The sequence below is a fragment of the Dasypus novemcinctus genome, chromosome 29, assembly GCF_030445035.2.
Source record: "Dasypus novemcinctus isolate mDasNov1 chromosome 29, mDasNov1.1.hap2, whole genome shotgun sequence".
Taxonomy (NCBI): Eukaryota; Metazoa; Chordata; class Mammalia; order Cingulata; family Dasypodidae; genus Dasypus; species Dasypus novemcinctus.
In genome coordinates, this window is record NC_080701.1 from 39,095,497 (window position 1) to 39,167,585 (window position 72,089).

General features: G+C 41.8%; 1 protein-coding gene and 1 pseudogene across 1 annotated transcript; one reads left to right on the forward strand and one right to left on the reverse strand.

The window, feature by feature from the left end:
- Positions 1-18,150: 18,150 nt before the first annotated feature.
- LOC131276575 (NUT family member 2G-like) lies at positions 18,151-27,079 on the forward strand. Its single transcript, XM_058289921.2, has 7 exons — positions 18,151-18,211; positions 20,894-21,590; positions 23,220-23,348; positions 24,607-24,746; positions 25,232-25,524; positions 25,854-25,970; positions 26,306-27,079. The coding sequence occupies exons 1-7, from the start codon at positions 18,151-18,153 to the stop codon at positions 27,077-27,079; spliced, it is 2,211 nt and encodes a 736-aa protein (XP_058145904.2).
- Positions 27,080-33,419: 6,340 nt separating this feature from the next.
- Positions 33,420-34,003, reverse strand: LOC131276597 (COP9 signalosome complex subunit 8 pseudogene; annotated as a pseudogene).
- Between the last annotated feature and the right edge of the window lie 38,086 nt (positions 34,004-72,089).

Genomic DNA, 72,089 nt, shown 5'->3' on the forward strand with positions numbered 1-72,089 from the left:
CAACACATTAAAAGAATTAGACCCCATAACCAGGTGAGCTTCATCCCTGGTATGCAAGGATGGTTCAACATAAAATCAACCAATGTTTTACACCATATAAACTGATCACAAGGGAAAAATAACATCATCATCTCTATAGATGCATAAAAATATTTGACAAGATACAGCACCCTTTCCTGATAAAAACACTATAAAAGATAGAAATAGAAAGAAACTGTCTCAACATGATAAAGGGTATATATGAAAAACCCACAACTAACCTTACATAAAATGGTGAAATTCTAAAAGTTTTTCCTCTAAGATCAGGAACAAGACTAGGATGCCCTCAATCACTGTTCCTATTTAAGACTGTTTCACAAGTATCTGCTCAAGCACTTGGGCAAGAAAAACCTATAAGATGCATCCAAATTCGAAAGGAAGAAGTAAAAATTTCACTATTTGCAGATGACATGATCCTGTAGAGAGAAGGCCCTGAGAAATTGACAACAATGTCTCTAGAGCCTATAAATGAGTTCAGTAATGCCACAGGTTATAAGATCAATGTGCAAAAATCAGCAACATTTCTGCACACCAAAACGAGCAATCTGAGGAGAAAATCAAGAAAAAAATACCATTTAAAATAGCAACTAAATGAATCATCTAGGAATTAATTTAACTAAAGATGTAAATGACTTTTATGCAGAAAACTACACAACACTGTTAAGGAAATCAAAGAATGCTTAAATTAACGGAAGAATATTCCCTGTTCCATGGATAGGAAGAATAAACATCATTAAGATGTCTATCCTCCCCACACTGATCTCCAGAATTACCACAATCCCAATAAACATCACCACAGCATTTTTTTTTTTTTGCTTAATTGGAAAAACTACAAAAATTTATTTCAAAGTGCAAGAGGCCCTGAATAACCAACGACGCATGGGAAAGTGAACTGAAATACGAAAGTTCATACTACCTGGCTTTAAAACATACCACAAATCTACAGTGGCCAAAACTGCATGGTATTAGCACAAAACACACTGAACAATGTAACCGTGTTGACAGTTCTAATATAGATCCTTCCATACACACTCATCTGATATTCAACAAGTTCACCAAGCCCACTCAACTGGGAGAGAATGGCCCCTTCCACAAATGGTACTTGGAGACCTGGTTTTCCATATTCAAAAGAATGAGACTGGAACACCATCTCACATATTATACAAAAATCAAGACAAGATCGATCAAAGATCCAAATATAAGAGCCATCACCATAAACAACTTGAAAGGTAATGTAGGGAAGCCTCTAAAGGATCCTGTATTAGGAAATGGTTTTATGAAGTTGACAGCCAAAGCACAAGCAAGGAAGAAAAAAATAGATAAATGGGACCTCTTCAACATTAAAAATTTTGCACCTCAAAGGAGTTTGTCAAGAAAGTGAAAAGGCAACCTACGTATTGGGAGAATAAAATTCAGAAGCCATATATCTGATAGGAGCCTAATATCCAGCATAGATCAAGAAACCCTACACTTTTAAAATGAAAAGGCAAAAAACCCATTTCACAAATGGGCAAGTGCGTTGGATAGATACTACTCCAAAAAACAAATACAAATGACTGAAAAGCACATGAAAAGATGCTCAACATCACTAGTTATTAGGGAAATGAATATCAAACTACAACAAGATGTCATCTTACACCCATTAGACTTGCAACCATATACAAAAAAACAGAAGACTACAGGTATTGGGGAGGATGTGGGAACCCTCATCCACTACTGGTGGGAATGTAGAATGGTGCAGTCATTTGGATGATAGTTCAACAGTTTCTCAAAAAACTAACTAGAGGTCTGCCACATGATACAGCAAATCCACTGCTGAATACACACCCAGAGGAACTGAAAGCAAGGACACATCAGATACATACACACCAATGTTCATTGTGGCATTATTTACTATTGCCAAAAGTTGAAATCAACCCAAATACCCATCAAGAGATAAATGGATAAAAACAATGTGGTATATACATACATTGGAATATTGCTCAGCTGGAAGAAAGAATATAGCACCAAGACAACGGATAATACAACATGGATGAATCTTGAGGATCTTATGTTGAGTGAAGCAAGTCAGGCTTTGAAGGACAAATATTTCATGACCTGACTGATATAAATTAAACAATTTGAGCTGACTCACAGAGCAAGCGTCTGGAAGATAGGTGTACAGGAAATAGAAATGGATAAGAAGATTGTCAGCCAAAACCTATATGGGTGAAACCTATGATGAGGTGGAAATGTGTAGCTGTGCAGTGAAATGACATGGCACGGGTGTAGTGATACTATTGGGTTTGGTGCAGATCTGACAGGGGGTAGGATGGGGAGGGAAAGGTAGACAGTCCTTGGAACTGGGGGATGGCTGAAGAAGGTAGCAGGTAAACACTGGGGACTAGCAGGGATGTGATTAAAAGTACGATGTTGGGAATGCACTTTTGTCAATTTTACAAGGAAGAGTTACTAATTTAGTGTGTTGGATGGAAGGGCATTTGGGGCAAGGTATACCTGGGACGGGCTTTTCAGGAGTGTTCAAGAGATCATTTTTATGGGTAAAGATCCACAGGATGTTGTTGGATTCCCATCACGGGGAGGCCTGCTATGTTTTCAAACAGAAGGGTGGGAGTCCCTTGAGAGTATGGGTGGTGCCTTATAGGGAAGGACAGACCAGTGTGTCAAATCCTCAGTGTTATTGCAAGTTACTGAATCTTGTCCTTCAAGAAGTAAAGCCTGGTTTCCCCCATGGTCCTCAAGGGAAGGGGAGGAAAGAATAGAAGAAACAGGCATTTGGGGAGCAATGGAAGTGTTCTACATGATATTGCAATGATGGACACAGGCCATGTTTAATTTCATCAAATATTTATAAAATGTATAGTCCAAAATGTAAACCATAATGTAAACCATGGACCACCCTTAGTAGCTATATTTCAAAATAGGTACATCAGGTGTAAAAAACGTACCATCCACATATAAAAACGTTATTAATAAGGGAAGGGGAGAGGGGGAAAGATGATGGTTATATTGGAGTCCCCTGTTGTAGTAGTAGTTTGATATAATTGATGGATTGCCAAAAGAAATATTGGATTATGCTTGCTATCTGATCTGTACATGGGCACGATTGAATTACCATTAGGGCATTGAGTCCCTACTGCTTGGTGGGTGGGGACTCACAGATAAAAGGCATGGTGAAGAACAGAGCTCGGGATTTCTGATGTTAGAGTTTGATGCTGAAGACCTGGGAAATCAACACCCAGAGGAAAGGGAAGCCAGCACCAGGAGGGAACCTTGAACCCAGAGAAAAGCAAGCCCCAGGAACATAGGAAACCCGGAAGCCAAAACCCTCGCAGACATTGTGAGACATCTTGCTCCAATAGACTTCAGTGAGGGAAGTAGCTTATGCTTTATGGTCTGGTATCTGTAAGCTCCTACCCCAAATAAATACCCGTTATAATTCCCAGCAGATTTCCGGTATTTTGCATCAGCACCCCTTTCGCTGACTAATACACCTGTATTCGCTATGTGACTTTACTGTGACCTAAAACTTCTTTGAAAACAAAATAAAAAAAGAAAGACACTGGAGAAATGGAAGACAATAAGATCACTGTACATGCAGGACGATATATACTACAGTGATGAAAGGAAAAACATCCAAAGTTTTTAAAAAATATTTTTCAGTATATTTTTAATATCCCAATTTTAAAATTTTAATTTTAGTTTCTCTAAATTATTATGTATTTTATTTCTTACATTTAAACCTATCATTATTTCATTTTCCTGTTAATTATACTTGGTGATATCCTTGGCTTCATTTTTAAGGAAGTTTTGGGTCACAGAAGGGTTTCAACTATGGTAGGGGAGGAGCATTGGTGTGGGGTGTCAGTGTGGGGGATATATGGGAGGAAGCTCACCTGGGCATGCATATAAGGCATAAAATGTATTTAAGTGTTCATGGGGCATTTTTACAGTGAGGGGAGATTTACACAATAAGGAAAGAATATCAAATTCCATTGTGGGGAGCTCTGCCACTTTCTGTAATGGAACAGCAAGAATCCCCCAAGTACAGAGGCAATGACTAGTGAAGGAGGATGGTCCATTGATGGGCCCTTGATATCGATGACTATGCTTGTGAGCCTTCACTCTTGAAATTGAAACCTAGCCTACTATTGTAGGGTGCCTAAGAGTTAGCTGGTGGGAACCACCCTGTGCTCAAAGGTGGCCTCTCTCTAAGCCAAACTCAGCATATAAATGCAATAACCTCCCCCCAGCATGCTTTATGACTCCCAGGGATGAGTAAACTCATGGAAATAAACTCTGGAGTATGAGTTACTAAGAAATGGAATGAGGATTGAGAATGGGAGCTGATGATTGATGTATGTAGCGATATAATTTGGTTAACTGTAATAGAGTGGAAATGAATAGGGTTGAGGGTAACACATATAACACATTATAGGAATGCTCAGAGGGAACATTATTGCTTAAATGCTCAAATCAGAAAATAAGCACCTCAAATCAGTAAGTTAAACTTCATCTTAAGATAGTAGAAAAAAGCAAACTAAGTCCAAAGCAAAGAGAAGAAAGGAAATAATAAACATCAGAAAGGAAACCAATGAAAGACCAGAAAACCAATAAAAAGCAATATTATGTTGGAAAGATCAATAAAACAGTCAAATCTTGAGCTCAACTGAAGTAAAAGAGGGTTAAATTACCAAAACCAGGAGTAAGGATGGGAACATCACTACTAAGGCTATGGAAGCAAAAAGCTTATAAGCAAAAATTGTCCCAGTGGGTCACTAGGGGTCAGAGCGAGTGGTGCCACTCCCATTTCCACCCCTTGACTCCTGGACCCATCGATTCTGGTTGTGGGAGAAACAGCACCATAAAGTGGATGCTGATTTAAAGCATACACAGCCTCCTGGAGAACATTGCCCCAGCCGTGCAAGGTATTGCGACCTAGTTGGCACTGTTAATGAGTCTTTGACAGGCCATTCCACCATTCTATCAATCCAGCTGCTTCGGCTGATGGGGAACATGGTAAGACCAGGGAATTCCATAGGCATGTGCCCATTCTTGCACATCATTTGCTGGGAAATTAGTTCCTTGAGCAGAAGCAATGCTGTGTGGAATGCCAGGGCGGTAGATAAGACATTCGGTAAGTCCACGGATGGTAGTTTTGGAAGAGCCATTGCATGTAGGAAATGCAAACTCATATACAGAGTATGTGTCTATTCCAGTTAAAACAAATCGCTGCCCCTTGCATGGTGGAAGTAGTCCAATATAGTCAACCTGGCGCCAGGTGTCAGGCTGGTCACCTCAAGGAATGTTGCCATATTGGGGGCTGAGTGTGGATCTCTGCTGCTGGCAGATTGGGCACTCAGCAGTGGATGTAGCCAAGTCAGCCTTGGTAAGAGGAAGTGCATGTTGCTGAACCTATGCATAACCTCCATCCCTACCTCCACGGTCACTTTTTCCATGAGCCCATTGGGCAATGACAGGAGTGGCTGGGGAAAGAGGCTGTGAATTAGCCACAGAGTGGGTCATCTTTTCCACTTGATTATTAAAATCTTCCTCTGCTAAAGATACCCTCTGGTGAGCATTCACATGGGACAAAAAGTTTTCATGTTTTTTGCCCACTGAAAAAGGTCAATTCACATAACTCTTCCCCAGACCTCCTTCTCACCAATTTTCCCATCATGTTTCTTCCAAGTCCCTGACCATCCAACTAAGCCATTGGCAACATTTCATGAATCAGTGTACAAATGCACCTCTGGCTGTTTCTCCTTACAAGCAAAATGAACAACCAGGTGCACTGCTAAAAGTTCTGCCCACTGGGAGGATTTGCCTCACCACTGCCCTTCAGCGATGTCCCAGATAGGGGTTGCAATGCTGCAGCAGTCCACTTTTGGGTGGTACCTGCATATCATGCAGAACCATCTGTAAACCAGGCCTGAGTTTTCTCTTCCTCATTCAAATGATTGTAAGGGACTCCCCAAGAGGCCAAAGCTGTGGGCTGGGAAGGAGAAAGTAACATGGCAGTGGTGGTGATCATGGGCATTTGGGCTACCTCACCATAGACATTTCTCATGCCTTCATGACCCACTCAAGCCCTTCTCATATATACCACTTCTACTTTATTATGGAGTGCTATTATGCCCTCCCGACTTTATGGTTTGGTGGGTCAGACAATACCCAGCTCATGATAGGCAACTCAGGTCTCATGGCACCTTGATGGGCCATAGTTAAGCATTTGGTCTCTACTAAATCCCAGCAGGAGGCCAAAAGCTGTTTCTCAAAAGGGGAGGAGTTATCTGCAGAGGATGGCAGGGTTTTGCTCCAAAATCCTAAGGTCAGTGTTGTGATTCACTTATAGGGGTCTGCCAAAGACACCGGACAAAGCGATGATGGACAACTGTCATCTGAAACAGTGTGTCTACAACTACAAGCAAAACAGCCCTTTCCATCTGCCCCATAAGATCTAAACCGCCTGTGAATCTGAGACAGAGTGGGCATCAAAACCCCCAAAAATGTACGGTTTAGGAAAGAACCAACTTAAGGTGGTCAGCAGCCATGGGCAAAGTAAACATTAATGTTTTAACAATGGAAGAACATGTAACATTGATGCAAAGATAGTGCTTAGCAGAGGTTCTGAGGGGAGGGGCTGGGAATACTAGGTAGAAAATAGGGCATTTTTAAGGCACTGGAATTAAGTGTAAACTGCAGTGTAAACTATTGGCCTTGGTTAGTAGTAATGCTTTAATGTTTTATTCATCAATTGTAACAAATGTACCACACAATTGTATGACGCTACTTAGAGGGAAACTTGTGGGAGTGGGAGGGGTCAGTTATATGCAGATCCCTTATATGCTTGATGAAATTTTTAAAAATATTATCCTTACAGAACACTCATCCAAAACAAAATGTTCATGAAAACACAAACAGATGAAAATAGCATGTGGTAACAGTTTCCACTTATTATCAATAGACCTTCCACAACCTAAAAGAAATACATCCAACAGAAATTAGAGCAAACATTACAGGTACCAGCGGCATGCTAGCATCATATCCCTAACATTAGGAAAAAGACAAAGAAGAGCAGTCATTACCATTTCTATTCAACAGTGCAATGCAGGTCTTTACAGTGCAATTAAAAAGTTAAAAAAAAGAAATGTGTTTTAAAGCTTGGAAATCATGTGCACAATCATCATATAGCCAAAGAAACCCTCCGGAATCTACCAGTGAATTATGAGAATCAATGAGGGGGTAAGTCTGTCTGTTAAAACATCAATCAACCAAAATCCTTTGCATGTATAAAAGGTAATTTAGTATGAGGATGGAATATTTCTGTGATTTAACCTCTGGGTTTTGGCATATTTTGACCAAAACGTACTCAAATTCATTAAATGTTCTTCGTATCGTGAATCAAAATTCAAAACACAATAATAAATATTTTTCTGTTTTCTAAAGTCTTCTACTATTTAGTACCCTAAATGTCCAGAGTCTCCCATTATACAAGATCAGGCAGAACAATTCTAATGCCCTAAAACTGTCCTGTGTTCCTTCTATTTGTTCTTTCTTCCCCCACCCGCAGCACCTATGGTACCCATTGTTTCACTTTCTGAAGAGTATGACTCATAATTACTTGCAATAATATTGAGTACTTGACACAATTGTCTCTTTTCTTTTCATTAGACTGCCTATGTTCTCGAGAGACTCTTGCCACTCTATTTGAGAACATAGCATGACTCCCCCGGACTGGGATTTAATATTTTCTTGCTTATTGTGTGGGTCTCCACACACTGAGATAACACATAATGACAAGAGGAGCACTTACATATTCCAGAGAAACCTGCCCCATGTACAACCTATCCTGTATGCCACTCCCATCCAATACCTACACCAGTAATCTTCCCCTGCCATATTTGCTGAAACAATATTCCCAACACTGTAGTTTAAACCACACATCTGCAAATCCCCAGAGTTCATCTGTTCCTGCCCGTGACCCTCCTCCCAGCCCATGGATAGTCCAACGCCCCCACTCTACCCAACTCACAGACCAGCACTGCTCATCTCAATATCATCACTGCACCACTGTCATCCTCATCCACTGCACAACTACACCCTTCCACCTCATCATACTTACTGCACATATGGGCATAGGCTCACAAACCCTATTCCCTTTGTGTCCCCTGGAGACACTCACTCCATGAGACTGCTCAAACTGCTTAATTCAAAACAGTGAGGTCATGCAATATTTGCCCTTCAGTGCCTGGCCCACTTCACTTAACATGAGGTCTTCAAGATTCATCCAGGTTATCCTGTGTGCTAATACTGCATTGCTTCTTATACCTCAGGAATGTTTCATGGTATGTATATACCACTCTTTGCTTATCCATCCTTCTATTCATGTGCACTTGGGTTGCTTCCATCTTTTGGCAATAGTGAATAACGCTGCTATGAGCATTGGTGTGCACAGAAATATTCGTGCCCCTGCTTTCAATTCTTCCTGTTCTATACCCAGAAGTGGGATTGCTGGAGCAAATGGCAGTTCTATAGTTAGCTAGCTGAGGAAATGCCAAACTGTCCTCCACAAGGGCTCCACCATTCTCCACTCACACCATCAGTTAATGAGAGATCCCTTTCCTCCACATGCACTCTAACTTATAGTAAAGCAGTTTTCAGGAAAACATATTTCACTTCTATTTATATAGTGGGGAATTATACATTGATAATACTTACTTTTAAAATGAGTCAATTGTATTAATACATATGAACAAATCATTCAATTAATCCAAAACATACAATCAGTGGTATTTGGTACAATCACAAAGTTGTACAGTCATCACTTTGATCATTCTTAGAGCATTTCCATTATTTCAATGGTAATAATATTAAAAAAGACACCCCGTGGCAGCAACTACATAGCAACCATCTACCCACAATCTGCAGACACACAAAGTGCAGTCCCAAAACAACCAGACACATGCAAGACATTCCCTTGCCTAATGGATATACATGGTAACAATCACACAAATGTACAGAAGCCTGAAGAACATCTGACACTAATTATATATTTGCCAGACTTCTAATGTACACTCGGAGTCCCTTGTACAAAAAAATATGAGTTTATGTGGGTATGAGTCTCCAAAACAGAGTCAGGAGATCATCAGAGGGGTCACTCTTATGCATGCCTCAGCAGGGTCCCAGAGACAGCCAGGGCAGATACAACCCCAGGTATTGGTTCTTCTGAGGGCTCCAGAGACCTAGAGGTTCTATGGTCATGGCAGATGGAGTTCAGTGCCATGTCTGTTGGCCCTACTTTGGAGTTGGTGTTCCTGAGTGGGATGGAGTTGAACTCAGATGTGATCTTTTTCGGAAGCCAATCCTGTTACTTTTACCGGACCTGTGGTTGGCACTGGGGCTTAGTGTATGCTCAGGGGACCTGACTCTCTGGACTGCCCATGTGATAGCCAGGCCCTGAGCCTCAACAGACCTGCAGCTCCTACCCTCTATTTTAATGAACTTACTCCAGCCAGCAAACAGGGAGGTGAAGAAGGTCAACCACCACACCAGGGAGCCAAGAGGGCCTACAACTGCAAGCAGGAGAATTGCATCCATCAACCATGTGGAATCTAAGCCCCCTCTCGATATAGAGGTGGAGTGGACATAACCATCCCAGGGTCCACAGGATGGAGGAATAGAGTATGCATTAGAGTGGACTTACTGATATTCTATTCTGGAACTCTTGTGATTAGTAATGGAGGAAAATGTAGCATTAATGTGGAGGAAGTGGCCATGGTAGCTGCTGAGGTTAGGGAGGGGAAGAAGAGATATGATGTGGGGGAAGTTTCACAACTTCAAGTTGTGCTGCGTGGTACTGCAGGGACAGTTGCTGGACACTGTAGGTCCTGCCATGGCCCACTGGGTGGACTGGGGGAGAGTGTAAACTACTATGTAAACCACTGTCCATGTGGTGCAGCAGTGCTCCAAAATGTATTCACCAAGTGCAGTGAATGTGCCATGACGATGAAAGAGGTTGTTGATGTGGGAGGAGGAGGGTGAGAGGGTGGGGACTATATGGGAACCCCATATATTTTGAATGTAACTTTAAAAATATATTTATATAAACCCCAGAATTCCCAGTAAAAATTAATCTTTAGTACAAAAATACAATCTCTAAACATCCGTGGACAGACAAGCACTTAGTAGTAAACATAACCTCGTATCCCATAAAAAATACACCAAAACTCACAAAACCCCCAAATCCATCCCATAGACTCTGACAACAACCAAATGCATTCAAGACAAACTCGGATATTACCAAGTACTTAAGGAACAGTCAATCTCCCAAACCCTGTGAACACACACCTAGGTACGATGCCGCAGAACCTGAAGACAAAGAGCAACTTTTCCACATGCTCCTAAATCTCACACATGACACCCTGTCTTTCACCCAAATGGACACAATAACCTCACACCCCAAATACAAACTCACACAAGCCTCCATCTTGAGAAACTATGAACAGAATGTGTCCATAGGCCCTGAAATGTTCGACTTCACAAACCCAGCCCCCCCCACAAAATCCAGTCACTCCTCTCCAAATTTGGTCCACACCAAAAACAAATGCCCTGAACTCCCACCCAGGCAGTGTGAGCACATATTAATGCCTATGTGCTGAATAGACACAGACCCAATTCACACCTCACAAAGAGACACATATACAATAGCTCCCTTTACCCTCAAAATAAACAGAACCACCCAAAAACACACATATGCAAAAGTTTCCAAAGTGGTCCACAGTGTTGCTAGGCAGAATATTTGCTGTTCCTTTCTGCAGTGTCTTTGATGAGAAAATACTACAACCTCCTCCCTGATGAACCCAGAGGTGGCCATTGGACTTGCTTTGTTCCGTGAATACCCACAAATTACTAATGGCCAGTCCTCCAATGCATGCATTAGAAGGGTAAACATAGCCTTGTGAATTAACACACACTCCAGAGTTCACCTGAGCTGCCTACATTCTCCAAACCTGTAGAATCTACCTACAAACTCCCTGAATTTTCACATAAATTGTCCACAGCCCTAGGACACCCAGCCCACAAGGCTTCATGTATATATAGAAACCTCCAACACCACCCCACACATGTATTTACCATCTAAGAATCTCCCATCTCTGTAAACACACCAACATCTCACACAACCTGGAGAACACACACACACACTCAGAATGCATGGAGGTGTGGGCTGGTGTAATTGAGAACCTCTTATATTTTTAAATGTAATATTATTCATAATATATGTATCCTCAAGAAAATACAATAAAAAAATAAAGCATATAAAGAAATGGCTCCGAGCCTAAAAAAGGATGAGTTTTGTGAAGAGTGTCAAGGGCCACAGATCTCTCTGCATCTGCACGGAAGGCCTCCAGTCTCTAGTAGATGGGAATGTAGGTGGGAGACAGCCTAGATGGCAGCACCTGCGAAACTGTCAGGACAGGGAGCCACTTTCTCCAGGTCTCGCCCTTTCCCAGGAGGCTCATAATCCATTCCTGATGGAAGCATGTGAGAAACGTCTGCATAACTCAGTTCAACTGAGGAAATGGCAGACTTTCTAGAGCCATAGTCCACCGGCCAGCTGAGACAGTTTTGGGGTCTATGTCACAATTCGACTACGCCCTCTGCCATATGCATTTACCTATCTTTTTATAGGGGTTCTTTACTAACCATCTTGTTCAATAACCTCTGAATTCCAGATTACATTTTAGAGATTCAAACAGATATAACCCATTACTTCATTCAACAATTATTTATGGAGCATCAATGTCATGGTAAAGATGCCTCATGCAGGTCTTACATAATAGTGCAGGAAACCAGATATACACAAATATCTAGCCTGGACTCACATGCAGACTGAATTTCTGAAATGTACACTCAGCAATGAGATTTAGTGCTATAATCCTAGTGGACTCTGCAGCTAGAAACTGGGGAATGAAAATAAGGTTGAGTGTTAACAAAAAGCCCTTGATTGAAAATGTAAGAGAAGAATTGAATGCTCAAGGAGAGAGTCAATTTCCTCACATAAAAATATTTACCCTACACTGGAATCCTCTTCCTGGGATATCTGCATCTGGGCACTGAGGTTCAAGATATTTTCCAGGTATACCACTTATCCATTGCCACAATAGTGCAGATAAACAAACTACTGCAAAGCTCAATTGAATACAGCCATAGGTGTAGATTTCCCTCAGGTGTCTGAGGGTGGGAGTTTGCAGCTTGGCTCTTCTGGAAGTTCTCTTCTGATCTAGGGTCCCTCACATGTCAGGGTTGACTAAAGAAAAGCAGTCTGGTTCACATCTCACCCTCAGGAGGAGAGCATGAGCGCATGTACCTGTCACTGACTGATGTGCAAGGGCAAGTCCCAGAACCAGGTCCCAGAGACAGAGCAGGAGGCGCTGCAGTGTGACAAGGGGAAGGGCAAGGAGGCCTGGAGGGAAGCACTCTGTCATTCTGCCTTCTGCCACAGGTAGCTGTGACTTCTAACTCACCAAGGTGTACACTTGGGGAAGAGACTGTTACTGCATCTTACTGCACTCTTACCCTGGAAGGCAGCTAAAAACACATTCTCAGGTCATCTAATCCTTATTCAGCAAACAATTCTTTGAGGCGTCCTTTGTGCAAACACTGTGAATGCTGCTGTGCAGATTTCAGAGCTGAATGGGTCAGGTCCCAGTGCTAGAGGATCGAAATCACATAGAGGGTTTTGTAATTAATTTTGTTTGGAATCAGAGTGGAGTGCATTAGGGGACTGGGAAGTTGTGTTCTACCTAGGAAAAGTAAGAAGGAACATTTTTATGAGAACTCACAATGTGCCAATCAAAGCTCCTAAAAATCTAATCTACTAACTATAATATTTACAGCTCTACAGAGCTAGCAGTGTTATCCTCATTTCAAAAAAAGTGAGACCTGGCTCAGGGGGGGAAGACTATTGAAACAGTCACAAAGGGCATGGAATCCACATGTGGGAACCCAACTGGATCCAGGCTTTCTGGAAGCAGAGGCTCTGCTCTAGCCCTGACCCCAGGCTCCCTCTTGATTGTGTTCCCTGAAGCTGGGGAAGGACAGGATGCAGAGAAGTCACCCACTACAGGAAGGACACCTCATGTACCTCCCTGGGATGGAGCTACCTCCAACAATGCTGGCCCTCAAAGGCCAGGACCTCTCCATCAAGGCCTTTTCCAGGTGACCCCTCTCAACAGGGGCAGCAGTTTCCTCACCCGGAGGATACTCTGATCTCCTGCTAATGCTTCCCCTGCTGCCATGGCTACTTCATGCTAGGGCTGCCTCCAGCCACATCTGTCCCAATATTTGAGCAGGTTTCTGAACTTTATGGTTTCTAGACTCCCAATGATGGGATACTGGGTTTGCTTTAATACCCACTTCTCATCTGGGGCCATCATATTAAGACATATTTGCTGATGGAAGGACGCGTAAGCAGGGAACTTGGCCTGCAGCCAGAACCTAGACTGGTAAGCTCCAGGCGGATGATACCACAGGGCTTCCTGCTTGAGGAAGCAGCAGCCAGAAGGTGAGTCTGGGAAAAGGGGAGGTGTGCGTGTCTTTAGACTTGGGGTTGGGGGTCATCTCATCCCTCACATGCTCTCTCCACCTCCTACTGCAGAAGAAAACCTTGTTCTGACCTCACCCCTGATTCCTGGCCTCTGTCAGCACTTGTCTGGGCTCCAAGCAGCGTGCTCTGCTTTCCACATCTGCAGGTCCTAGGCCTCCTTCCTTGGCTCTTGAAACACAACCTCCACCTTCAGTCCCACATAACTGCAGCAGAAATCAGAAAGACTTCCTTTTAGGAGCAGTTTCCCAGTGGTGGCAAAATAACCTTCAGAGTCTCCTCAGACCTTACCAATGCGTTACTGCAGGGCCCGTGTGACCCCATGCCCTGGTGCAGAATTTGAAGGGAAAAGGGCCTGTCACCAGACTTTGGAGAGTAGAAGAGTCTGGGACATCAGGGAGCCTGGCCACAAGGCCCACTCAGTGAAGACCTGAGATGGGAAGAGGAGGGTAAGACTTGTCCTGGCCCCAGGTTGAGGGCTGTTGTCTCCAGGCCTCTATCTGCACAGCCAACATGGGGGCAGCAATGCCAGGTTGGGGTCTGCAGCCCTCAGTACATGCTCCATCCACCCAGGTCAAGGCACACCCTCTGTCTCTCCCCACATTGTGTCTCTGTGGTTTTTATGTGGGGGTTTTAGATACCCCTACTCCCACAACTCGAATTTTTAGACCTACTTCCAATACATACAATCACCCCACTGTGGCAGATTGAATTAGGTACTGCAATTTAGACCTGTGTTTAATCTTAATCCATTTTCCTCTGGCTGTCAACCCAGTGTTAACAGGATTTCCTCTGGTTTTCATTTTCAGGTCATGCGTGGCCCATCTAAAATTGTGGGTGGGTCCTGCTCCTCGTGGCTGTAGGCCTTAGGAAGAGAAGCAAGAAGTCACAGAAGCTAGAAAGGAAAGGATATCACCAACTGGCCAGAGACTGAGAAACAATCCAAGGAGCTGCAAGGATTCCCCGAAGATGCACCAGAATGTTACAGGCTTTCAGAAGAAGCAAGGTTTCCCCACACTTTGACCTGGACTTCCAGTCTCAAAGGAGAGACCAACAGATGCTGTTTAAGCAAAACCACGGTGTGGGATTTGTGAGATCAGCTCAAGTACACTAAGATGTTCACTTCCACGTAAACACACAGCCCCACCATTCAATGAGATATATATACACATACTAAGTGCCCACAAGACATACTAAAATCTCTCTACTGAAAGCTTCAATAACAGACTATCGGGAAATATACATCCAAATCACTGTGACCCAGAGTACATGCTCATTACACATAAAATGTACCACATGCCTCAATTTTACCCACAATTCCCCTATACAATACAAATATGAACAAATACCACCCTGTATCACCAAACACAGATACAGTTCCTGCATTTATTTAGCCCCTACACTTGCTAATGATCATCAAAATATCTCCAGGATCTTCCAAACAGGCATATGAAACACAACAATCCTTCCATCTGAACATACATATCTGCCAATTTCATACACTATTATACAGTTTCCCTTCAACACCTAAATATCTACGCACAACTCTTGAAAGTCACCCAAACATACATCACCACTCAACGTACCCTGAGTACATTTCAATGATCCCACACATCTAACCGATATACAGAAGATACAGAGTCCCTACCAACTAATATACTGACATGTTCCCTATCACTGCCCATATGCATATGCAGAGGCAATTCCAAACTTAAACACACAAAAATCCCAAAGAGACATGGGGAAAGCCCTCACAACATATAATGTTTCCATAGCCTCAAACTGCAAATACATAACACCAATTCCTTGATATACATGCACTGCATCTGACAGGATGCAAGAACCCAAAGCCTCAGGCTCACTGAAGAAATAGTCAGGTCCTCCACTTAACTCCAAATATCCACACAGACACCACTGATTCACAGATTTCAAGGTATCTATCACATTTCAACCAACCTATGAAATGCAAATACGAGTGTCAAACTTTCAATTCATATGAACACAGTTCCAAAAGACATGCACAATAGAGCTCACACTCCCTGAATTTCTACAGCCCATCAGAGGCCCACCAATACATGGGTAGACTATCACAATTTTCAGATACACAATCAACCTCTTCTCTGCACACACACAATCAGGTACAAAACATCTTTCATTCCTCAAATACACTTACTGACCTGCTAACAACTCCACGAAACACACTTCCACCCGGAGGAACTCAGCTCCTGGATACAATCACAAAAGTAATTAAAGTCCCAGTTATGAACGTAGTGCTATGTAGCCAGGTTTAACACTGTGAACCAACTCTCTCTAAAACAATTCTGTGTGTGTATATATATAAACATAGAGAATACACTTCAATCACTTAATAGCATACTGTATGTGCAGCACAAATTTTACAAATAGTTAGAAAATATACATTATCTTTTGTAAATTGCACTTGGTCAATTGATTCTCACAAACTTTTGTCCATTTTTGCCCAAATCTTATACCTATTATATATATCCTGTGCTTGAAAATCCATCACAATTGACACCAGACCTTGAAAAACGGTTTATTATTCCATGAAGCAAAGACTCTCATGTTCGTGATAAAATAATGGTTTCATCATGAACACTGGTTAATATTTCTACCTTAAAAAGTAATATAGTGAAATAACCAAGAGATGCTGGAATTGCCCTTACTTTTTAGTGTTCCCTCTTTCCTCAATAGAATGTATTTTATATACTGAAAAATTTTCCCTCACTTTTTGTATTATCACAATGGTACGGATACAGACTTAGGTCACATTATTAACAATTTAAAGTTAATTTAACTCTATACCATCTAGTTGAACAAATGCAGCCAGTCTGGTCTGCAGTGCTCCTCCCTCCCGCAGTACAGGTGCTCCCCCCACAGTGGAAGGGACAAGTGAGGGCAGGGCCACAGGCTTAGAGAGCAGCTCCTTATTCACAGGAGCACACACAGCGCTGAGCCCAGAGACACCACTAGGAAGCCGTGGGTTGGCGCACTCTTCACCTTTATTTTTTACACAACTGACATAGAAAAGCAGGTGGAAGTGGTGGGACTAGGGTGATGGGACAACCCCTCCCCTCCAGACCCTGGGGTTCACAGTTATGGACTGGCCCTCCTCCCTGTGCGCATGCGTTTCCTTTCTGGAACCAGTGCCCAACTGACATCAGGGGCGGTTGGAGGACCAGAGAACACGTGACAGAGCCCCGCCCCCACAGCCACGTGCACAAGCGCCAAGCTGCCAGGTCCTGCAGGGACCAGGTCCTGGGAGGGGCATGGAGGAGAGGCAGGAGGTGGAGACTCATAAGGCTCTGTCAGGCGTGTTCAAGCCATGCGTCCTCTGCAGGAACCCGAGCTACCTTCCCTGGCTCTGGGAGAAAGCATGTGGGAAAGGACCACTCACGATTTTGGACTGAGAGATGTGGAGGACAGTCCCATGCACTGAGATAGGGTCCTCCATGAAGTATTTTAGAAGAGGTCTAGCCTAGGACAGTGTCCTCAGATTGGAAGGATTGTTTATGCATGCCTTGGCTGCATTTGTTTTCTTCTGGTTCATGGCCTTTCAAAGAATATGCCCTTTATCCTATTCAGAGGCAGGGTTCCTTATAGAACAATCCTGGCAAGGTATTTGGGATCTGGAAACTCCTTCAAAGCTATGCTTCCTCTGAACTCCATTGCTGGTTGTATCCTAGGACTTTTCCCATATTAGGAGATTTTTTTGTGAGCTTATTTAATATGTACAGTCAATGTGGACTCAGTAAGATTTTGTTTGAAGGTGATGTTTCTGATAGCTTCCATCAGGACATTTGATCATCTGAGTCCAGAAACTAGTTCACGGCTATCTTGAGCCCTTAAACTTGAGGCAAAATTCTTAGCAGGCTTCTTAGCAATGAAGTAGAATAAAACTCCAGACTTTGTAATACTTGCTGTGACTGTTCTCTGATTCAGTGGAAATATAAAAATCGTGTGTTTGGGTGGAGCATAGATACAAATTCAGTTGTCTTTACTGTAGGTTCAGTGCTTTCTTTTTCTTTATGGGGTAACCATTAACAACGTAATGGGTTACACTTCTTATGTAGCATTGCCAGATGAAATAGAGGACACCAAGTTAAACTTAAATCTCATAAAAACAATGTGTATTAGCATATATGTCATATACAATTTGAGACATACTTATGCTAGAATATAATTCATTGTTTACTGAATTTCACAATTTATTGGGGTTTATTTTTTCATTTGCTAAAACTGGGAATATTATTCTTAGGGATATTTTAGAGGTTTTATTAATTGAAGAACTTCTCCTTGTAGCGTATGCCAAGGAAAGAAGAGGTGAAAACAAGCTACCAGCCAAAAGACAGTAATTGCAGTAGAACTGACACTAGGTAACATATATATGCCCTGTATATACCGTTTATAATCAGAAATAAACATAAAATGTTTATAACGAATTTACAACGTGTTTGCTTTTAGTTGAATGATATTTTCCTGGAAAGATGCGAAAGGAGCAAAAACATAAGTGTCCTCTGGTGATGGTGGACTGGGATGCCAGGGGAAGTGGGTGGGTGGAAGGCTTCTCACTACATTTTCCATTGTGCAAAATTTGACTTTCACACCATGCAATGTTTTCCTGTTAAAAACAAAGAAAATCATTGAAATATTGTAAATTTTAAATACTTAACAACCGATTAATGAGAAAAAAGCATCGATTTTTCCTGTCAGCCTACAAGCGTGGAGTTCTTTGATGTGGAGGGGCTTTCCAGCACAAACCAATGTTTTTTTTATAAATAATTTAAGTATAGACCTAGGAAGTAGTCTTTGTGCTATGAATTAGGAAGAATCAATAAATTGCGCTAACAGAGTCCATCATAATTGTGCTGTCCCATTATACTTTGAAGGGACCACCTGCAATTTCCCCTGTCAGAGTCCTGGATGAAGTTCTACCCTCCCCCACTTCAAGCCCACCTGCCCCCTGCCCCTCCCCCCTGTAGAATGTCTGAGTGCTCCGTTCTAGTCCTGTTGAGATTCAAACTTCCCCACCTTTTCCGTGGATTCCTGAGAATCTGTTGGCAGCGGTTCACTCTCAGGGCGTAGAATTGAATCTCTGCTAGAGGTTGTCAGATAGCGGTGGTCAGTGTCCAAGTGTACCAAGGTAACTTCAAAAGGTAAGCACTTAGGATAAGGTGCTGTGTTATCAGGGTCCCTGATATCCCTCAAATCCATAGAAATTCAAATTTGACCCATCTTCTTGGAACAAGATTTGAGATGAATCTAGAGGAAGGAGAAATCACTGGACTCCACCAAGAACCTCTCACCTGGGAGTTGGTGGGGTAGGTTGGAAAGCCAAGACTTAGAGTTGAGGAAGGGATCTCCTTAGAGGTAGATCTAGATATGTGAGAGGGCTACAATAGGTATGAGAAAGTTTGGATGCAGGAAGAGTTTCTCTCTAGAAAAAAGCCACATAACAAGTGTATTAAATTGTAGCATGTTTACATGGTGTGGTAGTGTAGAGAGGCTTGTCTCCACCCTTTGTCATTACTTCAGGCACCTGGGAATTTATGATTTTCTGGGAAGAATATGACCTGGAGGAAATGACATCCTGTGGGGACAGTTAGAAGCAATGGTCTAATGCAAAAAAACTTTTCGGTAGAGTTCATCGTGGCCAAGTCAGCAGTGAAATATCCTGTCTGTGAGGCCGCCTGGAAGTTACTCTAACTGTCCCAGCCCAGAGCCTCTAAGCTCCTACCAGCCCAGAGGCCTTTTGCTTTCACTCCTGGCAAATGTTTTCTCTGACTCAGTGTTTCCAGGGCACTTGTGGTAACCTCAGCTAGTTTTAGAGATTGGGTTTACCTGGATTTTATGATGTTTCCTTAAACTGTGTAAACTCAGAGGTTCAACCAATTCATCTTCTCTAATTCCCCACGGTGAACCCTCGGCTCTTCATTTTAAAGTTGAGGTGAAGATGTTGCTCATAGTCCATGAATACTTCATGGTCATGGAATAGATAGTGGCTGCTATTTGTTTTCAGTAAAACACTCAATGAAGGGTGGTTTCTTTCTGAAGAGGGGAAGGAGAAGAGATACAATTAGGTCTATTTTACTCTATCACTAATAGTACTAGAAGTAATAGTAGTATTGGTAACAGTCTGAAGAGGCGATGCAGAACATAATCTTAAGAATTTACCACCTTCATAACGCCCTTGTGCTGCCTAGAACTTACCCAAAAGAACATCCCTTATCTGCTCGTGAGCATGCTGAGGGGCATTTTTTCCAAAGAATTCCTTGACACCAGCTCTTTCTTCAAGAGGCTGACTGAATGCCTTCACCAAATATTGAGTCTGGCTGAATTTCTGGTAGCAATTTCCTCAGAGAGGGGCTGTCCTGATAGCATGTGCTTCTTTCTCCTTAGCACTTAGAGGTCTGGGAGCATCACTAAAAGGGGGAAAGTTCTCTTATGGGAAAATCCTGATCTGGAGTTCTAGAACCTAAAATCACTAGAGGGACAGGTGCTATTCTGAATTTCCTCCACCTTTGTGCCTGCTCACTTTCTGAAATTCATAGCTCTGATTCTCGTGACGTATGCATGGCCATTCCAACAGAATGGCATGCCTGTTCCAGCACCACAAAGGAGAAACACGTCTCTCAGTGAGAAGGTGATGTATTGCAAATGCACAAGCAAGGAACTGGGAGAATCTTCCCAAAACCAGATCAAAGCGAGAATGGGAACTTGAATTTGTATAGGGAAAAACCGGGGGAGAGGTGAAAAGAAAAGCAAGTCAAAAACAAGAAGCAAATGATGACTTTAGAACTTCCAGGGGTCTTGTGAGGAGGGTACCTGCAATTTCCCAGTCCTGTGTCATCTCAAGCACGTTAAACTCAAACCTGTTTTTACAGTTTCAGTGATTTATCAGTGACAGTTTAGATTCAGATATTGGTGCTTCTGATGCTATTCTCTGGTTTTGCCTTCAGTCGATATTTTATTCTTCTTATTCCTGTAAGCAGAACTGGGAAGGTCTGGTTGATGTCCTATTGGGAGCTAAGAACAAAGAGTATTAAGATTGGATTAAGAGAAAACTATCTTAGTTATGTTTGGGTAGATTCAGAGCTATGTAGGTGAAGAAATTTTTAATAAGCACTTTTTCCAGCTCTCAATTACCTAAGGAGTAAAGGACAGCTCCTGAGAGCCTCAAGAGTGTTGCCTTTGTGGCCTCTAAATCCACCCATTTCCTTGTCTCTACAGCCTCTCCAGTGCTGGGACCGGACAAGACCATGAACTCTGGAGTCTCCCTGTATCCTGGCACTGCCCTGCCAATCCCTTCACCCATTCCTGGCCCACCACCCCCACCTCCCTGGGGGCAGCACCTACCCCCATCTTTCCTTCCTGGCAGCTCTCTGCAGCCGCCTGCTTTCCCCAGGCCACAGTTGGTGACAGGAAAGGGGGGCCTTGTCCCCAGTGGGACTGGAGCTGAGAAGATCATTATTCAAATCAGAAAACTAGGGGGACCAGCAGAGCCCCCTCCTACTCACCCCTTTGTCCTTCCTCAGATGCCCCACACTTCAAGTGACCCAAGGATCCTCTGTGGGGGTGCTCAGCATGCCCCTCCTGGGATCTTGAGGGCCTCTGCTCTGGAGCCCTTGATCCCAGCCTCAGCTGTGGGGTGCACCCAGTCTGCTGAGGGAGGCTGGACCCCAGGCCTTCCTCCTCAAGCTCCACCACCAGCTGCCCAGTTGGCCCCCAGGATCCCTCCAGGGAATGCTTTCTTCAGGCCACAGGGGGCCTCCATGGAGAGAGGTCCTCCCTCCACCCAGTCCAAGGATGACTCCTGGAACCCCAAGAGTGTTTACCAGAACTTCCGATGTTGGCAGTGCCTCAAGTCCCTGGCCCGGAGGCACATTCGCCTAAGTCCTGATGCTGAAGCTCTTTCCTGCTTTCTCATGTGAGTGGCCTCCTCTTGGAGACACATTTGACTGTTTTGCACCATTCGGATACAGAGGACTAGGGATGGATACCCCAGGTTAATGTCTCCAGGGTTTCTTGACAGTAGGTCATGATGAGAGAAGATCTATCCCTGGTTTATGACTGATTTTCAGGTGTCTTATCTCAAGTGATACCTCCCTCTGTTGGGGGTCCAGCCATTCTCTACTTTGGTATCATTATCCTAGTAACCATAGACATAAAAACTAACAATCAGAGAGTTGTCCTGTGATCGAGTGAGGAGCCATGATTTGAATTGAGGTGTGACTTCAAACACCACACTCTTCCCCTTGCACTCTACCTTCCAGCACAAGATTTGAGCATGTGTTGTCCAGAGAAAGCAAAATCCACAGAGATCAGGCAAATAACTCTAGTTTTGCCCCAACACATTGTTCTGGAGATTTCCAGTTAGAACTGAGAGTTGGCAAAAACTGTAGAGTTGTGAAGCTATTGGCTCCAACTCAATTTGTAATCCTGGAGAGGTTACCTCACTTGGTAACCTTACCTGTAAGGGTTTATTCCATTTATTTCAGAGTATTGCTGAGACGGTTACATGAGCTAATAGACAAAGTACTTCATAGACACAACTTCTCATGCTTTCCTACATTACACAATAACTAGTCTTTTTCCTTATTATTATAATTCTTAGTTTTTTAAATTGTTATATTATCATTGTGAGATTTTGAAAGGACAAGAAGAGCAAAAGAGCTCACAAAAGGCAAAACTATCCTAGCTAAAGCGTGTGAATGAATGATTAGCAATGTGGCCCAAGACCATGGGCTGTTGTGACTTTCAGACAGAAACCGTGATGATAATAGTTTCCCCTTTTCACACCCTGAACTGCCAGCTGTCTCTGCTCTGCACTGCCCCCAGTAAAATTATGTGTCAATGGCAATAGAGCCTATATCAAAGAACAGGACACTTATTTTTTATTTACACAATGATTTCCAATTTTTGAACTCCCAAAAATATCTCCTGCCCCAGGGAAGAATTCAAAGAAGTCCCCCAAATTTCCAGCTTAAGAGTCTTAATGATTCTCCCACATTCTTGAGCACTCTTGGACCAAACTCTCAAATGCAGTCAGCAGCATGACCTTCTGAATCTTGAGGCAGCCCATGGCTGTCCATGGACATAGGCTTTTGGGCTTTAACAACCCTTGGCTTTGCATATTAATTCCTCTTTGTATTCTGATGCTCTGTTTTCCAAAGCACTAACCACCTAATAGTCACCTGGGAAGTTGTTTACTTAGCTTTTGACCCCTGGGAATAGGCCCGGAATCTCCTTTTAAAGTGTTCTCCCAGTTCATTCACTACACAGTGCCATTGAAGCAACAAAGGGAAGTCAGAGATTCCAAAACAATCATTTCACTGAGCTGGACTTTGAGAAATGAATCCTTGTATTGATATTCAATATTCAGTCAGGGATCATATAAGGCAGATGCACTTAAAATCACAGGGTACACATAGAAAGGAGATCATGAAGGGACAGATGGTGGATAGATGTGATGGGGTTCAGGTGATGTTGGCTGGGTAGTGTCACGAAGGGGTAGGAGAAGGTGCATGTAGAATATTATTGACACGGGGAATTTTAGCCCAGTGCTTCGGTCACTGGCCCGTCGGAAGCCTACCATGAGCCTGGATGAGGGACTGCAGAGGGCCGTGCAGGAGTGGCAGCACACAAGCAACTTTGATCGGATGATCTACTACGAGATGGCAGCAAAGTGAGTCCAAGGACCCTTGTTAATTTGCGAGGTTTTGTGGCTGGGTGTGATTGGGGAGGACGAAGCCAGGCAGGGGTCTTGCTCTGTTGCTGGTCAATAGAAGGGATACTTAGAGAGGGGGTGTCAACTAGGTCACTATTCCCTGGATACTGAGGGACCAACTCCTCTGTGCCGTCACTTTCACCTTTAGTACTAGGCAGTTTTTCACCTTTCTTCCATAGGATGCTCAACCCTTCTCTGATATTGGGTCTGCAGATGTCATGAAATTGAAGGTCTTAGGATGGGGTTGAGGGTAATTCCCACAGATCCTCTAGGATTGTAGGTTGTAGCCTCTAGGTTGTAGGTACTTTGCAGGGGTGACATGCTTGACAAGGCATGTTTCTGCCTGTCTGGGTGTCTGGGCAGCTGGAGCCTATTGGCACAGGACTTTGGGCCCACCTCTCCTCAGGAGATAATGACAGAGAGTGGCTCTCTGTCATTCCAGATGAGTTAGAGGTGGAGGAGGTTGGTTAGGGGAAGTCAGGATCTAAGATATCCTGTGAACAAGTTGTTCAACTGCATGTTAAACTCTTGGCTAAAACATAAAGCAATGACAAAAAATAAAATAAAAAGGACAGCATTGGAAATTGAATCCCCTCCATAATGTTTCCTTCTACTGTCTTTCCAAGCATTTCTGCACCCCATGTCTTCATTAGGTTTACTGCTCCAAGGCTCTAGGATTCTTAGATCTGGGCACTGATCCCTCCTTTATTTATATTAACATCCCAGATCCCAGCATGTGATTACTGTCAGCTCATCTGTCTAGTTTTTGCTATGACATCCTTGACTTGGCGATGATGGCCACCTTTGTCATCCTGTCATGGAACACACTGACTAATTTAATTCAAGAACCTATATCAAGATTGTTGAAGCCCACTAGATCCTAGTTAAGACAGTGTATAGTCTAGCAATTACAACCTGTAGACTGAACTTTGAAAATCTTCCCAGGACCAAATTGATTCATTTCTTTCACATTCCCCTTAAGTGATGATGAGTTTTGCTGTAGGTGAACGGGTGCTGTGGGGACCTCATGAAGTACCCCCAAACTGTGGTTGTACTGCCAGGAGCAAAACCCCTCTTGGAAAAGCACTTATCCAAGACCATGATATCCCTCCCAAGACACTTAGTTTCCCCTATTGTTGGTGCTGATCTCCTTTTGTAGGCAATCAGTGGGCCAGGCCATGCTGTCAACACTGCTTGTGCCTTCCTCCCATGCTAGGTTCAAGGAGTTTGAAATTGAAGAAGACAGGCAGATTCAGATGCTGGAGGAGAAGAAGGGTTTCCAGTGCCCTCCACCTCCAGCCCTTCCAAATCTTCATCCACAGGTGCCCCCAGGCACTATGGAAGCCCAGAAGCCAGGTATGGCTCATCACATTCCAACAGAAGACTAGGTGCAAAGGGGACTGAGAGAAGGCAATAGGACTCATGAGCTGCATTCCTTTCAAGATTTGCCTTCTGTATTTCCAAAGGAGAAACCCATCGAGAACCTAGTTTCTCAGGTACCCTTTGTCATGGGCTAGGTCAATTTTGTCAGCTGTCATAACTGCACTCTCATCTTGACTGTCAAAAGGGACACATTTATATAATATTCCTGATGATTAGGGGGTGGAGGAAGGGATAGCTTTCAGGATCACAAGCTCCTCTTTTTCTTGAACAGAAACTTTCTCTAAGGTCATTCATCTTTTAAATTTTATCCTATAAATGTTCATGTAGTTTCAGATTAGCCTGAACCACCTGGAAGCATTTTCTATCCCTAAAATATTACTCTCACCAATATATGGTTGGAAAAGAAAAGCTGGAGATTCATTCCACTTTTACTTCTTGACCTCTGCCCCTACCTTTAGTGTCCCATCCAAAAAAGTCAGGGCCCAAGGCCAAGGTTTCCAGGCAGAGGCAACGCAGACAGCAGCGGGCTCTGAAGACAAAGGCCCCCAAGGAGATTCCACCTGAAGCCATAAAAGAGTACACTGACCTCATGGATGGGCCGGTGGGGCCTTTGCACTCAGCCTCTGAGGGGGAAGATGGAAAATCAGAAGAGGAGGGACATGGACAGCAGGAATGTGATGGAATCTATGCAGACCCGGATCTCCTCAACTACATCCACCAGCTGTGTGCAGAGGAAGACTTCATCACCAAGGTGGGTGGATTTTAGGTGAGGTGTCTAGCAGAGGCCTTAGTTTTAGCACCGTCAGCATGTTCAGGTCTGTGCTTCTTTCCCAGTCTGTTGAAACTTGGGTCTATACCTTATCTCCTGAGCAGTGTGGAGTGGGTACAGGTATGTGTATTTGAGTCTTTGTGTGTGTGTGCGTGTGTTAGTGTGTATATGTGTAGCTGGTGGAGGTCATCATCCCAAACATCCACAGATTGCAGATTGGGGTGCCGTGTCAATGCTTTCCCTCCTGCTTCCAAAACCAACAGGTGGCTCTTTCTCTAGGGTGCTCAATCCCCTTTTATTACTGTTCCCAGGTGGAGGCTGTCATTCACCCTCGATTCCTAGAAGAATTGCTTTCCCCAGGAGCACATGTAGACTTCTTGTCCCTAACAGAGGAGCTGCAGCAAGAGGAAGGACTCACGCCCACCCAGGTTAACCAAGGGCGGGAGGGCCTCACAACATGTAATCCACATGACCTTGTCTAACCTGCTTTGTCTTGGGTGGCATGGCTCCTGGAGAAAAATAGTGGAAGGTGTGGGGGCAAATGGAGAACCAGTGGAGAGGAAATTATGGAGAGGTATGGGGTAGGTGTGGTTAGGACTGCAAGTTTGGGAATCATACATAGGAAGATGGGCAGAATAAGCTATAGTGTATGTATACAAAACCTACCTACCTTCTGGCCGAGTGCAGTCATCTTTGCCACACATTCAGCCACCTCATGTGAGAAACATCTGCAGTCATTAATTGTCTATTTCCTTGACCACAGCTGGCTGAGAAGCGTCTGCTGCCCTTGAAAGATGTAGAGGGTTTGGAAGGACCTCCAAGTTATGATACACCTGAACTGGACAGAGTTCCTTCCACATGCAAGTCTAGCAATGGTGCAGAGAGTAAAGCTGAGCATGGCCAACTTCTAGGGATTCAAGTCAGTACTGGTGCCCTACACTGGGATGGCAGAGCAGACAACAGCCTGGACCTCCATAAAGACATTGCTGTCTCTCCAAGGAGTCAAGACGATCCACAAATCATAAAGAAACAAATGTCTTACCATCACCAACACCAAAGACACTCTTCCCTTAGATTCAGAAGCAGAGATGAGGTGCCTCTGCAAAAAACCTTTCCTCTAAGTACCAAATCCAAGCCCACAGATGGGTCCAATGAAGAGGAGGATGAGGAGCTCCCCAGCCTTGCATTCTTCTTGAAACCGCCACATCAGCTGCTGCCATGGGGACTTGTCAAGAGTACGCTCGCTCACTCAGGCCATCACACCTCTGGAATCAAGAGAGCACGTGGAGAATCCCTGTCTGTATCGTCTCTGAAAAGAGGTCACAATCAAACTCCTCATCCTGATGCCAAGTCTCCAAACACGGCTTTAGTTGAAGGTCCATCTTCTGCTGGAAGAAAATCCCACCTCATAGCTGACTTTGGGGCTCCTGGGAGGCAAATGTTCATGCTGGGTGCAAGCCAATCCTCTCAGTCTCGAAAAAGAAGGTGTGAGCAACATCTGGATCCTAGAAAGAAGAAGCCCCGCTGTGGAGTGTAGGGAGCAGTGGGACCAAACTCTCCACATAAAAGACCTGCCATTGTGGACCCCAACAGTAGATTTCTTCTTGCTTTAACCAAATGACTCTACATGCAGCTTCCTGGTCCTACTGTTACTCCTTGGAAGTTCTAGAGACTGTGGGGAGGACAGTAAGGGCCTTCAAAGGCTTTCCAATATGAATATGATACCCTTGGTAGGGGAGGAGGAGTGGTAGTTTTGGGCGTTTAATTGAAAATGTATATAAAGTTAGTTTTGATTTAAAATGCTCTCCGTTCTGCAATATTGTATTTGTCCAACATTGCTACTTCAGGGATGGTGGGATGTTGAAGGTGGAGGGATACGGATGGCTGCAGTCTCGGTGGATCCACAGGTGACTGACCTAGTTCTGTCCTCCTGCTTCAGTCTATATTCTTTCAGCCTGCTCCTGGGAAAAGAGAAATGTCACGGTCTTCCTGTTTAGTGACAAGTCCCCATTAGTCTCTTTCCTTATGCCTTCTGACAAGGCCTGGCTCCATTGTGGGTGGCCATCATTGGATGGCCATCAGGATATTATCTGTATCTCCTAATACTTTCCTCATGGAAAGCTGCTCTTCTACATTTTTGGTTTCTGGAATATCAGCTAATTTTCTATAACTGATATGTGAGTCAACACCTTCCCCGAGTGTTCCTGTGCTTTCCTTTCCTAAGGATGTAGACATTGGAGCTTCCATGGTCCTCAGCACATGGAGGCCATGTGTTGTGTGGTTGGTTTGAGTAGACACCCCCGAGCCTGCTTCCTAGGGGCATGAATCTGTATATTTCCGCCTCTATAGAGGAGATAGCACATTAAGACTCAGGATTACTAAATGTATGATTAGAGTTGGCCTATTTCTTAATGCTAATAAGGACAGAAAAAGGATGTGGGCCAAAAGAAGATTCACAAGTCCATCAAAATATATGTGCATGCAATACGATATAGGGACGGAGGATATGAAGTTGCTTTGTGTATTTTGGTGCAGGAATGAGTCTTGTCCAAGTAGCTGGGGAGGGATTCACTTTGTGGCCAAGGGGGCTGACCTCAGGAACCTTTGGGCTCTTCCAAGGATCGCTCCACAAGCACTGCTCCCTCTCCTCCCTAAATAATGACTGAAATTTTTATATGGAACACAGGTAGAAAATTACACTCATGTCTAAAATTGTTTCTTTCCAAAGAAAGTCAAACCAACTTCATTGTAAAAATAAAACAGAGAAAAATAAATGGTTTGATTTGTTTAGCACGCCGTGGGCTGGCCTGCATGTGCAAGGGATATTTAAGCTGGGAGGAAGGTGGAGAAGGGCTGAGGCCCTCAATCAAGCCCGTACCTGGGCTCTTTTCCAGGCCCATGGTTAGAGCAGTTAGACAGCCTGGGGATGTGGGATTTAGTGACTAGTATTTGATTCTGGGTGGTGTGGAGAGTTTAACTGAGCACTGGGTGGACATCTTCTGGACCTGAATTAAGAGGTGACTGTCCTATGAGGATACAATCAAGAAAAAAACCCGAGATCTAGGAGATACGGTGCACACCCTCTTTGTATTGAAAAAAAATTTTTGGTACCCTCCAACCTCTAATTAACCTCTTAAATTGAGGTGTCCATGGCCCAGTGTCTCGACTCATCCTGTCCACCCTAACAGACACTGAGATTCCCTGACACACAGCCTTGTTCTTGGGCAATGCTGCTTTCTCTAAGTTCTAAGTTCTGATTCCTTCCACATTGACTTTGTGGTTTCAGGCAATCCATGACTCCCAGAGTGTGTCCTCTGCAACAGTTCAGCACACACAGCTGGGGTGGCATTGCAGGGTGCTGTCCCATCACATAGGCCAAATGGCGATAAGGCTGCCCTTTCACCAAGGTTTCTTGGCACCCATGCTTGCTGCTGGCAAAGAGCTTGGGATAGAAAGTCACATATCAGGACCCTCTCCTCTTGTCATCTTCACGTATTACCCACAATTCTGTCCACAATTTCTCCTTCACCTCTACTTCTTGTTCCAAAGTGAGCAGCATCCAGGGGCTGTCTGCCCTGTACTGTCCTTTCTGTAATGGTATTTTATACTTGGCCATGCTTTCTGCAGCTGATGTCCTCTCTCTGTTCCAAGTTGGACCTCACCAAAGTGATGTGGGACTCATAGGCTGTATGTCACAGAGGCAGGATGACAAGGGTTGGGCACCAAGTAACAAATGTCTAGAAGATTCCTAAGCACCATGTCATGCAGGCTTCACTTGGGTAGAGCATCCTCATCATGTGTTCCCATACTGCTTCTTCCTGGTGTTGAAATCAGTGACCACACCAGTCATTAATTGATAATATATTGAGGGAACAAAAGAGCCCATGCTCCACCATTCACTGCTGTAAGACTTTGGGAAAGTCACCAAGTCCTTTCCATTCCAAGTTCTTTATTGGAAAATGGATGTAACATAGTTCATCTCAGGATGTTTGAAATAGTAAATGAATCCTGCTTGTAAAAATCTAGTTCCACTCTCCTGTGGTCTCTCTTCTCAGTCAGAGATGGAATTCATCATCACATTTAGTCCAGGGCTTTTTGGCTTTGCTTTCATGTTTTCACATACCTGGGTGTCATCTCCAACTCCCATCCTTGTTTTGGTTGAAGAGTTGACAGCAGGTGGGAGATTCTGGTGTTGTCCAAACACTGTTCTGTGCCTGAAAATATGTCCGTGAGCCTGCAGAGTGAGAACTGCCTGGAGGGCCATTCTGCCTGAACTTCCTCATTGACCACCATCTGACAACCATGTGCCAAAGCCCACCAGAAGTGTTGGCACATACTAGGCATTCATTCCACTGAATTGTTACTTCTTCCCCTGGTTTCTATCTCTTCTTTGGGAACATACAGAAGGGCAGAGTTTGTAACTTGAAGTGTTGAATATTCTCCCAAGATGGTCAGGAATGGAGGGAGCCTTTAGAGGAGAAGTCCAGTTTGCTGCCCTCATGTCTGCTTGATGTTCAGAAATTCACACACAACCCAAACACACATCTTCACACACACACATTCCACTGTCCACAGCCACCTCACTATATACTATCAATGTCCTCCCCAGGGTTTATATTTCACAGTAAACAACTCTTGCAATTGTTTACTCCAGAATTGTATGAAAATATACAGGTATAAAACTCAATTTTTTTTTTCACTCAGGATAAATCCCGTAAGGAACATCCAAACTATTGCGTACATGAATAGTGTGCTCCTTTTTTTTTTTAAGAATCCAATTACATATGTTGAAAGATTAGGTACCAGCCATGGATCCATGATGTTTTACATTATGGTTTACATTTTAGGCTATAAACTTTTATAAATTTTTGGTGATAACTAACATGGCTTGTATCCATCACTTCAGGATCATGCAGAACACTTCCCTTGCCCCTCAGTGATCCCCTCTCCAAATTATTCTATTCCTCTCTCCCCCTGCCCTCAGGGCCCACACTGACACCCAAGCTTCACTTCTTGAAGGACAAGATTTGGAGATACTTGCAAGAATGCTGAGGGCTTGACACACTAGTCTGTCCCCCACTGGAAGCCACCTATGCTCTTGAGAGACAGCCTCCCCTCTGTGGGAGAATATCAGGCCTCCCCAGGATGGGGTTATAACACCTTCCCACTCACTGTATGGGTCTACACTCACTCATAAAACACACTATGACATGATGAGCATTTACAAACTCCCTAGAAGCCTGACCCAGGTACACCCTGTGCCAGAAGACACATCAAACACCTTAAACCGGTAACCCTTCCTTATTACATTTTCTAAAGAGGTTTCTCATGATTACAGTTTCAACCACTACCTGACAATCTCTTCTGTTCTCCTGCTCCGCCTAACACTCCCCCCAATTCCTTGGACCATCTCACCCATCCTCACCTCAAGCATGCAAAGCCGAACCAGTAGTATCCCTATGCCCCTGTTGTATGCCTTCACGTACTACTTACCTCTGATTTATCATAGGTTTCACCCAAGTGGATGTCAACTCACAACCTTTCACTCAGCAACTATTTCCTGTAAGCCTATTTTCCAGTCCCTAACTCTCTGAGACAGTTTGATTTGCTTAACTCATAACAGAGAGGTATTCTACTATATTCTACTACAGAATTATTGTGTCTCTAGCAATGGAAATTATAGCATTGATATAATTGATATAATTGATATATCAGTGGCCATGGGAGTTCCTGAAGGCAGGGAGAGGGAAAAAGAGGTGTGATATTGGGGCATTTTGGGGACTTGGAGTTCTCCTTGATGATTTTGCAGGGACAGATGCAGGAAATTATATATCCTGTCAAAACCCAGTGAATGGACTGGGAGAGAGTGTAAACTACAACATAAACTATAATCCATGCTGTGTAGCTGTGCACCAAAATGTACTCACCAACTGCAATGAGTGTACCACATTAATGAAAGAAGTTGTCATTGTGGGATGAGTGGGGGTTGTGGGGAATGGGGTATATGGGAACCTATTTTTTAACGTAACATTTTGTGTGATCTATGTATCTTCAAAAAAACTTTAAAAAAAGAAACAATACATATTGAGCACATACAGAATAAATGAAGTAGAGAATGTTTAAACTTAAGCTAAATGAGGAAGTTCAAATATTCTGAAGGCTGTCATACAAAAAAGTGAGAGTTTGGCTGCTCAGTATTTCTTCAAAAGGCAGAACTTAAACTAAGGAATAAATAGTAGCAAACAACAGGAGGCAGGATAGTTGTGCAAGCATATCACTGATCTAAGAGTTTCTTTTCCAATATCATGCACCTTGCACTTACTTTTCCCTTCTGCTGAAGGGTGGTGTAACTTAACACTTCTAGACATCTTAAATAATTTTCTTGGGAAGCGGACTTGGCCCAGTGCATATGGCATCCATCTCCACATGGGAGGTCCATGATTTGAACCGAGGGCCTCCTTGGCCCCTGTGGAGCTGGCCCATGCAGAGTGCTGATGCCCACAAGGAGTGCCATGCCATGCAGAGTTGTCCCCCACATAGGGGAGCCCCACGCGCAAGGAGTGTGTCCCGTTAGTAGAGCCGCCAAGTGCAAAAGAAAGTTCAGCCAGCCCAGGAGTGGTGCTGCAGACACGGAGAGCTGACGCAGCAAGATGACACAACAACAACAAATAAGAAACGCAGATTCCTGTGCTGCTGACAACAACAAAAGGGGAGATGAAGAAGAACACACAGCAAATGGACACAGAAAACAGAGAACAGCCACCTGGGTTGGGGGGGAAGGGGAAAGAAAGAAATAAAATGAATCTTAAAAGTTTTTTCTTTTGCATTCAAGTAATCCACTGCCAACAGAGAATGCATTCACAGCAGCAAAAAAATCTAAAGCTAACAAACTGTGGTCGCTTGAGACTGCAGGTACCCCAGAAAATCATGTTCTTAAAGCTGTCCATTCCTGTGGGTGTGAACTTAGAGAGGGTGGGCCCTTCTGATTAGATTATTTCAGTTAAGGTGTGACCCAGCTGGTTCCTAATCCTCTTAATGAAGTCCTTTATAAATGGGGTGAATACACTGAGAGAAATAAAAAGAAAGACCAAGAAGCTAAGAGAAAGCCAGAAGCAAGAGGCTAAAGCAATGAAAACCAGAGAAAAAGGAAAGCCCAGCAGATACCACCATTGCCTTGCTATGTGACAAAGGAAGCAAAGATCATTGGCAGCTGGTCTTTAGGGACATTCTCTCAGCTGATGGCACCTTGATTTGCACATTTTTCTCAGTCTCAAATCTCTAAGATCGTAAGATAATAAATTTTCATTGTAAGATCCAGTCCATTTCTGGTATGTTGCATTGTGGTAGCTTAGCAGACTAAATCACTGTTTCTTCAGCTATGTTTTAGTATTCCACATCAATAATTCTCAGGAGGTGGGAAGACATAGAGAGCATATTCTCCAAAGAGGATGAGTCAAATATCCAGCAATTGTGCATTTCCTTCTGTGGGAGGATGTCCTCAATTTCTAAATGAATCTGCTATCAATTAATGGTATAGATGGGATTGACATGTGTGTTTTGGGGAACAAGCAAGGAAAACACAGCTGACCACCAATGCTCTACATTAAACAGGAGAGCTATATTTTAAGTCAACAGGAAATACAAACTAACCACATAACACCAATGTGGCCTATCCAAAGGAATAAAAAATACAAATTGATAATTGTTTCAAAAAATTCAGCATATGTTCTAAGGAATATATATATATATAATATATATACATATATATTATACTCATGTTATATATGTACTTTATCACATATTTAGGAAGGAAGGCTGAAGTGCATAACACACCCAATAAATTGAAAAGCAAAGTTTACATTTTTATATTTGTTGGTATTAAGGACTCTGAAGGTGGATCTTGAAGTCAGAATGCCCCATCAGTTTTCAAGGAAAGCCATGGTGTTGGTCACTCTGACGACCTGCTGTGCATTGGAGATTGGTGGGACTGGGGCAGATCTGGCAAGAGAATAAACCTATTAAAGGAAACATTCAAGGTCCCTGCCACTGGCTTTTTGAGTATAACTCTTTTGTGGTGGAATCAGCTTGCAATTAGTGTTACAATATCCCTTTCACAGCCTCTTCACCATGAAGGCTGACAAAAGCTGCAAAGTCACTGGCATTTACAAAAGGACAGGCAAAGTCATTGGCAATGACACAAGTGTCCTCATTGCATCTCTTCATATCTCCATGATTAGCTGAACCATCTCAGGACACAGGTAGGTATTGATGGTCATAGGATCCCAGGAAAATACCTCCACCAGATTCTATGTCTTATTGACCAAACAACCACAAGTTCAGAATGGGCAGATTTTATAGCAGGTGGCATTCCTTTCCAAAGAGAGTTTGCATTATGCATGTCATTATGGAGCAGATATAAAGCTACAAGCTGACCACATAAGGGTGTAGCAATTCCTCCAGGAGCCTTGAGTCCCTGGTGCTTGTCCTGATGCACTGCATAATCAAGGGAGTGAAGTTCATCTCATCCACAGAGCTTGGACTTATGCACACACTAGACACGAGAGGGTGGGAAGTCCTGGGGATAGCCTAGAATTCTGCTTATCACAGGTTCCCATAGAATTCTTGTCCATATGGCATGGACACTTCCTTCTCAAGGAAGGTATTGGGGACTGAATCATGTGCCCCACAAATGGCAACTTCAGGCCCAAACCCCTGGTCCCATGGGTGTGGGCCCATTTGTAATTAAGATATTTGAAGATGGTATGAGTAAAAGTATGCCCAAATGGAATACAAAGTGAATGTGGGTGGGCCTTATTCCAAAATAGCTGAAGTCCTTACAAGCAAAGGAAAATGGACACAGAAGAAGTGGTCATGGTCAACAGCCAGAAGCTGCAAGTCAGTTGAACTCAGAAAACAAAAGGGAAGATGATGTGCTTTGTATTGTCATGTGACAGATAAGCCAATGGCCCAGGGTACCGGGCAGCCAGCCTCAGAAGGCAAAGGTCTTAATGGGAGAGCAACACCTTGCTAACATCTCAATTTCTGACTTCGAGCCTGAGATTCATGATCCAGTAAGTTTCCATTGTTGAAGCCATTCCATGAATGATGTCTTTTTAGGGGCTGGGAAACTAAAATTGCAGTATTTTTCAAATATGTGACCACAACTTGGATCTCCTCCCAAAACTAGTTCAACGCTATTCAAATATCTTCTCTTCCTTCGGTTATTATACCACTGAAAAGTCTTCCAAATTATACTTACTATAATTATACTTAAAGTATACTTAGTATAATTTTACTTAGACCACACTCTTACATAATGTATTACATTTCACAACAATGCAACGTATTTGTGATACATGACCTATGGGAGTCCTGTGTCATGTTATGCATATTTGTTTTTTAAGTCCACACAATTACTATACACTTTTTCTTTATGTATGTTCATGTACGAATGATATGCTTCAAAAAATTGTTTTAAAAATGGAAAAATAAAGAGAGTTCCACACGCCCATCTTCTTCTTTGGAAGCTCTATAGAGAATCAGGGTCAATCAGGGGTCACCAGTGAGAGAAATATATATACAGGAAGAGATTCCTTTTAAGGAATTGATTCATTTGGTTGAAGGAGGGTGCAGAGCCTGGAAATTCCAGTATGAGGGTAGTTGAAATCTTCTGTCTGTATTCCTTATGCTGGAACTAGAGGAGGCAGTGGAAGGTGTAGTCTTGTGGAAGTACTCCTTATGATACCTGGAATACCCACTTCTCCCTTCTGAGACCTCTCACTGTTTGCATTAGTCCCAATCATATTGTTCGTCATAACTTTCTTTGCTTAGAGTCAAAACATTTTTAGGCACTAATCCCATCTATCAAGTAACTTGGCAGAAACAACTAGGGCAGCTTGTGACAAACAACTGAACACATAAATTAGACATGTTGACACATAAAACTAATCATAAGTGTCTATCCATTGCCAATTGGACACCCACTGACATCTCAGATAAACTATACTTTATCTCCAAATAAAGAGAATAACAAAAGCACATTTCCATCTGACATGATACAACTATCCTGTGTACTACTGAAACTTCACTAATGTTTCTTCAAAATAGGATGCAAGCACTTGGGTGACCAATATTCACTCTTACGCTTGCTATCCTGTAACATAAATACTATGATGCAAAGCTAATACAACTAATCTTATATGGGGATAGGAGAGGGATGAAAAGAAAGACATTTGTTTATACACAAACATATTCATATGCAAAAATGCTTCTAACAAAATAAATATTAATAGCAATTATAGTCCTTGTGGCAAATGGTCACATGATCATAACTGGTAATTACAAACACCTACTTCTATTACACATGCATAATTCATTTCCCTTCAACAAATGAAGTAGCTGGCTATGGTTCTTTCCCTAATGCAGTAACCCATACCTTTTAAATGAATGGTATGGGCTATTAGTAGTCCTGTGCAAATTGACTGTTAGAGTTCACAGGACTACTAATAGCCCATACCGTTCATTTTTTACTTTAATCACAGGGAATGGAAATACAAGTAGATACCCTAAGGAATATCCTGTATTCTGGAATTCTCTTCCTTATTTCCATTTTGAAGTAGCAGTCTAGTTTCCCCTAGGTAATCGGGATCAATAACCTCAGCTAGGACATTCAATCCTGTCTTTACTTGTTGATTCAGAGGCATGCGGAAACCAAAGTGATCTACAGCAATTTTGACTTCCAGTTCAATGAAATCATTTTTTATTTTCCTGGACGAAAAATCATAAGTTTTGGTGATAAGAAGCAAAATACTTGATAGAGTATCACTAGTGAGTTATCTCCATTGCCATCCCTTGATTTCTGGACTCACAAATCATGTCTTTGGGAGAAGCAGTTTGGATATACTCATAGTGGAAACAATTAAAAACAACAGCTGGGGGGGTGCTGGGTTCCTGGTCGGGTGGGGGCTCTGTCCTGGTCCTTAGGGGAGCAGCAGCAGTCCCTCAGGTGCAACGGTAAGAACCAGGAAGGAATGAGGGTCCAACAGGGACCCCTGATACTAATGCCTATGCTTGTGAGCCTATATACTTGAAATAAGAACAAGGCCTAGAGCAACACTGTGCCTAAGAGTTCCCTCCTGACAGTCTCCGTGTTACTCAAATGTGGCCAGTCTAGAAGCCAAACTCAGCATGTAAATGCAATGCCTTCCCCCCAGTGTGGGACATGACACCAGGGGATGAGCCTCACTGGCACCAAGAGATCACTACCAAGTACTAGCTAATGACGTAACTAGAAAAATGACCTTAAATTAAAGGTTCAACACGGACCAGCAGAATATCCCTGTCTACATATAACAGGAGTTAAAGATGCTGTTTGATGTAAAGTAAGGAGGAAATGGAAAAGACAAATGAGTTCATGTGGGTATGAGTTTCTAAAAAGGAGTCTGGAGGTTGTCAGAAGGATTGCCCTTATGCACACCTGAGCAGAGTCTCAGAGACAGATAAAGTAGATACAACCCCAGGTATTGGTCCTTTTGAGGGCTAAAGAGACCCACAGGTTCTATGGTCATGGCAGATGGGGTTCACTGCCATGCCAGTTGGCCCTTCTTTGGAGCTGGTGTTTCTGCATGATGGAGCTAGACTCAGATGGGATCTCTTTTCACAAGACTTTCATGCTGTTTTACTGGAATTGTAGTTGGTGCTGGGGCTTAAGATATATCTAGGGGATTTGAATCTCTGGACTGACAATATGATAGCCAGGCCCTGCCCTCAACAGACGTCAGCTCCTACACTCTGATTTATTGGACTTACCCCACTCAGCTAACATGGAGTTGAAGAATGTCAAACACCACACCATGGAGCCTAGAGTGCCTACAACTGAAAGCAGGAGGATTGCATCCAATATCCATGTGGAATCTAAACCCCCTCTTGACATAGATGTGGAGTGGACACAACCAAGCCAAGATCCACAGGAAGGAGGAATACAGTAAGGATCAGAATGGACTTAATGATATTCTATTCCTGAACTATTGTGGTTAATAATCGAGAAAATGTGGCACTGATGTGGAAAAAGTGGTCATGGTGGCTGCTGGGTGCGGGGAATGAGAGGAAGAGAAGAGATGTGGAGGCATTCTCGGGACTTGGAATTGTCCTGGGTGGTGCCCCAGGGACAATTGGCGGATGTTTTATGTCCTCTCATGGCCCATGGATGGAATGAGGGAAAGTGTGGGCTATGGTGTGGAACTCGGGACATGGGGTGCAGTGATGCCCGGAGATGTACTCACCAGATGCAATGGATGTGACATGATGATGGGGGAGAGTGTTATTGTGCAGGGAGTGGTGGGGTGGGGGCGGTGGGAGCGAATGGGGACGTAATATATTTTTAATGTAATATCTTTTTAAAAAATGAATAAATTGAGCAGAATTTGAAATAAAAAAGGATTGCAATTGAGTGTACATACAGCTTCCTGGAGGACATTTATCTATATCTGCAAGGTATGGCCACCCAGCTAATCCCATAACCGAATCTTCCAAAGGTCAATCCACTGATGTGCCCATTCAGCTGCTCCAGTATGAAAATGAAAGATGAGGGAATTCCATTAGCATATGCTCAGTACTGCATTTCATTAACCATGAAGCGGGTTCCATGATCAGGAGCAAAGCTGTGTGGAATATCAAGATGAAGGATAAGATGTTCTGTAAGTCCACAGATGGTAGTTTTGTCGGGTTGATGTTTTCAGGGAAGAAAAATTCATATTCCGAATAAATGGAGAACTGTGTCTATTTGAATAGGCATTGGTCTGACTGATACATTCGATAAAGTGGCCAGATCCTTAAAAGTGTAATCTGCAAAGGCATGCCTTAGATTCAAAGGAAGAAAGAGTCGGAAAGTAAAAGGATGAAAAAGGATTATCATGTGACAGCAATCATAAAAGAGGTGGAGTGTCTATTGCTTTCCAATATACTAAGTGCGAAAGTTTAAATATTGTGAAGGCTAGGAAAGGTTATGTTCTTGAACCCATCCATTCCCATGAGTGTGGGGTCATTTGATTGGGCTACATCAGTGCAGCGTGACCCAGGTTGGATCTCTACCCATTTGTTGGGTTTATTTAAACTGAGAACTGAAAGAAGAGATAACTCAGAAAGAGAGCCACCACTTTGACCATGCCATCTGAAAGAAAAGAGTTCAGGAATGGCAGTGATTAGCTGCCATCTTGCCTTGCCACATGGCAAGACTCCAGGAACTGCCAGCAGATGACATTGGTTGAGAAAACATCTCTGCTGGTGCCTTGATTTGGACATTTCAAGTCCCTTTGTAAAAACTAACCCATTCCTGGTAACTTTCCATTGGCAGATTTAGCAAACTAAGACAGTATGCTTTAAGGCAATAAATGTTATAAAGACAAAGAAAATTTTTCATAATGATTAAAATGTTATTACATCTTAAAGACATGACAATTGTAAAATATGTTCATGCCTAACAACAGACACTTCAAATGCCTGAAGAAATAACCTGAGAGATTTGAAAAGAGATCATTGAACAGTCATAGTCTAAGGTTTCCATACCCACTCCCAATAATTGATAGAACTACTAGACATGAATTCAGCAAGGTATAGAAGATTTGTACAACATTTTCCACCAACTCTACCTAACTGACATGAACAAAACATTCCATCCATTGGCAGCAGTAAACACACTCCTTTCAAGTACACAGGAAATGTTCTCCAGAATAGAAACTCTGCTGTTCAAATGGAAAAAACAACAAAGCAAAATCCTAAAGTCTGTATAACTTTAAAATTATGAAAAGTATTTTCTCCAACTGCAATGGAATGAAATTAGCATCAACAATTGAAAGGAGTCCGGAAAACCTCCCGATATGTGGAAGTTAATTAATGACCATTGGAATAACCCATGGGTCAATGAAGACATTACAGGGAAATTGCTAAATACCTTAATCTGATCTAAAAAATAACACACCATATCGCAACCTATGGGATGCATCAAAGAGCAAAATTACAGATTTTGGGGAAGATGGCATCAGAGTACACAAGCAGGGCTCAACTCTCACACAAGCAATGGAGAAGGGCAAGGAGATGTCTGAGGGACTTGTGTTGGGGGTTAACTAACCCGGACAGTACTGCCCAAGGCCCAGGAGAGCAAGGGACAGAGAGACGAAGAGCCCGAAATCTCAACTGTGAGGTACTAAACACCCCCAGCAGGAGGAAAGGGCTCCCACCACCTATTCTCAAGGCATGAAGCCTGAAAACCCATGGCTAAGTGCAGCTGACTGAGAGAGGAACAACCATCTCCCTCCCTGGGAAGAGGGAGGGTGTGGCAGAGGACAGAGTGGTTTCTCTTCTGTGAATTTGAGCAGCAGAGCCAGACCAGAAGCTAGGCTAACCTGAGGGTTGTGGCACTACCTTGGAAGTGTTTGCCAGCAAGTGCCATCTGCTAGCCAGTTGGGAACAGCAATGAGAAAAACTGCTTTTAGGTCACTTTTTTCCCAAAACCCTGGGGAAAAAATCTCTCTAACCCATTAGTGAATCCCTTACCTGGTTTTGGTTACATAAGGTTGGCAATTGAAAAGCCTGAGAATGAGGTGAACCAAAACTCAAAGAGCTATTGTGGTCGAACAAGCAATCATTCAATGATGATCTAATACCAATCTTCCTCAAGATGTTCCGAGAAATCGAACAGGAGAGAACACAAAGAAACACACCCTATGAAGCCAACGTCACTCTAATATCAAAACCAGATAAAGATGCTACAAAGAATAGAATTACAGACCAATACTTATAATGAATATATATGTAGCAACATTCCAAAAACACTTCCAAACAGAATACAATGTCACATTAAAAATTATACACACACACAAAATTATACACAGTCAGCCTACTCAACAGGAGAAAATATTGAAAAATATTGAAAATCCCATATCCAACAAGGGATTGGTATCTGTGTCATATAAAGAGACCATACAATTCAATGATGTAAAGACAAGGAAACCGATTTAAAAAGGGCCCAACTATGGAGACACCCAGGTCCTGCAGTCATGACAGATGACTCTGGGGTTCAGTGCCTTGTCAGTGGGCCCTACTCTGGAGCTTGTGCTCCTGAGTGTGATGGAGGTGAACTCAGATGTGACTTCTCTACGCATGCTTCTTATGTCACTTTTCCAGAACCTGACGTTGGTGCTGGGGTTGGTGTGTGCTCAGAAGACTTGAATCTCGGGACTGTCCATGTGCCAGCTGGGACCTGAGCTTTAGCAGAGTTTCAACACCTACTCTCCAGTTTGTTGGACCTAAACCGGTCTGCTGACAGAGAGGTGAGGATTGTCAACCACCACACCATGAGAACGAGAGAGTCTACAATGGCAAGTGGGAGAATCCCATCTTTCAGCGATGTGAGATTGAAACCCTTCTCAATTGTGAGGTGGAGTGGGCATCACCATCCCAGGATCTTCAGGATGGAGGAATAAATTATGGATTACAGTGGACTTACTAGGATTCTAGTATACAATTGTTGTGACCCTAGGAATGGAAGAAGCTGTATCACTGAAGTGGAGACAGTGGCCACGGGAGTTGCTGAGGGAAGGGAAACGGAAGAAGAGGAGTGATGTAGGGGTATTTTTTGAACTCGAAGTTGTCCTGAATGATGTTGCAAGGGCAGATGCAGGACATTAAATATCCTGCCATAATCCACTGAATGGACTGGGAGACAGTGTAATCTACAATGTAATCTATAATTCATGCTGTGTAGCAATGCTCCAAAATGTATTCATCAAATGCAATGAATGTGCCACACTGATGAAAGAGGATTTTGATGTGGGAGGAATGCGAGGGGGTGTGGTGAGTGGGGTAAATGGGAACCTCTTATATTTATTAATGTAACATTTTGTGTAATCTATGTTTCTTTAAAGAAGATAATAATGAAAGCAAACAAACAATAAACATTGTACAATGCATGAGACTATAAATCATCACGAATCCTATGGTGGAAGGTGGACTGTGAGTAACAGAACACATAGAAGAACATTCCCTCATGATCTATGACAAGTATATAATACCAATACAGGCTGGAATTTACCAGATAGGTTGGAGAAAAATAAACCAAATGTAAGATATTGGCTATAGTTACTAGCAATGTTTTGATGATGCTCTTTCATAGTTCGTAATAATTGTTTCACAAAAATGCAAGGTGTTGGTAATGTATGGGAGCCCTCTATGATGATATGCATAATTTTTGTACTTCACAACTTACACTATACATTTTGTTTATGGATTTTCATATATGAATGATGAACTTCAATACAAAAAAGTAAAAAAGAAAAACAACAACAACAAAAACTCTACACCACAATCAAGTGGGTTGTATCCCAGGGATAAAAGGGTGTTCGAACACAAGAACATCAATTCGTGTTATACACCACATTGAGAATTTGAAGAAGAAAAATCATACGATCCTCTTGATTGCTGTAAAACAATCATTGGACATAGAACAGAACCCTTTCTTGATTAAAAAAAATCTTCAAAAGATAGGAACAGAAGGAAGCTTTCTCAATATGGTAAAGTTCCAACATGAGAAACTCAAAGCCAGCACTGTACTGAGCAGGGAAATACTGAGATCTTCCCTGCTGAGATCAGGAGCAAGACAAGAATGCCCCTTGTCACCACTGTTATTCAATATTGTGCTAGAACATCTAGCTAATCTGGAAGGGTAAGAGGCCATGAATAGATCAAAAATACATATTTAAAAAGAACACGAGGATTATGTGAACATGGCCAATGAGCTAGGCAGATAAATCTTAGCTCTCACTAGAACAACTGAGAGGGAGTCAAGGTTACCTTGCTGACCTGCATTGGGGTACAGCAGACCAGGACAGTGCTTCACAAAATAATCTCTCAGGGTACAGCAGACCAGGACAGTGCTTCACAAAATAATCTCTCAGACCACAATGAAATGAAGCTGGAAATCGGTAAGGACCAGAGAACCAGATTAGGCACAAAGATATGGAAGTTAAACAATGCACTCTTAGACAAACAGTGGATGACGGAGGGAATGTCAAAAGAAATCAGGAACTCCCTTGGAATGAACGAAAATGACAACCCTACATATCAAAACCTATGGGATGCAGCAATAGCTGTGCTGAGAGGGAAATTCAGAGCCATAAATGCATATTTCAAAAAAGAAGAAAGAGCTAAAATTAAAGATGGACCTGAACACCAGAAGGAATTAGGAAAAGAACAACAAACTAGCCCAAAAGGAAATATAAAGAAGGAAATAACAAAGATTAGAGCAGCTCTAAATAAAATCAAAATTTTAATAGCAGTAGAAAAAAACAAAACAAAACAAAACAAAATCTGGTCCTTCAAGAACACCAAGCCCTTAAATAGACTAGGAGAAATAAAAGGGAAGATGCAAATATGCAAAACAAGAAATAAGGAAGGGGATATCACCACTGACCCCACAGACATAGAGTAGTATAAAAGGAAAATTTGAAAAATTATATACCAACAAGATGGATAATTTGAGGAAATGGACAAATTCTTAGAAACACACAAGCAGCCGACATTGATAAATAAAGAAATTGATCAACTCAACAGAAAAATCACAAGCAATCGTAAAGCATCACTGATCAAAAACTTACCAACTAAGAAGAGCCCAGGAATAGATGGCTTCATAGTTGGATTCTACCAAACATGCTGGAAATAACACTAATCCTACTTCCAAGAAAAATTGAAGTGAAAGGAATACAACTGAACTTATTCAGTGATGACAACAGCCCCCGAATACCAGAAACAAACAAGTATGCCACGAGAAAGGAAAACTAAACACCAATCTCTCTAATGAACCTACATGCTAAAATCCTTAACAAAATACATGCTTATCACATTCAACAACACATTAAAAGAATTAGACCCCATAGCCAGGTGTGCTTCATCCCTGGTATGCAAGGATGGTTCAACATAAAATCAACCAATGTTTTACACCATATAAACAGATCAAAAGGAAAAATAACATTATCACCTCTATAGATGCATAAAAACATTTTACAAGATACAGCACCCTTCCCTGATAAAAACACTATAAAAGATAGAAAAAGAAAGAAACTCTCTGAACATGATAAAGGGTATATATGAAAAACCCACAACTAACCTTACATAAAATGGTGAAATTCCAAAATTTTTTCCTCTAAGATCAGGAACAAGACTAGGATGCCCTCAATCACTGTTCCTATTTAAGACTGTTTCACAAGTACCTGCTCAAGCAGTTGGGCAAGAAAAACCTATAAAATGCATCAAAATTCAAAAGGAAGAAGTAAAAATTTCACTATTTGCAGATGACATGATCCTGTAGAGAGAAGGCCCTGAGAAATTGACAAAAAGCCTCTAGAGCTTATAAATGAGTTCAGTAATGCCACAGGTTATAAGATCAATGTGCAAGAATCAGCAACATTTCTGCACACCAAAACGAGCAATCTGTGGAGAAAATCAAGAAAAAAATACCATTTAAAATAGCAACTAACTGGAAGATAGGCTTACAGGAAATTGGGGGGTAGAGGAAGGATATAAGCTGACATCTACATAAGGGAAATCTATGATAAGCTGGAGGTAAGTATGTGTACAAGGAAGAGATAAAATGGGGCCATAGGGTTACCTTTGCATGGGGCTTTGTGGGTTTGAGGGGGGTTAGGGATGGGCGGATGGGTAATATTGCCCCAAAAATTGGGGGGAGTGTGGGGCAACATACAAACATAGGAGACTGTCAGGTGTTGGTTGAGAGTATAATGCTGAGAAAACCTTTTCAAAATTTAATTAGGAAAGTTACCTTTTTAAGATACTCAAAGGGGATAATCTGATGCAGGACAGACTCCTAGGGAATATCTGAATGCTCATTTTGCCAGAGTGGGTTATACCATTGGGTAGAGACCCATATAATGAGAGTGAAGGTAGACGAACACCCTGGGGAGGACTAATGCCATCAAATAGAGGGAACTGTATCTCTCAAGAGAAAGGGTGGCTCCCTGGACATTAGGGCAGTTGAGCAAGTCAAGCCCTCAACACTGTTGGAAGTATCTCTGAACATGGCTCCTCAAGAAATGAAGATTGTCACTGTGGGTCCCAAGGGGAGGGGGAAATAGATATTGAATAGATGGAACCAAAGTAAATGTGAGGGCAAAAGAAGTGTTTCACAAGAGTACACAAGGATGGATATAAAACATGTAATATTACACCAAAAACATATAGGGGACGAGAGGCTAATAATGTAAACCATAATGTAAAACATAGGATAACTAAAAAATTTAGAAAACTGTATAGCCTGAAGTATAAACCACAATGTAAACACAAATGTTACCTTGTTTGAAAGCTATTGTCTCAATATCTGTACATCAGTTTCAGTAAATATGATATGAATAAGTTAAAAGATTATTGCTGTAAAAAAGGTTTTATAATGGATATGTGGGAGTACTGTATATTGTATATATGAATTATTGTGATCTAGGGCTCTTATGAAGAGAAGCTTAATAATTAGGAAAAAAGAAAAGAAAAAGATAGAATGTAGAATTTTTCCAAATCAATATTTATTCTATATGTAACCTTTAAACTCATCGCTATGTTCCATTTTACTAGTAAGGGAACCTGACATTATATTGGGCTTCACTTTTCAGGAAGTTTTGGATCACACAGTGGTTTGACAATGGCAGTGGAGGAATACTGGTATGGGATGTTATTGAGAGGGGACATATGGTTGACAGGGAGTTATACAGGGCATGTGTCCAGGATGCATGGAAATGTTTGGATATACTCATAATGGCAACAATTAAAAACAACAGCTGGGGGGGTACTGGGTTCCTTGCCGGGGGGGGCTCTGTCGTGGTCCCTAAGGGAGCAGCAGCAGTCCCCCAGGTACAATGGCAAGGACCAGGAAGGAATGAGGGTCCAACAGTAAGCCCCTGACACTAATGACTATGCTTGTCAGCCTATACACCTGAAATAAGAAGAAGGCCTAGAGCAGCACTGTGCCTAGGAGTTCCCTCCTGACAGCCTCCATGTTACTCAAATGTGGCCAGTCTCGAAGCCAAACTCAGCATGTAAATGCAATGCCTTCCCCCCAGTGTGGGACATGACACCTGGGGATGAGCCTCCATGGCACCGAGGGATCACTACCAAGTACCAGCTAATGACGTAATTAGAAAATGACCTTGAATTAAAGGTTCAAAGCGGACCAGCAGAATATCCCTGTCTACATATAATAACAGGAGTTAAAAATGCTGTTTGACCTAAAGAAAGGGGGAAATGGAAAGGACAAATGAGTTTATATGGCTATGAGTTTCTAAAAAGATTCTGGAGGTTGTCAGAAGGATTGCCCTTATGCACACCTGAGCAGAGTCTCAGAGACAGATAAAGTAGATACAACCCCAGGTATTGGTTCTTCTGAGGGCTAAAGAGACCCACAGGTTCTATGGTCATGGCAGATGGAGTTCACTGCCCTGTCAGTTGTCCCTTCTTTGGAGCTGGTGTTTCTATGTGATAGAGCTGGACTCAGATGTGATCTTTTTTCACAAGCCTTTCATGCTACTTTTCCGGAATTGTAGTTGGTGCTGGGGTTTAAGTTATATCTAGGGGATTTGAATCTCTAAACTGACAATATGATAGCCAGGCCCTAAGCCTCAACGGACTTCAGCTCCTGCACTCTGATTTATTGTACTTACCCCACTCAGCTAACACGGAGTTGAAGAATGTCAACCACCACACCATGGAGCCTAGAGTGCCTACAACTGAAAGCAGGAGGATTGCATCCAGTATTCATGTGGATAATCAGCCCCCTCTTGACATAAATGTGGAATGGACACAACCAAGCCAAGGTCCACAGGAAGGAGGAATACAGTAAGGATTAGAGTGGACTTAATGATATTCTATTCATGACCTATTGTGGTTAATAATCGAGAATGAGGGGAGGAGGCAAGATGGTCGCTGAGTGAACTTGCCTTTGCAGTCGGTCCCAGGAAGAGACGGCTGAGCGTGGCTGCAGGCTCTCCAAGGTGGGGCTTTTTCAGGATTTTTGCAGGGCAGAAGTGCCTGGACATCGATTGGGTGGAAAGGTAATGGAGAGGATTGGTCTAGTAGATATAATTTGGGTTCTATTGCCCATAGGTGAGACCTGCACATGGGCTCCTCCCTATTGGGGGTGGGGGGAACCGCGGTCCAGCCTGGCGGCACCACTTTTAGATGGCTCTGAGCTGTTAAGGAGTTCGCAAGTTCTGGGAGAGCTGTTGGTGGGTTGATGCAATGGGTCGCCTTTGCGGATCGATTTGGGAAGATAGACGGTGTTTTGTTGTGAAGCGGGAGAAACTTGTGATTGTGAACATAAACAATAGTGCTTCTGCCTGAAGCCCCGCCTCCAAAAGCCCGGCAGCCAGTCTCCAACCCAAATAGGCTGTAGGCAATAAAGAGACATAATCGGAAAGTTGTTTTAGGCTGCGGCAAGGGAGGGGGACACGTCTGTCTGGAAGCCGATTAGGGAATATTTTGCGAAATTTGGGAATTCCGGTTTTGGAATCTGGTTTCGGTGTCACAGGCCGGGCTTCGGATCTGTACTAGTAAAGTGGCTGCGGTGTAGAGGCGCCCTCTAGTGGCAGTGGTTTGGAATCACAGGATGGGAGCTGTCCAAAAGCTGAAGTGAGATATACTCATACTAATGAGCCCAGCTAAGTAAATGAATTGCAGGGTTCAGTCATAATATAGAGTTTGCGGATCTGACTTCCCCCATAGGGCTGGCACCCAGCTGTGGTGATCCCTGAGGGCTGTGTTACACTGTGGGGCTCCCAGGCTTCCTGTTGACCAGATTGGAGGTTGCCAGGTCTGAATTCCCTAAACTCTGGTGGCCCACACCACAGAGACTCACACCTCTTGAGTCCTCAATATCTCAGACTTTCCATCCCTGAATCCATCACGCACTGAGGTCCATTTGAGGTCCTTAAATGCCCTAGCCTTCAATGTTGGCGTTTTGTCTTTATCGTTTCATTTTGTTTTGTTTTTATTTTCATTTTGACTTATTCTTTACTTTTTTCAATTTCCTGATTGCTAACACTGCATTATCCCCTAGTCTTCTCTCACAGCATATCCCCCAAAATCTTTTTTTACTCAGTTATTTAAGGTTTTTTGGTGGTAGGTGCTGTGTAGTGGGTGTTTTAATTCTGGTTCGTGTATATCTGTTTTTTTTTCTTTCCCCTACCTGTTCCCCACCCTTTGCCCACCCCCTTTTCCTTTCTTCCTCTCGTCCCTTCACCCCTTTCTTTTTTTTTTCTTTTTTTCTGTTGTCTCTCTCCCTCTTGTCCCTCATATTCTACATAGTTTACTTTAACTCAATTATACAATAGGTGCAGCAGGAAACACCTCACATTCGCTGGGTTTTCTCATCCTCCACTGCCTCATTTCTGTGTGAATTGATTTAGGCTACCTACACTATCCTCTTTCCCCTACATCTTGATATCTGCCACCATCTACTGTTTCTCCTATATTCCACCTCCCACCTCCCTTTCTTCAAACCATGAAGGGTCTAAGTCTTAATATCTAATACCTTTGTTTTGTTTTCTGTCTGGTATCCACTCTTGAAACTATTACCTTTCTTTTCTCTTTCCCTCTCTCACGAAATCAATAGCTTTTTAGCTCATACCATATTCCTCCCATATTCAATCATCTACCACATAATAGGTACTCTACCTACAGCTATAACTCTACACAATTTACATGAATCTAACCTCCATCCTCCCAGATCTCATATTCTTGCTTTGTTAACATATATCACCAACACTACTTTACACTTTTCCCTTGCTTACATAATTGCCTTTCCCCAACACTAATACTTTCCTTTAAAGTGAACTTAGCCTGTTAACAAGAAATTAGAATGAGAAGAAAAAAGTGACAAAGAGAAGATATAACACCTATGCAAAAATAACAGCTAATTAACCTCCAAGAGCAGACAAAGAAGCTAAGGAACTGATTAAATCCATCAAGATAAAGAGATGACCAGAAAGCAACAAAAATCTACAAACCAAACCAGTAATCAGGAAAACATGGCTGAATCCAATCAACAAACCAATAATCATGAAGGGGAGCAAAACTTGGCACAAGCAATGAAAGATCTCAGAACATTTATCACTGAAAAATTTGACGAAATAATGAAAGAGGTTAACAACATGAAGACATCACTTGGAGGGGAAATTGCAGACATACGCAAAAACATAACAGATATGATGGAAATGAACACCACAGATCAAGAAATCAAAAATACACTTGCAGCAAATATAAGCAGACTAGAAGAGACAGCAGAGAATTAGTGATGTGGAAGACAATACATCAGAAATCAAACAGATAGTAGAAGGGGTCAATAAGAAGATAGAAAAAATCCAGCTAGGACTTAGGGACCTGAATGACAATGCAAAACGCTCAAACATATGTATTATAGGCATTCCAGAAGGTGAAGAGAAGGGAAAGGGGTCAGAAGGAGTGTTGCAGGAAATAATGGCTGAAAACTTCCCAAATCTACTGAAAGAGACAGATGTACATATCCAAGAAGCACAGCCCACTCCACTAGTCATAAACCCCAACAGGCCCACCCCAAGACATATACTTGTCAAATTATCCAATGCTCAAGACAAAGAGAAAATCCTAAAAGCAGCAAGAGAAAAGAAGACCATCACATACAAGGGAAGCTCAATTAGATTAAGTGCTGAATTCTCATCTGAAACCATGGAGGCAAGAAGGCAGTGGTATGATATAGTCAAGGTACTAAAGGAAAAAAATTTCCAACCAAGAATACTCTATCCAGCTAAACTAGCATTCAAACATGATGGAGAGTTCAAAATATTCGCAGACAAACAGAAACTAAAAGAGTATACCAACAAGAAACCTCCCCTTCAAGAAATTCTAAAGGGAGTTCTGCAGGAAGAAAGGAAAAAACAGGAAAGGCAGAGTTGGAGGAGAGTATAAGACCAACAACAACAACAAAAAAGACAAACAAAAATACAAACAAAATATGACAAACACAAATCCAATCAAAATATGGCTAACACAAATAATTCCTTGATAGTAATAACACTGAATGTCAACGGATTAAACTCACCTATCAAAAGATTCAGACTGGGACATTGGATAAGGAAATATGACCCATTCATATGCAGTCTACAAGAGACACATCTTAGACCCAGAGACGCATGGAGATTGAAAGTGAATGGCTGGAAAACAATCATACAAGCTAACAATAACCAAAAAAAGGCAGGAGTAGCTATATTAATATCAGACAAAATAGACTTTAAATGTGGAACAATTGTGAGAGACAAAGAAGGATACTACATTTTAGTGAAAGGGAAAATCTGTCAAGAAGATCAAACAATCATAAATATTTATGCCCCTAACAAGGGTGCCTCTAAATACGTCAGGCAAACGCTGGAAAAACTAAGTGAAACAATAGATACATCTACAATTATAGTGGGGGATTTTAATACACCACTATCAACTCTGGACAGAACATCTCAAAAGAGAATCACCAAAGAAACAAAACATCTGAACAGTATATTAGAGGAGCTGGATCTAATAGACATATATAGATTGCTACACCCAAACACAGCAGGATATACATTTTTCTCAAGTGCACATGGATCATTCTCCAAGATAGATCATATGCTAGGCCACAAAGAAAGGCTGAAAGAATTCAGAAAGATTGAAATCATACAAAACATTATCTCTGACCACAGTGGAGTCAAGCTGGAGATTTGGAAGGGACAGAAGCCCAGATTTCACACCACGATTTGGAAATTAAACAGCACACTCTTAGAAAAACAGTGGGTCAAAGAGGAAATCTCAAAAGAAATCAATGACTACCTTGAAACAAATGATAATGATAACACAACATACCAAAATTTATGATATGCAGCAAAAGCAGTACTGAGAGGAAAATTTATAGCCATAAATTCATATATCAAAAAAGAAGAAAGAGCAAAAATTGAAGAACTAACTGCACATATGAAGGAATTAGAAAAACAACAACAAAGTAACCCAACAGAAAGAAGAAGGAAGGAAATAACAAAGATAAGAGCAAAACTAAATGAAATAGAAACTAAGAAAGAACTTGAAAAGATAAACAAGACCAAGAGCTGGTTTTATGAGAAGATCAACAAAATTGACAAACCTTTAGCGAGACTAACAAAGAAAAAAAGAGAGAAGATCCAAATACACAAAATAAGAAATGAGAAAGGCAGTATCACAACTGACCTCACAGAAATAAAGACTATCATAAGAGGATATTTTGAAAAACTATATTCCAACAAAAATGACAATCTAGAGGAAATGGACAAATTCCTAGAAACACATAAGCAGCCCATATTGACAAAAGAAGAAATTGATGATCTTAACAAACCAATCACAAGCAGAGAGATAGAATCAGTTATTAAAAATCTCCCAACTAAGAAGAGCCCAGGGCCAGATGGCTTCACAGGTGAATTCTACAAAACATTCCGGAAAGAACTGACACCAATCCTGCTGAAACTATTCCAAAAAATCGAAACACAAAGAACATTACCCAACTCCTTCTATGATCCCAACATTACCCTAGTACCAAAGCCAAACAAAGACATCACAAGAAAGGAAAATTAAAGACCAATTTCTCTAATGAACCTAGATGCAAAAACACTAAACAAAATACTTGCTAATTGTATTCAACAACACATTAAACGAATTATACACCACGACCAAGTGGGATTCATCCCAGGTATGCAAGGATGTTTCAACATAAGAAAATCAATCAATGTAATACACCATATAAACAGATTGAAGGAAAAAAATCACATGATTATATCTATTGATGCAGAAAAAGCATTTGACAAAATACAGCACCCTTTCTTGATAAAAACACTCCAAAAGATTGGAATACAAGGAAATTTTTTGAACATGATAAAGAGCATATATGAAAAACCTAAAGCCAATATTGTGTACAATGGAGAAATTCTAGGCTCCTTCCCTCTAAACTCAGGAACAAGACAAGGATGCCCACTGTCTCCGCTCCTATTTAACATTGTCTTAGAAGTACTTGCTCGAGCACTGAGGCAAGAACCAGAAATAAAAGGCATTCAAATTGGAAAGGAAGAAGTCAAAATGTCATTATTTGCAGATGACATGATCCTCTACATAGAAAACCCTGAGAGATCTACAAAAAAGATTCTAGAACTCATAAATGAGTTTAGTAAAGTCGCAGGTTATAAGATCAATGCGCAAAAATCAGTAGCATTTCTGTACACCAATAATGAGCAAGATCAGGAGGAAATCAAGAAACAAATACCGTTCACAATAGTAAATAAAAAAATCAAATACTTAGGAATAAATTTAACTAAAGAGGTAAAGAACTTATACACTGAGAACTATACAAGATTGTTCAAGGAAATCAAAGAAGACCTAAATAAATGGAAGACTATTCCTTGTTCATGGATAGGAAGACTGAACATTATTAAGATGTCTATCCTACGAAAACTGATCTACACATTCAATGCAATCCCAATAAAAATCAACACAGCCTTCTTTAAGGAACTAGAAAAACTAACTATGAAATTTATTTGGAAAGGAAAGAGACCCCGAATAGCCAAAGACATACTGAAAAAGAAAAACGAAATTGGAGGAATCACACTACCTGACTTCAAAACATACTACAAAGCTACGGTGGTGAAAACAGCATGGTATTGGCATAAGGAGAGACATATAGACCAATGGAATTGAATTGAAAGCTCTGATATAGAACCTCACATATATAGCCATATAATATTCGATAAAGGCACCAAACCCTCTCAATTGGGAGAGAGTGGCCTATTCAACAAATGGTGTCTGGAGAACTGGATAGCCATATGTAGAAGAATGAAAGAGGATTACCAACTCACACCTTATACAAAGATCAACTCAAGATGGATCAAAGACCTAAATATAAGAGCGAAGACCATAAAAACCTTGGAAAGCAGTGTAGGGAAACATCTACAGGACCTTGTAATAGGAAATGGATTTATGAATATCTCACCAAAAGCACGAGCAGCAAAAGAACTAATAGATAAATGGGACTTCCTCAAAATTAAAGCCTTTTGCACCTCAAAGGAGTTTGTCAAGAAAGTAAAAAGGGAGCCCACACAGTGGGAGAAAATATTTGGCAACCATATATCTGATAAGAAACTTATAACTTGCATATATAAAGAACTCCTATATCTTGAAAATAAAAAGATAAACAACCCATTTAAAAAATGGGAAGAAGACTTAAACAGACACTTCTCCAAAGAAGAAATACAAATGGCAAAAAAGCACATGAAAAATTGTTCCAAATCTCTAGCTATCAGGGAAATGCAAATCAAAACCACAATGAGATACCATCTTACACCCATAAGATTGGCAGCTATGAAAAAAACAGAAGAATACAAGTGCTGGAGAGGATGTGAAGAAAGGGGAACACTCATCCACTGCTGGTGGGAATGCAGAAGGATCCAACCATTCTGGAGGACAGTATGGCATTTTCTCAAAAAACTAGCCATAGATTTGCCATATGACCCAGCAATACCACTGCTGGGTATATAACCAGCAGAACTGAAAACAAGGACACAAACTGATATATGTACACCAATGTTCATAGCAGCATTGTTCACTATCGCCAAAAGTTGAAATCAACCCAAATGCCCATCAACAGATGAGTGGATCAATAAAATGTGGTATATACTCACAATGGAATACTACTCGGCTGTAAGAACAAACACACTACAAACAGATGTGATAACATGGATGAATCTTGAGAACCTTATGTTGAGTGAAGCAACCCAGACATTGAAGGACAAATACTACATGACCTCAATGATATGAAATAACCAAGCTGCCCTAGATAGCAAGAGACTGAACGATAGGCTTACAGGAAATCGGAGGGTGGAGGAAGGATGTGAGCCGATGTATGCAGGGGTGGAATTTAAGATGAGATGGTGGTAAGTATGAACACAAAGAAGAGATAAAAGGGGGGCAATGGGTTGCCTTTGGTTGGGGCTTTGCGTGTTTGAGGGAGGCTGGGGATGGGTGGATGGGTAACATTGCCCAAAAGTGGGGGGAGGGAGGGGTAGCATACAAACACAGGAGAGGGTCAGGTGTTGGTGGAGAGTAAAATGCCGAGAAAATCATATCAAAATATAATAAAGAGGGTTACTTTAGAATGCTCAGAGGGGAGGGTCTGATGCAGGACAGGCTCCTGGGAAATGTCTAAATGCTCATTCTGCCAGAGTGGGTGACACCATGGGGTAGAAACCCAAGTAGTGAGAGTGGGGGTGGACCCACATCCTGGGGAGGTCTAATGCCATCAAATAGAGGGAACTGTATCCCTCGAGAGAAAGGGTGGCTCCCAGGGCATTGGGGCAGTTGAGCAAGTTAGGCCCTGAACACTATTCCATCTATCTCTGGAAGTGGCTCCTCGGGAAACGGAGGTTGGTTGTCACTGTGGGCACCAAGGTGGAAGGGAAAATGGATGTTAAATGTGTGTAACCAAGGTAAATGGGGGGTAAGAGAGGAGTTTCGTGAGAGTACACAAGGATGGATATAAAACATGTAATATTACACCATAACATATAGGAGATGACAGACTGATAATGTAAACCATAATGTAAAACATAGGATAACTAAGAATGTAAAAAACTGTGTATCCTAAAGTATGCACCACAATGTAAGCACAGATGTCACCTTGTTTGAAAGCTATTGTCTCAGACTCTGTACATCACGTTAAGTAAATATGATGTGAATAGGGTGTAAGAGTATCGCTGTGGAAGGGAAAAGGTTTTGTGGTGGATGTATGGGATTGTTGTATACTATATATATGCATTGCTGTGGTCTAGGGCTCCTGTGAAGAGAAGCTGAAAAATTAGGGGGGGGGGAAAGATAGGATGTAGAATTTTTTCCAAGTCAACACGTATTCTTTATCTAACCTTTAAACCCATCGCTATATGCCATTTCCTAGTAAGGGACCCTGACATTATATTGGGCTTCAAATTTCAGGGAGTTCTGGATCACAGAGTGGTTCAACAATGGCAATGGAGGAATACTGGTATAGGATACCATTGACAGGGGATATATGGCTGACAGGGAGCTGTACAGAACATATGTCCAGGGTGCATGGTAATGTTTGGATATACTCATAGTGGCAACAATTAAAAACCACAGCAGAGGGAGTACTGGGTTCCTGGCCAGTGGTGCTCTGTCGTGGTCCCTAGGGGAGCAGCGACAGTCTCCCAGGTGCAGCGGCAGGGACTGGGAGGGAGTGAGGGTTCAACAGTGAGCCCCTGACACTAATGACTATGCTTGTGAGCTGATAAGCCTAAAATAAGAACAAGGCCTAGAGCAGCATTGTGCCTGGGAATTTCCTCCTGTCAGCCTTCATGTTACTCAAATGTGGCCAGTCTCGAAGCCAAACTCAGCATGTAAATGCAATGCCTTCCCCCCAGCGTGGGACATGACACCCAGGGATGAGCCTCCCTGGCACCGAGGGACCACTATCAACTACCAACTGATGATGCAACTGGAAAATGACCGTATACAGAAGGTTCAATGCGGATCAGCAGAATATCCCTGTCTACATAAAATAACATGACTTTAAAATGCTGTTTGACCTAATGTAAGGGGGAAATGGAAAGGAGAAATGAGTTTATATGGCTACGAGTCTCTAAAAAAGAGTCTGGAGGCTGTCAGAAGGATTGCCCTTATGCACAACTGAGCAGAGTCTGAGAGACAGATAAAGCAGATACAACCCCCAGGTATTGGTTCCTTTGAGGGCTAAAGAGACCCATGGGAGTTATGGTCATGGCCAATGGGGTTAACTACCAGGTCAGATGGCCCCTCTTTGGAACTGGTGTTTATGTGTGATGAATCTGGACTCTGATGGGATCTCTCTTCATAAGACTTTCATGCTAATGTGCTGGAGGTGCAGTTAGTGTTTGGGTTTAAGATATATTTAGGGGATTTGAATCTCTGGACTGACAATGTGATAGCCAGGTCCTGAGCTTCAACAGACTCCAGCACCTACAATCTGATTTATTGGGCTCACCACACTCAGCTAAGATGGAGTTGAAGAAGGACAACCACCACACCATGGAGCCTAGAGTGATTACAACTGAAAGTGGGAGGATTGCATCCAGTATCCATGTGGAATCTGAGGCTCCTCTTGACATAGAGGTGCAATGGATACAACCAATCCAATGTCCACATAGAAAAGGTGGCATTGGATTGGGAAAAGTGGACATGATGGCTGATGGGTATGGGGAAAGGCAGGAAGAGATGAGAGGTGGAGGCGTCTTTGGGACATGGAGCTGCCCTCGATGGTACTTCAGGGGCAATCACTGGATATTGTAAATACTCACAGGGCCCACTGGATGGAGTGGGGGAGCGTATGGGCCATGATGTGGACCATTGACCATGAGGTGCAGAGGTGCCCAAAGATGTACTTGCCAAATGCAATGGATGTGTCATGATGATGGGAAGGAGTGTTTCTGGGGGGGAGGGAGAGGTGGGGTGGGGGTGGTGGGGTTGAATGGGACCTCATATATATATATTTTTTAATGTAATATTATTACAAAGTCAATTAAAAAAATCGAGAAAATGTGGCATTGGTGTGGAAAATGTGGCCATGGTGGCTGCTGGGTGTGGGGAATGGGAGGAAGAGATGAGATGTGGAAGCATTTTCAGGACTTGGAGTTGTCGTGAGTAGTGCTTCAGGGACAATTGCCGGATATTGTATGTCCTCCCATGGCCCACTGGATGGAATGTGGGAGAGTGTGGGCTATGGTGTGGACCACAGGCCTTGGGGTGCAGCGATACCTAGAGATGTACTCACCAGATGCAATGGATGTGTCATGATGATGAGGGAGAGTGTTACTGTGGGGGGAGAGGTGGGGTGGGGGCAGTGGGGGTGAATGGGGACCTCATATTTTTTGAATGTAATATTTTTTAAAAAATGAATAAATTGAGTAGAATTTGGAAAAAGAAAAAAGAAACAATTCTTTCTTAGCAAACTAGCACATGGTCTAATTGCTACTCAGTGCTTTTGAGGCCACTAAGGAATCAGAACTACGGGCAGCCATTGTTCCACACTCCTCAGGTGAAATTGGCAAAGGTGTCTTGAAGCAGGGCTTTTTATTCCTGTTATCTTTTCATGTCCAGGAATCAACAAAAAGTTACAAAACAAACAAAAAGGGAAACTATAACCAATTCACAGAAAAACAAATGTTTGCAAGAAAACTTTCCTGAGGAAGCTCATAAAACAGAGCAATAAGTATAAGATGTTAAATGATTTATCTTAAAAATGTACAATAGCCTAAGTGAATCCATATGGAAAGAAATAAAGGAAAGCAGGAAAACAGAAACCTCACAGAATAAACTAGAGATAGAAATTATAAAAGAAGAGAAATTTGGAGGGCCAAAGTATAGTAATTGAATTTACTCAAGCAAAGAATGTAGTGAAAGGATGCAAAAATATTTTCACACAGTTATTAGCCAAATGAGAACATAAGTGGATATGACAATATTGGACAAAATAGACTAATTCAAAAGTCTTACAAAACAGAATACAGGCGGTGGACTTGGCCCAGTGGTTAGGGCATCCATCTACCACGTGGGAGGTCTGTTGTTCAAACCCTGGGCCTCCTTGACCCATGTGGAGCTGGCCCATGCACAGTGCTGATGCGTGCAAGGAGTGCCCTTCCATGCAGGGGTGTCCCCTGTATATGGGAGCCCCATGTGCAAGGAGTGCATCCTCTAAGGAGAGCTGCCCAGCACAAAAGAAAGTGCAGCCTGCCCAGGAATGGTGCCGCACACACAGAGAGCTGACACAACAAGATGACGCAACAAAAAGAAACACACATTCCCATGCCACTGACAACAACAGAAGCGGACAAAGAAGATGACACAGCAAACACACAGAGAACAGACAACTGGGGTGGGGGGGGAGATAAAAAAATAAATAAATCTTTTAAAAAAACAGAATACATACATACATAGATCTACACTACACTGTTAATACTAACTTAAACCATGGACTACAGTTAATAGTTTAATTATGCAAATATGATATCATCAATTGTAACAAATGTTTCATACTAATGCAAGGTGATAATAACAGAGTGGTACATGGAAATTCTTTATTTTTTGGATGGGTGTGCTCTAAACTATCAACTTCTCCAAAAAGCAATTAAAACCTAAAATCAGTTACAAGACAAAACAGGAGGCTCTCTATTAATGAAAGGCACAGTAAAATAGGATGAAATAAACATTTTTGCATTTAAAAATAGTGCCCCAAAATCCATAACTTAGAGATTTTAAAAAATCGTTTAAAACCTATGTTAACAGGCATGCAACATACAAAGATGTAATCTAAGACAGTAAGAACACAAAGAAGAAGTGGAGTATTGGGGGGATAGACTGTTTATTACTGAGATGAGGTTGGTACTAGTCTAACTAGGTCTTTTATTTTAAGCAGTTATTGTTAAATACAAAGGTAACCAATAACATAAAAATATAAAGAAGAAAAGGGAAGGAAATCCAAATAGTACAGTGCAGAAAGCCACAAAAAGGGAAAAAAAATAGCATTACAGCAGTCACTGAGAAACAATAAACATACATGACATGCAGAAATCAAACAGCAAAATTGAAGATATAATTTCTTCCTTCTTCTATTGTCTTAACTGTCAAAGGATTAAGCTCCCCTATTAAAAGAGATTGATAGACTGGACGAAAAACCTGATCCTGCTAAATGTGGTCTACAAAAGACTCACTTTAGGTACAATCTCAAAAAGATGTAAATGAAAAAGTGAAAAATTATTTCCATGAGAATGGTAATCACAAGAAGCCCCAGAGACTATATTATTTTCATAGAGTCATCAGGTACAAAAATTTTTTCATTAATAAAAGGTCCAATCAACAAAGATATAATGGTGATAACCATATATACAACCAATAACATCAGAGTACATGTGTACAATACATATGGAAATTTTTCCAGGGTACACCATATATTAGATGATTTATAAAATGAAAATAATATTTAAAATATTGGAATCATACAAAGGATCTTCTCAAAAATCAATAGCAGGGGAAAACTGGAAAATTTACTAACACATAGAAATCAAACAGTACATTACTAAAAATTCAAGGAGTTGAAGAAGAAATCTCAAGGAGTATCTTGAGATACTGAAATATAAAGCATTGCTGAAAAATTATGAAAGACCTAAACAAATTGGGTATACATCCAGTTTTCATGAATTGAAAGATGACACTATTAATATATCAATATTGCCAAAAGATGACACTATTAATATATCAATATTGCATCTACAAGTTCAATGCAATCCCTATCAAAATTCCAGTAGCATTTGCAAAAATGCTAAAGCTGATCATCAAATTCATAGATACTCTAAAAGGTACTGCATAAGCAAAACAAACTTGAAATAAGGAAAAATCTAAAGGAATCAGACTTCAGGGTTACAAAGCTTGCTATGAAGCTACAGGAATAAACACAGTGTGGTACTGGCATATGAACAGACAAATATACCAATGGACTAGAATTTAAAGTCCAGACTAAAATCCACACATCTATGGGCAGTTAATTTTTGACAAGTGCCCAAGTATGTTCAATGGGGAAAGAATAAATAATCTCTTCAAAATATGGTACTGGGACTACAAGAAATCCATATGAAAAGAATGAATGTGAAAACCCCCTTATCATTATATGGAAAAATTAATTCAAAATAGATCAAATATCCAAATATAAGAGCTAATACCATACAACTCTTAAAATAAAAGAGGTAACTAACTTTAGCACCTTGAAGTAAGCACTGATTTTGTATTTTACAACAATGCACACAAACAGAAAATGAAAAAAATAGCTAAAGTGGACTTGATCAAATATACCTTCTTTTTTTAAAGGCTTAATGAATTTTACTACCTACTGAACACTAGTAAGCATTCACAATAGTATATCTCACTTCTTTCACTGCAGCACCATTTAGCAGGTGTGTCCTATGTCACAGATGAAGCTGAAGAGCAGACTGACCATCTGTGTAAGACCAAAAAGCAGCAAGGGAAGGGCAGGGATCCACAGGCTGAAGCCCAGCTCCAAACAATGCCTCCCCTTCATCACAGTTTAACTCAAACAATCCCAAACAATCCAGAGCCATTCAATTTCTCCCTCTAGGAGAGGGTAATAGGATTGAGTGAGAGTACAATAATAGGATTAGGGGTGTTGAGAATGGGATACTGAGTATAGAATGCTGAAAATAGGAAGCAATGGCCTTCTCCAAACACCAGCTCCACCAAGGGGAATTGTCTCTGCTGCTGTTGGGTGATCACACAGCCTACCTGTCCTCCCAGTCCTGCCCCAGAGCTCTCAAATGGCAGGTGTACTGTCACCCAGCCTGAGTTTCCCTCCCTGCCCTGGCTGCACCTCCAGCCTCATGCTGTCACACCACCACTGCCCAGGACCCAGTTGCTCCTCCCCTTGTACCTGTCCTTGTGCATCTTGTCATGGTGCTTCTTGACATCCACAGCTTGCACTGCTTGGCCACCTGGCTCTGGTCTTGCCACAGCCCTCAAAGGTGCATGTCTTGCTGGCCACACTGCTGCCACCACTGCTGCCCATGCTGGGGTCTCCTGCTCCTCCAAGATGGCCATACCACCTCTGCTGCCACCCCCACACCCATCAGGGCCTCCTGCTCCTCAAGATGGCCATGCCATCCCCACCCCCATGCCTTCTGGGGTGGTTTCTCCTCCTGCTCCTCCAAGATGGCCATGCCCTCTCTGCCCAGTGGGCCCAGATGGCCAGTGACTCTGACTCATCCTCACCACCCATGCCATGCATGGGGCCCCCACCATTGCCTCGCAGGACTGCATCAGGAGCAGGGTGAGTGGTGGTTGGCACCCTGGTGGCCCCTGTGCCTGTGTGCTGCTGGGACATGCATGGGTCCTTGACACTACCTCTCTCACACCTGCAGCCCAAAGGCATATGTGCGTTGAGGCTCTGAACCCAAGTGGAAGGCTGCTGGAGGTACACAGGCCTCTGGTGTGCCTGCATGGTGCCACCTCATGCAAGAGCATCTGTGCAGCTGCTGGGGACCCATGAAACACAACTTCTGAGAGTCAAAGGACATTATCAATAAAATGAAAACAAAATGTACAGAATGGAAGAAAATATTTGGAATGTATTTCTGTTAAGAGTATGGTATACAGAATTCAAGGTATTACTAAATCTGAACAAAAAGCCAAACATCCCAACTTAAAAACTGTAAGAAATTACATTAATTATATTTTTCACATGCATCACTCTTTTCTTAGCATCATGTAATAGAGACATTATTTGTGGTAGTTCATAGAAGAGCATTCTTATATTTGTATTATTAACCACTATTCTCATTAACCTCTGGGTTCACTATGTTATTCAGGCCCTAGATTACTCTCTAGCTGTCTTTCAATCAACATTTACATGACTAGACACCCCTTTCAGTCACAGTAACTTATGGACTATAGTTAAAAGCAATATTATGATACTCTTGGATCAATGTCAAAAAGAAGGTACTATATCAATGCTAAGGGTCAATAATAGGGGGGTATGGTATTGTTTTCTTTGGGACTAAAGAAAATGTTAGATTTATTGAGGGAATGACTGTACAATTCTGTAATGAAAGTGAGTCACTGCATGTACACTTTGGATAGAAAGTGTTATACACGGAACTGTATAACACAGTGAACCATGTGGCTAACAGTACAAATAGGAGAGTGCTCTCTCATGTACCAGAACAAATGCATGATACTAATATATAGCATTAATAGAGACTGCATGGAAAAATATACGAAGTGTACACTCTGGACTATAGTTAGTTGTCATAGTCTGATCGTGTCCTTTCATAATCTGTAACAAATATAAGGTGCCAGTGGAGGGATGATATATGGGAATTCTGTATATAATGCATATTGTTTTATAGGCTCACAAGCTCTCTAATAAAATAAACAAAAAGTAATGTACCATGGATGGAATTCTGAGACATGAAAAGTTTATGAAGATGAAGGGAATGCAAATCAAGTATGGAATTTGGTTCATAATAGCACGGCAATATTTGTTCACTATAGTACTGTTTAAATGTAAGATGTTAAAAATCTATTAAACTAGGGGAATTCTATGGATTATCCTTGCAACTTTCTGTAATTAAAACTGTTCTAGGGAAACGGACTTTGGCCCAGTGGTTAGGGCGTCCGTCTACCACATGGGAGGTCCGCGGTTCAAACCCCAGGCCTCCTTGACCCGTGTGGAGCTGGCCATGCGCAGCGCTGATGCGCGCAAGGAGTGCCGTGCCTCGCAAGGGTGTCCCCAGCGTGGGGGAGCCCCACGCGCAAGGAGTGCGCCCGTGAGGAAAGCCGCCCAGCGTGAAAAGAAAGAGCAGCCTGCCCAGGAATGGCGCCACCCACACTTCCCTTGCCGCTGAAGACAACAGAAGCGGACAAAGAAACAAGACGCAGCAAATAGACACCAAGAACAGACAACCAGGGGAGGGGGGGACATTAAATAAATAAATAAATCTTTTTAAAAATAAATAAATAAATAAATAAAATGACTAAAAGCACCACTGTTAAAGAAGATGTGGAAAACCTGGAGCCCTCTCATACATTTCCAGTGAGAATGCCACATGGTGCTGCCACTTTGGGAAACATTTTGTCAGTTCCTTAAAAAAAAAAAGGAACTTACATCATTGTTCCTAGTTCCACTCTGAGATATCTATCCAAGACAACTTGCTGTACCATGATTCCCACAGCAAGTTCATGGCCTCCAAAACTGGAAAAGAATACAAATGCCTATCACCCAGGGCTCGGATAACAGAAGGTGGTACATGTGTAAATAGCGCTGCAGCTCTAACTAGGTAATTTCATTCAACTAACTTTCACGGAATAAACAAGTTATCCGTGTCTGGAAAAATGCCAAAGACCGAAGCAGGCCCCCCTGTCAGGTGGGGTCCGCATTCATACTCGGAGCCGGGCGCAGGCGGGCATCTGAGGAGGGGCCGCGCGCTCTGCCTGAGGGTTCCAGGCCTGGCGCTTGCTGCCTGCCAGCCCGCCGGCCAGACACGGGGAGACCTGCACACGGGGAGCCCTGCGCGGTGCCCTGGCCTGGCCCAAGAACCAGGGCAGCGGCCGGACCCAACACCAGAGGCTCTGAAAGTTGCCGCAGCCGCGCCGCGTGCTGGGCAGGGCCTCAGGGTGCGGGGCTGAGCGGCCAGGGGCGGGGCTGAGCGGTGGGGAAAGCGCCTGTGCTTCCGGGAGCGGGGCTGAGCGCCTGGCCACCCCTTGCCAGGAGACCCACCCCCACCAGGGCCGGAGGCGGCCCGTGCACTCGGGGCTCCTGCTCTCTCCCGACCCACGTGGCTTTGGGGACCCCTACCTGCGACCTCCGGGCAGAGCGTCTCCCCACCCCCAAGACCCCATGGCCACTGGCGACCACGAGGCTCCCCCCTGGCCAGGAGTGGGGACGCCTCCCGGGAAGAGCTGCCGGCGCCCCCTATTGTGAGATCAATATTCTTCTACATCACAGAAGACTGAAGCTCAGGGTGCAGCGCAATAAAGGGCAGCAGGAGGTGCGCTGGGTGGGGTGAGCCAGGAGTTGCATTGTAAGCAGATGGTTACTGACTCCTTTTCAACTAACAGGTCATGATTCTAGGACCCAAGATGATAAAAATAGTTAAAATGAGCAAATTGTTGTAGTTTCTCAAGATACACAGGAATTTTAAAGCAGAAAATCTTAAAGGGAAATTAAAATCTATGAAATGCTATGGTTATAAGTGAATCAACACTTGGAATATTTTAGAACAATACTTGGGACAAACTGTCAGATTCATCTTTTAGGACTTGTGTAATCACTCCAAACAGATTATTCCTGAAATGTCAAAAACCTATCATATAAATGGAAACATTTTTTAAAATTTTTATTTAATTGCCCTTTTTTTAAAGCATATGCCCACCTTAGTAAAGTCAAGGTCATCCTCTGAATTAATTTTGATGGCTGATTCAGGATCTTGCAGTATTTGGGCTTCTTGTTATAAAACAGCTATTATCCATCATGCATGCCACCTTAGGACTTCCAAATAACTTCGAGTTTTCCTAGATGAAACACTGCATTATATAGAAGAAAAGTGTGAGACTCAGAAAAAGTAGGTCACTTCAGAGACCCGGCAGATCAAGAGTCACTACTACATTTGTGACGTGGGATCTATAGTCAACTGTCCTTGACCCAAATTCCAGTTATCTGTCCCCTTGATGCTTCCATATCATTGTCATATGTGTTTTTAATACAACATGCCAAAAAGTAATATTCATTACCCTCTCATCTTCTGTATTCACAGGTGTGATCCTTTCCTAGCTTCCCCATCTGATAAAGGAATATTTTTAAAAATGGAGGAATCCCTCACCCTTGATACAGCCAATCAACTGACAGTTCATGACATGTCTACATGTATCCACCCTCTGCCACCAACCTAGTCTCAACCACTATGGCTTATCAGACATGATACTATTAAAATCTCTGTTCTCACTCTTTACTCCTAACATTCACTCACCACACAGCAGCCCACAGTGTTCTTCTTAAAACACAAATAATGCTTAAAATCTAAATCCAAATTTCTTAAGATCTGCAAAGCACAGCATAATCAGGTTCCAGCTCCTGCCTCTGCAAACTCATGCCACACTCCCCTTTCCGCTCCATTCTCCATCCACTCTGGCCTTCCTTGAGTAACTAGAACATTGCTCTCTCCCATTAGAATAATAACAAGAATAAGCCACCCACACAGCTTAATTTGAAAAATATGAGTGGTCTTCTCCAGTACTAACTACACTTCATCAAAAGCAGTAAGGGCAAAGAGAGTCTTAGCCAATGTGTGTTCCTTAGAATTTTTTTAATACCTCACAGTTTATAAATCTCCTTTCCAGGCTTTATGTTCACTCATTCTTTAGAACAGAAGGTATATAGAAAAGACGTCTCCTTCTTGTTTTAGAGATGAAGAAACTGAAGCTGAAAACAAATAAGAGCCTTGTGAAAGGTCATCTAATTGGGGAGTTGGTGGGCTAGAACCCAGTTGATCTCTTTGCTAGTGTAATAACTTTTCCTCCATAAAACATTGTCTTTTAAGTATGTTGATTCATGTTCTACAGGAGTGGGAGCTCAAAGGACTACAGAAGCTAGACAGATGGATGGGTGGATTATAGATCCTGGGCAGGCAGTATGGTATAGGGGAGAACATTTCATCTACAAGGGAGGAGGGCTTAACAGGTTAGCACTGTACAGGAAGGCAGACCCAGAATTGCCAAAGAAATCTGGGTCTACATGAAATTGACTTCTAAACATTAACAATGATCTTGGTCTATTAAAACAATAGGCAGTATTGACATCTAACTTGCCTGCAGTTGGATTTGTCTCTTGGGCTGAAAGTGTGGCAGTTTGATAGTAGTGATGAATTCCGAAAAGAAATACTGATTTGTGTTTGTAAACTGGTCTGTTCCTCTGGGCATATTAGATTGTATTAGACTCAGAGGTTTCATGTTTCTGTTATAAGATCAAGATTAGTGCTTGTATTTGTCCACATCATTAGGATGACTCTGCTTAAGTCTGCACCTACAGCTAGCCTACACCTGTGGGCTGTATAAATGGGTGCTCAGTCAAATACAGGGGAGTAAACACACAGAAGAGAACACAGAAGCAGATATGCAGGAAGAAAAAGTGCTTCAGAGACACAGCCCTGGGAAGAGATGAGCCTGAGAGTTTACAGCTCCCCTGAGGAGAGACCAGAGCAACTGAGCCTGGAAAGAAATGAGCCCCAGGGAGAGAGACAAGCCTTATCCCAGCCCATAGCTGAGATCAGAAGAAGCTGGGACCACAGAACCTTAAGAGGAAGGAGGAAGCCTGAACCCTCGCTGACATCGCCCGCCATCTTGCATCCATGAATGGCAACAGACTTTGATATCTTGAGTTGGACTCCCTAGGGTCTGGTAATTGTAAGCTTCTACCCCAAATAAAAAAATACCCTTTATAAAAGCCAACAGAGTTCTAGTACTTTGCATCAGCACTGCTTTGGCTGACTAATTCAGAAAGTTTACTACCTCTTGAATGCCAAAATACTATTTATTTCTAAAATTTTAAATAAATGCATTAAGTATTCTGAGCTTTTGGAAACAAAACTGCCTCAATGTGACAAAATGGCTTAAAGAACCAGGATCTAAAAAGAGGTTGTCATGACTTTGTCTTGTATCTGGCACCTAAAATTACACTCCAGGTTGAATATTTGGATTTAATATTGCAGCATGATGTGATTATTGTACTCTGTTTAATGTACAGTCAGTTCTTAGACTTTAGTTAGTTTGGCTGAGAGAAAATAACTATGACTTAGATCTTGGGGCGCTCTACATGACTTCTGGACAACACAGGTACTGCTCCTGCCTTGACTCTATGTTCCTGATTCTCCTGCTTCTGCAGACAAGCTGTTGAGTAGTTTGCTCTTCAGAAACATTCTAGAGGAGTCAGAAGGAACTCTTTAAAATCACATACCATTTTCTGTTAAAACTATATTTCCCTTAAAATTTGTTTCAGCTTTGGAAGTCTAAAAAAATTAAAACAGTCTGTATGCAATGGGAGGAGGGGAGAGTGGGATATATGGGAATACCAGATATTTTTTACATAACATTTATGTAATCTAAAATTTCTTTTAAAAATTTAAAAAGCATTCTATATGCAGAAAGAGCTGCATGACTTAGACACCATACCAAATTAACTAATATTTTAACACTGAAATTTTAGTAAAATATGCCAATCTTAAGGTAAAATTTGTCACTTTTGTAGAAGTGGTAATGAATTGTATCAACAAATTTATGCATACTTAAGCCTCCCTTTAGGTTGTTTATTTGTTAAAATATATTTGTTGAGCAACTGTAGATGTAAAGAACTCTTTTGGATGTGGTGGATGACAGGAAAATAAAAAGACAAGGAAGGTCCATGTCTCTCAAAACTCATTTTGTAGAAGAGTGAGACAGGAGATAAATTATAATGTAATGTAATATAATATATATTTTATAAATAACATAATACGATAATATAGTGTTATGCCCTGTCATGGGGATAGTGTAATACAATGTAATACAAAGTAATATAATGCAAGATAATATAACATATTATAAAAGGCACTGAAAGTTGTCTGATGAAGAATATCAAGTTCATACAGACAAATCAAATATGCTAATTGTTATCACCAGGTGTGAAGTGAATATTAATTTCTTTCCTGTCCATTGGCAATAGTAGGTTGTATGTTTTTTAATTATAGCTGTACAACTACTTAACTTAAAATATTAGGTGATTTTGTTACCAAAAGCACAGCTATTTCCAATAAATGGGCCTGCCTGATCTAGCACCTCAAAGGAGAAACATCTCTCAATAAGAAGGTGATTGATTTATGGCACAAACAAGGAACTGGTTTGGGGAAGATTCCTGCACTCGGGATCACCTTCTTCCTGAGAGAAATGTTTTTCCTTTTTGGCACCAGATCAGGCAGGACCTTCTATTAGAAACAGCCATGAATTTACAGTAACAATTTAATGTATGGCTCACAGCAAGTTTAACCATGTCCTCGCAAACTTCTAAATGATTTACTTAAGATTTAGAGGAATAAAAATAGCTTAGTGTGTGTCTGGGAGTCCAAATACAAAACTAATTTAGGATGACAACAGTTTCACTTTTGAACAGATGAGGAAAATGTTCTGATTTAGAAGGCCAGTAGTATCTTTGATTATAATCTGCTGTCAAGAAAAAAGAGGCTGAAATTAAAATACTTAAAGCTGGTTTGGGAGATTTTATATCTTCTGCACATAAAAGTAGTAAAAGTTGCCTAAACTAATTATTGTTACTACCTGCAGCTTTTGAGAATACTTGATATATGCTGTTAGTATATATATATAATTCAAGGAACAAATTCTGTTGATACATTACCTCACAAGTTGAAAATTTAATTTTTAATAGGTGCAGATTACTTCATGTTTGACTTAAAATTTAATCCACTCAAGCTATTATGAAATCACCTAAACTTTCAGTATCTCCAAATTATGACCTTTCCAACTTCTCTATCACTATTTTCCTCCAAGCATGCCTGGCCTTAAGTCAATAATGCATGATCTTTCAAAGTGCCATTAAAGTCAATATACTTCTGAGAATAAAAGAGAGAACCTCTTATATTTTTTAATGTAACTTTTTGTGATCTATGTATGTTTTTTTAAAAAAAAAAAACATCAAATAAAAATCATTAGAACTTCTTCAGTGCCTTCCATCTTGAAAGTAATTTATAAACATTAATTAACCACCGTACAAGAACAGGACCCTACTATTCAGTTCCAGGAGTAACATGACAAACTTGCAAATATTTCAGTCCAGCATACTTCATAGTCTTGGATGGTGGGGGGGAGGAGAGAATAGGGGCTCCATGATTAACAGTTTAACAATTTATTATACCAGGATTCCTTTCTTTGTCCTTGAGCTGCAACTTGCTACCTGTATTAGTTTGCCAAAGGCTGCTGATGCAGAGTACCAGCAGTGGGTTAACTTTCCTAATGGAACATTTTGGGGGGTAAAGCATATAGATCAAAGGCCTTATTTAACCAACCAAGTAAGGGCACCATCAGATGCTTTCTCAGTGACTTGCCCCATGGCAGAGAGAAGGCGGCTGACCTCTGCCCTCCCCTAGACCTGCTGTCTCCTGGGCCCAGCTGTGGGTAACCAGGCCAGGACACGTCTCCCTCAGGGCCTCCTCTCCCAGTCTCAGCTGCTCTGCTTTCTTCCCGAGGTCACCTGTGAGCTCTCAGGCATCTCCTCATCTCTCCCTGGATCTCTGCTCCTCGAGCCTTGCAGGGCTCCTGTTTCCCTGCAGGCCTCTCTCTCCCATGGCAAGATCAATAGAGTATGGTGACTCCTATTTCCTGTGAGGCCCCATTTTCATTAGACCCAGCAAGGGGGCACGTATTCAACCTGAGCCACCCTCACTGATGTGGACCAGTCAAGTGAGTCTCCCAGACACAGAAGTACATCTGTTCAGAAACATCACCTTTCCCTTTGCGGTATTCAAAAGGAACTTGAGGCTGTCACACTACCCTTACATTAAGTGTCATCAAGTTGGCTTCTCTCCTGAGCTTTACAAAACAAAGTATTTTCTAAGATATTCCTAACCAGATTTTTTTATTATTGTATTTTTTGAAGATACATAGAACACAAAAATGTTACATTAAAAAAATATAAGAGGTTCCCATATACCCCACCCCCACCCCCACTCCTCCCATATCAACAACCTTTCATCATTGAGGCACACTCATTGCATTTGGTGAATACATTTTGGAGCACTGTTGCACCACATGGACTATGGTTTACATTATAGTTTACACTCTCCCCCAGTACATTCACTGGGTTATGGCAGGATATATAATGTACAGCATCTGTCCCTGCAATATCATTTAGGAAAACTCCAAGTCCCAAAAATCCACATCACAGCTCTTCTTCGCTCTCTCAGCAACTTCTGTGGTCACTTTCTCCACATCAATGCTACAGTTTCTTTCATTACTAGTCACAATAGTTCTATAGTAGAATACCAGTAAGCCCACTCTAATTCATATTTTATTCCTCCATCACATGGACCCTGGGATGGCACTACTCTCCAGTTCTTTGGACTTTCCCAGATCAGCTGGCAGAGAGGTGAAAATGGTTGACCACTGGACCAGGGAGCCAAGAGTGCCTGCATCTCCAAGCAGGAGAATCACACCCATCAACCATGAGGAATCTGAGCCCCCTCTTGTAATAGAGGTGGAGTGGGCATCACCATACCATCCTAACCAGATTTTATAGTACATGTTTTCAAAACAGGAAAACAGTTTAGCATTTCTGAAGCTTTCACAAAAACTGCTATATTTTTTTGTTTGCTCCAAGAATATATTATTTCCCACCAAAACCTATTTAATTTAGCTGATTAATTTAGTCAGGCTTAAAAAAGGAAAATACTTATTTTCCTAAGGAAACTAAGGGAAAACAAATTGCCGCAAAAGTTGGCTATATAAATCAGACCAGAAATCAAGCACATATTTTAAACTTCATTCTCCCCCCAGGACTGTTACAGGCACTGTAAAGAACAGGGATTATTTTACTATGCAGCAACAGGAAAGAAAGCCTAACAGCCACTATATATAATTTCATGGATGAAAGTGATTTTTAATATGGAAAAGTAGAGAGCAAATAATCTCCAAATTTTTTAAAAATTAAAAAATCAGATTTTCATAATTTCCTTTCATCATTATCTTAATTATATTCATGGCTTAATAAAAGTTAGACTAGATGTCTTAGACCTGTGGTCTGATTTATGTATACAAACAATTCCAATGAATTCAGAACTTTGATGTTCAAAGGGCTCCATGGTAGCTCAGTCTTTCCACCCAAACTTTAAGTCAATAGACTTATAAACTTATTAACTTGATGGCACTGAAATGAAAGAGGTACAAAAGAAATGTGACCTATTCAACAGTAGTTTCCAGACTTTTGGTTTTCCAGAAGTTTGTTAAATAATACCAATAATAAACTGTTGGTATAAAGCAACCAACTCTTGTGCAGTGTAAAATAATTAAAATCAGAATGCAAAAATTATCATTCATTCTCACCTTCTTTTCATGGTAGTGTGGATATTTCATGGCAAAAAAATGGAGAGACAAACTATAATTTATTTATTCATTATAATCATTTACTCATTATGAAAATCTTTCCACACTGAATTTTCTCATTTTATCACTGAAAAATGGAAATTTTATTACAGCCTTTCACTAGGGAACCACTGCAATCCACCAGTGCTTCTCAAATTTGTCAGATTCTCTGAGGGTTCTCCTCATTTGAGAAAACACGTTCAGATTACCTATTGTTTGAGTAGTATAAACTTCAGTAAAGAAAGTTCAATACATTTAGGAAAACTATGTGGAGTGCATGTGTGTTGTTAAAGGTTATGAAACTCTGTCTTGTATTAAAAGTAATCACATTATGCTGCTTAATACAGGATTGTGGGTGGTGGACTTGGCCCAGTGGTTAGGGTATCTGTCTACCACACAGGAGGTCCATGGTTCAAACCCTGGGCCTCCCTGACCCGTGTGGAACTGGCCCATGCACAGTGCTGATGTGTGCAAGGAGTGCCCTGCCATGCAGGGGTGTCTGCTGTGTAGGGGAGCACCACGCACAAGGAGTGCACCCCATAAGGAGAGCTGCCCAGCATGAAAGAAAGTGCAGCCTGCTCAGTAATGGTGCCTCACACACGGATAGCTGACACAACAAGATGACGCAACAAAAAGAAACACAGATTCCCGTGCTGCTGACAACAACAGAAGCAGATAAAGAAGACACAGCAAATAGACACAGAGAACAGACAACTGGGGTGAGGGGGAAGGGGAAATAAATAAATAAATAAATATTTTAAAAAATACAGGATTGTGTGGCACTGAAGGAACTCAGCAAGCTTGCAGTCCCATCTTGTTCTACAGATGAATAAACTGAGAAGAATGTTTATGTATATTATATCAAAAGCTGATGGTATTAGAATTGAATTAAATATCACCAAAAAGAATGCTAAGTTCAACAGGGATATGATTACCAAATTCCAGAGTTCTAGAAGAAGGAAGCACTTTAAAGTAAATGTGAAGGTCTACAGCAAAGAAAGTTAGAATTATGGCACACAGCCAGAGTAAACACTTGACATCCCAAGACAGAGTACAGACTTCCGATATAAATAGGCTTTAAAATAGTTGATTCTCCCATGGGGAGAATGACTATGTTGTTGCACTTGGAAGCTAGGTAGGTTCCAGATCCCACACCATTTGCTTTTGATGTTAAAGCTAGCAGCATAGTTTCCTATAAGTCACTCTGTAGTGTGTGGTTAAAGAAGAGGCATTAAGTTGGAAAGATTATACTAATCCATTCAGTCAATAAAGGGATTCACTGAAAATCCTTCTTGACTGTCAGAGGAAAATATGTGCCATACAGAATATTTTCCTGAAATGAAGTGATGGAACTCCCACTGGTTCCATTCTTAGGTGGACTACTTTTTTTTTTCTTCAAGTTTTTTTTTTTAATTTGACATATGTACGGCCTGAAACTGCCTTCAGAATGTGTTAGACATTTAAAGAAATATGGTAACTACTTTCATTAGAGATTTAATTCATGGAAACAGCTCCATTTATTGATGACTTATGATATTCCCTTCTAAATTAAAGGACATTATGTCCTTTAATCTTGATATTAGGGTTATGGGGTGTTAAAAGATTTTGTCCAAGGTCTCAAGATATTTAGTAGAGAGACTAACCCACTGAGATTCAAAACACATTCTGCTCATTACTAATATCATATTATATCCCTAAACATTTAGTATGAATTTATCTATATAAATGAAAATGCAGATATCATATCTGATCTT

What these genes read in the sequence shown, in the direction of transcription:
- LOC131276575 (XM_058289921.2), top strand. Translation starts at nt 18,151, where the DNA reads ATGCGAAAGGAGCAAAAACATAAGTGTCCTCTGGTGATGGTGGACTGG. An exon ending in AGGAAGACTTCATCACCAAG is followed by an intron (nt 25,525 to 25,853) that starts GTGGGTGGATTT and finishes TACTGTTCCCAG; the next exon opens with GTGGAGGCTGTCATTCACCC. An exon ending in AAGGACTCACGCCCACCCAG is followed by an intron (nt 25,971 to 26,305) that starts GTTAACCAAGGG and finishes CCTTGACCACAG; the next exon opens with CTGGCTGAGAAGCGTCTGCT.